Source organism: Cibotium barometz, chromosome 23 (assembly GCF_041138505.1).
Source record: "Cibotium barometz isolate CiBa-2024 chromosome 23, ASM4113850v1, whole genome shotgun sequence".
Classification (NCBI taxonomy): Eukaryota; Viridiplantae; Streptophyta; class Polypodiopsida; order Cyatheales; family Cibotiaceae; genus Cibotium; species Cibotium barometz.
The window spans coordinates 26,217,978-26,279,256 of record NC_141068.1 but is presented as its reverse complement, the minus strand read 5'-3'; the positions used below and the strand labels follow the sequence as shown (position 1 = coordinate 26,279,256).

The 61,279-nt window shown below is 43.7% G+C and overlaps 1 protein-coding gene across 2 annotated transcripts; it reads right to left on the bottom strand.

Annotated features, from left to right (window-relative positions):
- Positions 1-8,456: 8,456 nt before the first annotated feature.
- LOC147625797 (phytochrome 1-like) lies at positions 8,457-27,412 on the bottom strand. 2 transcript variants are annotated; one of them, XM_086817369.1, is made up of 4 exons: positions 24,685-27,412; positions 23,774-24,575; positions 10,015-10,317; positions 8,457-8,914 (listed from the first exon to the last, which is right to left on the bottom strand). In XM_086817369.1, the coding sequence occupies exons 1-4, from the start codon at positions 26,702-26,704 to the stop codon at positions 8,689-8,691; spliced, it is 3,351 nt and encodes a 1,116-aa protein (XP_086673495.1). In that variant the 5' UTR covers positions 26,705-27,412; the 3' UTR covers positions 8,457-8,688. The 2 variants fall into 2 exon arrangements, with proteins under 2 accessions (XP_086673495.1, XP_086673497.1); XM_086817371.1 differs by lacking the exon at positions 8,457-8,914 and adding an exon at positions 8,929-9,912.
- Positions 27,413-61,279: the final 33,867 nt, after the last annotated feature.

Below are 61,279 nucleotides of genomic sequence, written 5' to 3'. Positions count from 1 at the left end.
CGTTATGCATTGGGTGCTCCCAGTGCATGCTTGTAGTAGCTACCCACATACTTAGGTAGCAACATGGCGTGCATTGGGATATCCCGGTGCATGTCGAAAGTTACTGGCGTGCATTGAAAGCTACCGACATGGCTTGGCAGATCGAGAGATGGACAAGTAGGTTTATTGTCCTCTGTCCCTCTCGTAGTCTAACCAAAATCACTCGGTTTAGTTCTAACAAGGATTTTCTCAGATAAATTTACAAAAATATATTTATAAAAGGGATTTTTAAATTGATTTTGAAAAAAACCGTGAGTCAGTAAAGAAAAAGGGTTATTTTATTCATGAAAAATTCATAAGTAAGGGTTTTTTAAAATACCCCTTGAACGCATGTGATACATAGGGTTTCTTAGTAGTGCACCCCCCGAGCATGGAGGCCGGTAGTTTAAAATACCCCTTGAACGCATGTGATACATAGGGTTTCTTAGTAGTGCACCCCACGAGCATGGAGGCCGGTAGTTCAAGTGGATTAGAGGGCTCTCCTCCTCTGATGGATCAGGTCGGTCAGATACCATTGCATCCCTTATACGAGAGATGATGGAGGAGACTAGCAAGACTCGTAGCGTTGGTATAGACTCAGCTACCACCTTGCACTATGGTCTGTGACCTTGAGAAGATGCTATACTCTCTTTGTAGCATTAGCTCTATCACACACATAGGTGGACCAATGCTTAATCGTAAGGAAATTTCAACTTTGTGAATTTCATTCTTTCTTTTCCATAGTAGATTAAGAAATGGTTTTATTAGATTATGTTTAGAGCAGCCTATTTATACGCAAGGTATGCATAGCCTCTATGCATAGGATCTCTATGCGTAAAGCCTATATAAGTTTAAGAAATGGTTTTATTAGATTATGTTTAGAGCCTATGTATGCGCAAGTTATGCATAGCCTCTATGCATAGGATCTCTATGCGTAAAGCCTATATAAGCTTATGCATATGCCTAGTCTATGAATAAATCTCTTATGCATATGCTTTATGCATAAAGCATATACATAGGTTCTTATGCATAGAGCCTATGCATATGCTTTATGCATAACAGCCTACTCTCTATGCATAGAGCTGATGCATAAAAGCTCTATGCATAGAGCCTACGTAAGCTTATGCATATGCATAGGTTTTATGCACTAAGCTATACCTAAACCCAGCACCCAGAGGTTTATGCATAGGCTTTATGCACTAAGCTAAACCTAAACCCAACACCCCCACGGGTGAAATAAGTGTATATCTTATATTGGGGAATACAAGAAAAAGAGTCTTTACTCTCAAGTAGGAATAAGGCAAACTGAAGAGACATAATATTAGAGTGCAGGAAGATGAGCTTAAGGAGATAAACCTAGGAGATGATCACGAGCCTAGAACAGTGAAAAATACAATGATGAAAGACCTATAGGGCAAGGTCCCCACCATCCTTCTCATATGATGGAAACCTTGGCCTCATTGGCCCAAGCAATTGTTCCTCAAGTAACTGTGTGCGGGAGGGGGCTCGATCCATCGTGAAAATGCAAAGAATCTATTACCAAACCTGTTGAGCCTTCGGGCAATCCCAACAGCAGTGGCACTAGGACTCTTGGAGATGTCCAGACCTCGAACACCCTATTAGCCTACCTCCTATGGCAAACCAAGTGTCAACTGCTAGGCTCGTGCACCAGTTGTGTTGCCACACAGAAAGAGAGTGATCGTTCGTGGCGAAAAACTATCCCAAGTCTCTTCTAGAAATCCGAGAGAAACTGAGAAGGAAGGCCTTGAGACTATTAGTGCCTTCATGTTGCAGGAGTGCCCTCGATCGGTAGCTTGGTAAGGACCTTGGGCTTTGTACTTAAGTTTTCATTTGGTGTTCTTGACACTATTCATCATCGCCATGTCTCCTACCTCCATACACTTGTCGTTGAGTTGGTCAAACCTCTACTTGTGTTGTAGTTGTTCAACCATTAATCTATAAGCAATTTTGCAATCTTTGTTTACTAAGTTACTCTAAGGTAACTAACCTCTCCATGACAAGGTTTCCCTTAAGGTTATGTCTGGATGTAATCCAAAGACTTGGAACCAAGTGTTCGATTAGCATGACTGCATAATCAAGCCCGAATGTAAGAGTTGAAAAGGTGTGATGTTGACACAACCACCTTGTATGCCATGCAGGGTAAAAAATAAGACACTAGTAAAATAGAATAAGTATAGATGGGTTAGCGAATGTTTTTATATATGAACCTAAAACTTTAGAAACTTGGGCAAAACTTTGAAATTTTTGTATCTTATATGGTAGTATATAGTGTACTTTTAGTGAATTTATCTCTAGAACCCACTAAAAACTAGAATTTTTGCACGATTTTTCCTAAAAAAAGTTTCTAGTGAAATAGCCGGACTTTATTAAATACCCCTACAATATAGCCCGTAATTTTTTCCTTAATGCCACGTAGGAGCAAAGTGAAACTTGTGCTCCCAATTGCTCCTTGATACTTCTATCATCTTTGTGAGAATAGTGCACAAAGTCTTGTTTGTACTTTCAGCCTAGCTGTTTGCTTGTGGGTAGTAAGGTGTCAACTTTCTATGCGCCGCCAAGGAACTCTTTGAGTAAGAACTCCACCACTTTATTTGTAAAATATATACCACAATTGGTCACTATTTCTAGTGGGCAAGCAAAACGAAAAATCACATTCCTATAGAGGAACTTAGCAGTAGCTCTCGTGTCAGCTTTTTACATAGCGTTGGCCTTGGTCCACTTTGTGAAATAGTATGTGGTGAGACGATGATGAAATGTGCTTGGGTTGGGCTAATGGGACCCGCAAAATATAAACGCAATTTTCAAATGGTTATTTCAAAATTATAATGGTTAGGGAAATTTGTCCTTGTCCTACACTATGGCGAACCTTTGGCATTCATGGCAATGTTTGAAAAACTTAGTTGCATCTCCAAAGAGTAAATACCATCAAAGTCCAGCCTGGAGAACCTTGTGGAAATTCACGTCCCCAGGAAAGTGTCTTGGAAAACCTCATGGGTAGTCGTATCACCCATAAAGTATCCTCCACCTATGCCAGAATGGGCTTGTTCAGGCGACAAAGTCATCTTCATGAGCATGCTTATAATTCCTCTCATGATGTCGTCTTGACCCTTCTTGTAAAGCATTCCTACTATCAATTGCTAGGGCGGGCCACCTTCCTAATGAGGCATCTAGCTCTATCTTTTTTTATGGGACGGTCAATGGGAAATCCATTGGCCAAGAAGTGGACAATGTCTTCAATCACTCCATTCTGGTAAAAGTAGTCAATGTGGAACAATGGAGCATCGAAAAGATCATCTTCCACTCCTAGAGGGGATTCTCCATTTGGAATTCTAGAAAGATGGTTGGCATGGCCAAGAACATACCCCTTTTGCATGGTAATGGTGAAATCATTCTCTAAAAGAATGAGTAACTATTTGGTGATGTGCCCCATGGTGCAAGGCTTATACATTGAATACAATAATGCTTGATGATTGCGACAAAGAAAGCAAATTTAGAGCTAGCAAGTAATGCATGTACTTCTTCATGGCATATACTATGGCTAACTCCTCTCTCGCAGTGTGGTTGTTTATTTATGTTCAACGTCATTAAGTTGACGACTAGCAAAGGTCACAAGGAAGTCCATGTTGGACTCCTTGGTAACACGCAACAATAGGAAATATTGAAGCATCGATATGCACATGGAAAATTAGATCTCAGTTGGGGAATCTCAAGATGGGTGAGAAACCTCCTTACCACGCAATGTTTGGAAAACTATTTTTTCCAAATCTTTTATGAGTTGTTTTCAACATGAATTAGAAAGAAAATAAGCACTTTTCTCATACTTTCACATACATACATGTACGCATGTGCATATATGTATGTACACACACACACACACACACACACATACATATATATATATATATATACACACACACACACATACACACACATACATATATAGATACATATATGTATATATCCATATGTATATAGATATACCATGCTAGAATGAAGCACATTAAGGTGCATTATCACTTTGTGAGAGAGAAGGTTCTAGCAGGTGATGTAGATCTGGTATATGTCAGCACAGAGGATCGTGTGGCTAACATCTTTACAAAGGCATTTGGCATAGAGAATCTCCACAGGTTTAGGAGGTTACTTGGAGTGCAGTGTGTGGATTGAGCTCGAGGAGGAGTATTAAGATATCGAGCTCAACTAGTGCTGCGGACATTGATGACCCGCCTGGGTGATAGCTTCCACACTTATGCCACTGGCATGGTTGTAAAATTATGGTTGATATGCCGGCAGTGGATGACACATTGTGTGACAACCACTTTTGGAGTACTAGAGTTATGGCATAGTTAAAGCCCAGCTCATATAGTTAAGTTCACACTATGGACCGACCATTGTATGTTATTGTGGGACAGTACTTTCCCTTATAGTATGTACTCTTATCTTTTTAGTTATATGGTTGTAGAGTAGACAAGAAGATAGAAGAAAATGCAGCCATCCATCTCTCTCTTGTGTCTTGCTTTCTCTTATGTGTGTGTGTTTTGCTTGCAAAAGGAACTCACCCTCTCCCTCTCCCTCGCATTCTCTTTATGGTATCAAAGGTACTGTTCATGTTAAAGCTAAGGAAGCAAGAAAGAGGAAAGAACAAAGCAAGCAAGGAAGCGGTACATAGGTAAGATTATCATCATTTCTTTCCCTTCTTATTTAGGTACGACACCCCCTCCAGGTAGCTCCGGGAGCTCCACATCTCCGATTGAGGAGTTGTCTTTGCAGACTTGGAGATACGTGTAAGGTGCAAAGTACTTAGAAGAAAAGTCTCTGGGTGAGGACTCTTCTTCACAAAGCAACAACACATTAGAACATGCCTTCAAATCTAATTCAACAGGAGATGCGTCAGGATCTAAAGATATATGGTATGTGGATTCTAGCACCTCTAACTCATATGTGGATGATAACTCTAGTAGCTCGAGTAGACACGTGATGAGGAGCTTGGCATTCTGTTTGTGGTAACTCCTGGTGTAAGGAGAACCTGGGCTGTTTTAAGGAAACATAGCAGCAGTGATCCAGGTGTACACAAGTCTATCAGGGTTAGGTACCTTGTTTACAAGTTGAGATATGATGGATATACAACCCATCATTATGCTTACATGGCTCAAGTAATACAGGAGTTGGAGCCCACTTGTTTTGTCCAGGCACTTGAAAATAAAAAATGAAAAGATGCCATGAATGAGAAGAAGGCAACATTGGATGCAAATGCAACATGGGAGTTAGTGCCTTTGTCTAAGGAAAAGAAGGCAATCGGATATATAAGGTCAAGCATAACACACATGGTTCATGAGCAGATATAAGGCGAGATGGATTGCCAAGAGCTATGTGCAGACCTATAGCATTGACTATGAGGAGACATTTAGTCCGATTGCAAGAATGGCAGCCATGACAGCTATCATTGTTATGGTTGCAACAAAGGATAGGTCGTTACATCCGATGGATGCAAAGAATGCCCTCTTACATTGTGATTTGCAACAAGAAGTATGAATGATGTACCCACCAGGTTATGAGAGTGATATACACCCAAATTCTATATGCAGGTTATGCAAAGCCCTGTATGGCTTGAAGTAGGTATCGAGAGCATGGCCAAACAAGATCGTGGAGTATCTTATTACCATTCGATGTCAAATATCCAATTTAGATATTTCACTTTATGTGAAAAAGACAGACAGAGGGATCATCCACATAAAAGACAGATAGTCATTTATGTGGATGACGTGATTATCAATGGTGATAGTTATGTTGACATACATGATGTCAAGAGGCTTTTGAAGCAAAAATTTGAGATGAAGGATTTAGGTGAGCTGCGGTATTTCTTGGACATCAGAGGTGGTGAGATCACCTCATGAAATTTGGTTATTACAAAGATAGTATGGCTTAGACATGTTGTCCAAGTATGGTATGACAGGTTGTAAGCCTATTTCAGTGCCATTGGAGCAGATTACAAAGCTTTCCATAGATACAAGTGAGCTTTTGGAGGACCCCACTATGTACAACCGCATAGTGGGTAGCTTGATCTACATAACCATTACTAGGCCAGTTTACGGAGGCCCCTAGGAAGCCACACTTGGATGTGGCTAGATGAATTCTCAGGTACATAAAGTCCATAGTTGATTATGAACTTTTCTATGAGACTGCTACAGAGATACATCTACATGGATACACACATGCTGCTTAGGCTGGTAGTGTCGCAGATATAGGAGGTCTACTAATGGCTTTAGGTTTTCATTTAGGAGTGTTTCTCTGAGTTGGAGGAGCAGTAAGAAACATCCAACAATTGCTTTGTAGAGTACAAAGGCATAGTGTAAGGATGCTGCTATGGCAGCTTGGTTTCAAAAGCTACTTGGTGATATGGGTGAGCCCATGGATAAGGCAATTGTCAATTATTATGACAACATGAGTGGCATACAATTCGCTAATAGCCCAATATACCATGCTAGAATGAAGCACATTAAGATGCATTATCACTTTGTGAAGGAGAAGGTTCTAGCAGGTGATGTAGATCTGTATATGTCAGCACAAAGGATCAAGTGGCTGACATCTTCACACAAAGGCATCAGGCGTAGAGAAGCTCCACATGTTTAGGAGCTTACTTGGAGTGCAATGTGTGAATTGAGCTTGAGGAGGAGTATTAAGATATCGAGCTTAACTAGTGCTGCAGACATTGATGACCCGCTTGGGTGATAGCTTCCGCACTTATGCCACTGGTATGGTTGGTGAGATTATTGTTGATATGCCGCCAGTGGGATGACAAGTTGTGTGACAACCACTTTGGAGTACTAGAGTTATGGCATAGTTAAAGCGCGAGCTCATATAGTTGAGTTCACACTATGGACCAACCATTGTATGTTATTGTGGGAGAGTACTCCCCCTTATAGTATGTACTCTTATCTTTTTAGTTATATGGTTGTAGAGAAGACAAGAAGATAGAAGAAAATTCAGCCATCCATCTCTCTTGTGTCTTGCTTTCTGTTATGTGTGTATGTGTGTGTGTGTGTGTGTGTGTGTGTGTTTTGCTTGCAAGGAACTCAAACATGTGTGGATGTGTATCATCATGTACACTTGTATCAATACCATCATGTCTGTGTTGGTGTGGCCTACATCCTCAGAAACATAAGCATGATGGCTCAAGAGTGCAAGATACTTATGCAAGTCACCATCCCATGCAAACAATGCTAAACCATCCGTCTCGAGATAGCTAAGCAATTCATTAATAAAGTCCTTGTGCGCTGACCATTTGGACCATCTCGCACATACATCCCTCTCATTAAACAAGTGCCTCAAGTGGCTAGGCATCAAACCCCCAAGCTCTCACATCCAACCATGACATGAGTAGGCTGCCTCGTCATAGCATTACGTCGACGAATGAGGATCTAGAGGCCTACGCCTCGAAGTACCAAAGGTATGTCTGAACTCGACAAAAGATATGTGATCCATGACACGAAATAGCAACTCGTGATAACGAGCGTGGAGCCATGATGTCAAAGTGATGTCAATGACGATGATAGCGTTGTAGCATGTCAATCCAATGAAGGATAGTAGTAGTAAACCATAGTTGTGCGTGAACACCTCACTTTGCACAACAAACTCTGCAATAGAACTACAGTGCAAGCAATCTGTACACTTTTTTGATGAACTCTACAGAAGATTTACACCGCCACCACCAATATCTTCCAAACTACAAAGAATCTAAAGAAAATAAACAAATATTGAAGAAAACTAGGATTTATGAATAGATTTGATGAAAGAAATTACTAACCAAGAAAATTTTGTACTGAACTCAAAGAAAAAGATTTCTAAAAATAGTGGTTAGCATGCATCCAAAAATGAGTAACACATCTCATTGCTAATCCACACAATTTAAGGTAAAAGTAATTCTAAAAACCTGTGAAAAACTAACAATTAAGTTTTAATCACTCTAAACAAAGTATCTAACCCAAACTTTGATACCATTGCAAGAAAGGGATCTAAGGATTGACAATGAAGACTGCACTCACAGGTTGTACACACAATTTGCACTCATTAGCATGTAATGCACATGCTCATGGAAGTAGCCACCATGAAAGCTTGGGCCATAAACTCCAAGAAAAGTAAAGTGTATATTGATCAAGGTATGAAAAAGTATGGTAAGGACAAAAGATATCCAAGCACATAGGCCATGTGCCCTTTTATAGTCCCAAGGCCACATTCAAGATGCCCTAAGCCCATGTGCCAAGGCCCATGCTGCATGCACATGCCCTTACATATTACCATTATTGACCGGTGGCACAAAACCCAGTGTGGTTCCAGTACCTATAAGTAGCAGGTATAACAATGGCCTGACAATTCAAACACACAGGACAAAATTGAGAGGATGCTCATAGAGGAATGACCTATTAAAAAAACTAAATCTGAAATATATGACCTATTAAAAAGCTAAATATGAAATATACGAACAAAAAAACATATTCTATGCCTGCATATCATATCCAACCACAGTGCCTAGAGTCCAGGCTTTGGCCCTAAACATGTCTAAACTAATGATGCTAACTTAAAAAACCTCTCAAACCAATGAAGAGATCCACGTAATTTGTTTGCATGTTCCCATCAAGACATAATGCCGTCTTTTCACTTTACACTTGCAGCATCCTCTCTCAGAGCTAAAGGAAACTCAATATTCACAAGGAAGCACTTGTTTCCTGATTCAAGGGTATTATATTGAACATCCCCATTCATGAGCCTTATGAGTGTCCGGCTCATTGCGACCCCTAATCCCTCGGGTGTCCACTTCTGTGCATCATCAACCATTTCCTCCAGGAGTGCTTCTGGAAGTCCGGATCCTGAATGTGAAATCCTGGCACAACACCAAGCACAAGATATCAAACTTATGTTAAAAAATATCCATCTTGCTAATCTCCAGCCCAAAATGCAAACAAACAGACAGCTTGAACTCCATCTATAAACTTCAAGAGGTTGGAGCAATCTCCAAACTTTCGTATGTGATAACTAACACTTGCTTCATAGAGGCCGCCCATTAAGGTCGACTGCACCACGCAATAGGCAGGTGCGCTCATAAGCAACCACATCCTGAGCACCTGGTGTGCTTCACATGGGGACCACCCGCTCAAGCTGCTGTGAGGATTCTCCAAATGAAAATACAACCAAAATCAATGAAAATACAACCAAAATCCGACAGGGAGTAAATCCCTTTCATGACTTGATGAGGTGGCCAGTGTGCTTTTTCATATGTTGGGCATTCCCATCCATTGCATGACGTGATGAGGTGGCCGGTGTGCTTTTTGGTATGTCAGGCATGGGAATGCCTGACAACTAGCTTGCCGAGGCATGCCATGTTCAATTGCGTGCAGCTTGTCTGCCACCGTCCCCTGTGAAGAAAGTCTTCACTGGGCCCATTGGACATACACTGGGCATCCAACAATGATCCGCCACATCTGCCATCAACTGTGGGTGGCAGAGGTGGGCGGCCTTTGTGAAACCAGCCTAAAGCATTGTTAGAAGCTTGGAATTGTCTTCTGCAAGGAACAGATTATCTTCCCATGCCTGACAACTAGCTTGAAGAGGCATGCCATGTTCAATTGCGTGCAGCTTGTCTGCCACCGTCCCGCGTGAAGACAGTCTTCACTGGGCACATTTGACATATACTGGGCATCCAACAATTATCTGCCACATGTGACATCAACTGTGGGTTGCAGAGGTGGGCGGCCTTAGTGAAACGGGACTAAAGCAATGTTAGAAGCTTGGAATTGTCTTATGCAAGGAACACATTATCTTCGCAAACACAAGCTCTTTAATCTCCTCTCCTGCTCTCTAAAGGTGAGGATGACGCTGCACCTGTTTCACTAGAAAGAATCTCTATATGTAAGAATTAAAGAATTAAAAGCATGAGAAGTCTTGCGATACGAAAACATAAAGCTTAAGAAGAAAGCCTCTTACCGAAACACGAGGTGCATCAGATGCACTCCATCATCAAGCCGGCGTTTTGTGAGGGCCACCTTGATTTGTACCCATGCATCTCCTCCCTCGGGTGCATTAGTATGATGGATAACACAAAACAACAGGTTTGCTAAGACTTGCTGCAGCCGTGCCTGGTCACCAAACAGATACAAGGTCTTCAAATCATCTGGAATTTCAGTTACAATCTTTACACCACTCTCTTTCGAGACAACCATGCCCTGGCTTATCACGGCATCCATCACTGATCCCATGAGAAACTCTGATGTCTCCAACTCCAGATAACTGTGTCAACAATTGGAACTACTGGTTATTGAAAGCTCAGACATTGTATAGCATCACTAAATTAACACAACTTTATTTGAGTGCTTAATGTTTATTACAGGTGTGAGTGCTAAGACAAGGTTGCATGTCTAAAATCAGACCCAGCCGAATGACATCTTCCCAATATAGAGTACACAATATGCCCAGCCACAAGCCACATAAGCAGAGGTGAATTCCCACACTTCTTCAAAAGTGACAAGGTCAGAACATGGTAGAGCTTCGACAAGCTTGGAGTTAGTGAAAACATACACAGTTTCTGAACTGTGCCCAAAGTATTTAACAAGGATCTTGCGACTATCTTCAGCCTCCAAAACCAAACCTACTGTTAGGTCATTGGTGTTACGTACCTGGTGCTAATCCTTGGGATTAGAGGTCTAATCTGTAAGGTTAGGGGAGCCCTGGGATTAGGACACTAACCCCAAGGATTAGTACCATGTATGTACCATAACCAAATAGTCTCCGGGTGTCCAAATGGATATAACATTTCACCAAGATCTGAAACATCCTCTGTATTGCCTGAGAGTCTGAGGACAATCATCACGAGTAGGAACCTATTTCAATCAAACTGTGACTGCCTCAGTATCCAAAAACTTCGAGTTCCACACAACCACTATGTCAAGGTAGCAAGATGCAAAGAGGAAATCTGCCAGCATCAACACTCTACTCTAGACTATTTGGTTATGTTATGTGCCTGTCCTAATCCCAGGGCTCCCCTAACCCTGCCAAATTAGGCCACTAATCCCGAGGATTAGTACCAGGTACCTAACAATTGAACCTTCTCAAAGGGACTGGTTATCTCACCACCCTGTCGTAGCTCCCCTAGGGTCCACCCCCCAAGGCATCGGGCTAGACCAACACCATGCTTGCCTCCTCACCCAAATCCTGGTGCTTACATACCTAATATTAATCCTTGAGATTAGTGTCCTAATCCAAGGGCTCTCCTCACTCTACCAAATTAGGTTACTAATCCCAAGGATTAGTACCAGGTACGTAACAATTGGACAGGGACTATTTATCACACCACCCACTGATAGCTCCCGTTGGGACCACCCCCAAGGCATCAAGGTAGACCAACACCTGATTGCCTCCTCGCCCAAACCCTGGTGCTATCTCACCGTGCAACCATTGCGCTTCGGTGGCATATGGACATATCTGTAAAATTAAAATTTTGGGTTAGTGATGCGCACTTTATGTTTTTGTGGGCCCTAGTCTAGGAACCAGTTACCAATTGTCATTAGAATATGCCAGTCCAGGGAGTCAATTGTGTGAAGTCCCGCACCGAACAGGGCCTGGGCACCTGCATAAGCATTGCTTGCAGCCCATGTGCCAGGCAGGCGGTCATTTGAGAAAGCATGGGCCAATGCGAGCAGACTTGTCCTGCAGGTGGTCGGGCTGAACAGGCGGCCACTCGTTAAAAAATGCAGCAACATGGGGCAGCCGACCTGTCCCCCTAGCCAATATATAAGCAGCGCTTGGGTTCAAGAGTGCATATCGCATACAAGCATAGAGTTGCCTTCGTCAACAGAGCACATCTTAGAAGTTAAAGGGCTGATCCTGATCTGCATCAGCAAACATTGTCTGTGTACTTGTTCCTAACAGCAACAATCGGCTGAGATCAGGGAAGATCTTTTGAATGACCTTTTGTATTTGAAAATCCGTTGTAATCATTGTATGAAAATACAGTAGGATTTAGGTGTAATTGTCGGTCTGTTCCGATGTACTTCTCTTCTTTCCCTGATAAACTCTTGCACATAGCACAAGTATATCAAAGCCTAGGAAGCCTGCAGAATTTACTCTTCTGCCAGGGTTCCTTATTGATGACTTGTGACACACCTACGAGTATGCACAGCACAGCCAGACATCAGATAGCAGCTAACAAGCACAGACGGACAGCACAAGTGACAAGTGACACGTAGCACGTGATGACATGGCAATAGTGACGTGGCAATCAGGTGCAGATGGCCGATAACAATACTACTGGCTGACTAGGAGCATACACACACACACACACACACACACACACACACACACATACATACATACATACATACATATATATATATATACACATATACATATACATATACACACACACACACACATATATATATATATATATATATATATACATATATATATACACACACATGGGTAGCCAAAACATCATATTCACCACCTTTCCTCAATGTTGGACTTCACAGAGCATTTCTTTGTAGGAGAAGTGCTAACCAAGAGTGTATAGTAGGTCAGAGGGCTGTGATCTGACGTCGTCATTCTCAACCGCATCTTGTACATGAATTTCAGTCGTATTACGTCCTCCTTGTACATAATAAAGAGCAGTAGTTTAGGACTCTTGTGTGTGCTATATGTGTGATTCCACCACACTCTTCTTTTTCTCTGTGGAAAACCCTAGCACATAGGCATAAGTGTTCTATAGTTAGTATCAGAGCCTAGGAAACCTGCAAATTGTTTTCCTTTCCTAGCACCCGTGTGCGTTAGTGGCATGTAATGCCAAGTAACCTCGCTATCTATGCTCTCGAGGAAAAGACAACTGCTCCAAATCTGCAGAAAAGCCTCTCGACGCTTCCTCATACACTTCGAGCCGCTTCATAACTTCTCCTGCTAGCCACGGAGAGTGTGTGTGATGTCCGTCCATATGCTCTGGATGGACTCAGCAAATGGCGTGGTAGTGCCCTCTATGGCCTCGCTGCAACAAGCACGCAAAATGTGTCATGCTGTTATATTGCTAATGATCTCCCACCTCTGATAGGGGCATGTGAGCCTCCCTATTGGGGTTACTGATAGCAGGGCTGTCATGATACTCTCGTGCAACAGGAGAAGGGCGAGGTCCTCTCTTGTTGCCTCATATGCTAGGCGTGCTGACTCATAAGCCCAAGCTACCACCCCCCAGGTGATGGTACGGGCAGATGCTGTAAGAGGCCTCCCACCCTTGTCTAACCAAGATTTCCTACACACAGTCCAGCACAAGATTAAAGGAACCAAAAAAAGGGGTGCAGGCAAGGTCACCACCCAACTGTAGGATCAATATTTTTTTTTTAAGGTTACACTCCTCAGATAACATGCTAGCCAGCACTGACACCCCATACCACCAGTGCTTCCCCACAGGGGCCCTCGGCAATACTATCTGCAATTTGCCATGTCCACACGGCACAGGAGTAGAAACTCTCGTCCAAGCATAGACCCATCAAAAGTGCACCACATGACTGACTCACAAATAATAACCCAAGGCATCACTTTCATAGTGATAAGTGCCGCTATAAATAGCTAACCTGCTATAGATAGCAGGTAGCCTAGTTCTATTAATTTTGAACCTTAGCCCTTTGTATCTCCTTGCTATCTCCTAATCTCAAGGCCCCCTAATCCTGCTGGATTAGGCCCCCTCAACAAACACTGCCTATCAACATAAAACGGTACTCTATCCTGAGCACTCTTGATAGAATCTCTAGCTCTGGCTAACATCCCTTGCATATTTGCCAAGAAATCCCTAGCTGTATCATTCTGAATACCCTTAAGTCCCATAGCTTCTACTAGAGATCTAGGTTGGTATCTGTAAATCAGCATAAACAGACTGTAACCAATCGTTGCATGCTTAGAACTAAACTCAATCCCCGAGATGTACCTGTTAACATACTACTCAGTAGGGAGTGAGGGCCTCTGTTGTGGGTCTGCCTGCCCAGTTAGGAGTAGTCTCCAATTTTCCTCATTTTCCACGGTTTTTCCCCAATTTCGCTAGTCGTGGGGGGACTCTCGCTGCTGGCCGACTGTTTTTCTACAGCCCGACCTGATCTAGTCCTAGCCGACTCCTCCTCCTGTTGGCCGACTTGCCTGTTTGCTGGTCGACTGGATTTATTCCAATCATGGGCCTCTCTTCAGGGGCTGTCAGCTGTTTTGTGGCTGGCCGACCAGCAGCCCGGGGTGGTATTTATACCCCCCCCCCCCCCCCCAAAAAAAAAAAACTTGTTTTTGTACCGGATCTTGTGTATATAGCAGAGTTTACACAGCCTCTCTTCTCTCTCTCTCTCCACTTCTGCGTATTCTTTCTCCCAGTAGTTGTCTCATTTTCCACTGTGCATTCCGACATGGTATCAGAGCACCAGGTGGCTTGAAGCTTGGAGACAGTGAGAGCTCGAGGGTTTGCTATTTTTGGTGCTGATTGGAGTATTTCAGAGCTGTTTGGGACGTGGAGAAGCAGGCAAAAGGAGGCCATCATTGTTGGACAGCCACCTTGCATAGTGTTTGAACTTTGTAGCCTCTTTCATTTTTTTCCCACCCGCCCTCCCTTCACAAGATCTTGTGAACCCTTGAGATGGCTGATTTGCTTGGATGGCTGAGAAGCATGTGAAGATCCCCACCCTCCAGACATTCCCGGTGGACCGACAATTGTACGGGACCATTCCTCAGAAGTCCTCTTAGGCATTGGCAACTTCTTATACTTCATCTCTGAAGACCCTTTAGCATCACGAGAAGCATGCCCAAATTTTTCAGCTTTCTTGCTCATGCTCTTATTGCCTTTAAACCCAGATGATCCACCAGTGAGTAACGCATTAGCTGTCATAGCATTTTCAATCATCTGTGACATGTTCGTTACTCTTGTCTTAATACAATAATCTCGCACCTCTTTGGGCAGCCCATAACAATACTTCTCTACCTGCTCAGACAGTGGCACCGCACGATAAGAAGTCACTGGGAGTAAAGCTTCCCAAAACTTCTTGTTATAATCCTCCAATTCTCACACTTTGAAGCATCCAATTTGTGCCATGCGGTCATAACATCCACCTCAAATGTAGACGTGAGCCATACGGAAGAGAAAACCTGTTTAAATTGGACCCATGTAGTGGGTGCTATGCCCTGCAAAAGAAGAGTAGACCACCACTGCAAAGCATTGCCCTTGAGAAAAGTGGCAGCTTTCCTCACCTTAGAGGACTCTGTGTAATTCCCACCAGAAAAAGCAGCATCAAACTGCTGTAAAAAGGTAAGTGCTTTCAATTTATCTTTGGCCCCATGAATGTATCAAACTTCACTGCAGCTCCCCCTTCCTTGTAATCCTTCGCCTTTCCAATAGGCGTTAGATTATCATATGGAAGTGGCTTCGCCAGATTGCTGCCCCCAACATTCATGCCCATCATTGGGTCAACATTTCCCATTCCCACACCAGGCATACCATACATTCCAGCCATGTTTCCAAACATTCCGTTATGCATACTTGGCTGCATGCCACCAAACATATTGCCTTGCATTCCAGGTTGCATGCCCCCAAACATATTTCCTTGCATACCGGACTGCATACCACCATACATATTCCCCTGCATACTAGGCTGAAAATTAGCTCCAAAAGGCCCGTGCATACCCATGCCTCCCAGAGGATAACCCCCAATCATAGATTGGAACACCGAGCCACCACCAAAATAACCTGGATGCATATTCTGTTGAGGAATAGGTGGCTGTCCATAGAAGGAACTCTGAGAGTTTGCACCATAAGCATACTGCATATTCGAAAACTGGCCAAAAGATGGTTCCTGTGGGATGGCACCACTATGACCCTGTGGAAGATTCTTAGAACGAACCTTCTTCTTCTTTTTCTCGGACTCTGTGCGGGATCTCATAAATTCAGCAAATCTCACTCTGTGTGAGCTGCATAAATACATCCATAACACTAGCCAAACGATCTTTGAACCGAGCATCATCATCCTCTTTACCATGTACATCCTCTGGCTGTGTTACATCCTCATAAGGCTCAGCATCTGCAGCCTGTTCTCCTGCATGAATATCCTCAGATACATCTCTCTCAGGAGAAGTCTCTTGCTCTTCCTCTTCATGATAGAAGTACTCATCCTCTGTATCAGACATGTTTGCTGAATTTTTCAGCGATGGCTTTCTTCGAGGCAACCACGAGCTCACCCCCTTCAAAAAGTTGATGATTGGTCCCCGCAATGGAACCTTGAAACCGGCCTGTGATAGAAACCAGAGTGCGGTAGACTAGCAGTCACCCGTCCACTTGTAGTCTAGATATGAAAACAGAAAAGATTGGGACTAGAGTGCCCAAATCTGAAAACAAAGCGACACCTGTTGGCCCCAAAGCTTGGCGCCCCTTGCGGTATTTCTTTATTCAATTCCAAAAGTATGAAAGGCTGAGTACAACAAAAAACCAGCCAAGAGATTACACCTGTATGTCCAATCTGACGGCCCACAATACCTCTTAGCACAGAGGATCCACGTACACAGATCTGTGTCTCAAAACAACACATTGTGCCTCCCTCTGATCAGCCAAGACCACTAAGCAGGGCAGCCATGAGCATACATCTGGCATATCTCAAGCACATGATTCAACATCTCAGCTCATACATACGTGTACTGTTCAACCTCTGTCTCCACCCTTGTCAATCTGCTATACCCCTCCTCTCACAAGGGGCCAGATAGCTCAGATATGCAACAGACATAAAGCAGTAGAAAGAGAGATAGATGAATAGATGCGGAGCTTACCAAATTCAGCCCTTGTATCTGCACTGGAGGAAGTAACGGTACCAATCTGTACTTGCAGGCACTTGTTTCCACAACCCTGCTTCACACGTGTGTATGTACTTGTCTATACCCTCCTCCTTGTGTCCACCTCAGTGCTGTACCTGTCTGTACAGTCCTGAAAAACAGCCCTGTATCAGTTTGTATTGCCTCGGGATACGTGCCAGAAGCTGTCCTTGCATACACCGCCTGCAGCCAGCACCTATACACGACTGTACCTGCGCAGTCAGCCTGTACCAGGTCTGTCCAGCACCGCCAGCAGCAGTAATGTCCAGCATCGCCTGTTTCTGTCTTGTCCATACACTGTACGGCAGTCGTACAGTGTTGTACGGCCTGTACCTGAACCAGCAGCCACCTGTGACAGTCGCCTGCTACAGCCGCCTGGTACAGCAGATATGCTCGCAGCCAACTGTGCGCATGTAGTTCCAAGAGAGCGTACTTGCAACAGCCTGTCCGTACAGGGTTGTACGGCTGGTTTGCACAGAGAACACAGCAACCAGCAATCCTGCAGCCGACTTGCTCTTCTCCTCTTGCTTTTCCACACTTCCCCACAAGGACATGTATGCTCCACGATTCTTTTTCCAAAAAAGAAGAGAGAGAGAGAGAGAGGAGAGAGAAGCACACACTCCAAAAGTGGAGTGGCCCCCTCCCCATAATAATCCTAGGGCCCCCCACTTTAAAAGTTATTAAAGTTCCCTAGGGGCCACTAAGGCCTAGGGGCAACTTTTGATAAAACATTAGAATTCTAATGTTCTAGTTCCCCCCTTCACACCTAGGGATGTCCACACATCATTAACTCTGTCCGGGCACCCCCCATGTGAATCATTCAATATTCTGACTCAGCAACCACCATGCCCACACTTGTGCTGTTCCATTTTCACAGGGCCATGACAAGGTGGGTCTCCAGTAAGCTCCTGAAAGTGAGGGATAGGTATGTATGATCCACCCCAATGGGGCATCCGAAAGCAGCAACTAGGGAGAGAGAGAGAGAGAGAGAGAGATTTTATTAACGTCTTCCAAAAGACCGAGCTCGGCCTATGAGACAAATCAATGTACCTGTGTGGGGTATCCTCTGTCATCCCAACAAAATGAAAGTATTAAACTAAAAAGCTGAATCTGGGTGTGCAATAAGTACAATGAGTTGGGGAGGGGATGGAGCAACAACAACAAAGACAAGTACACCTAATTGGGTCCCAAATACCCTCTGAACTTCAATACTTGTGAATAATGAGATGATTAGACCCTTTGCTAGCCTTTGCTTATATATGACTCAAGGCTGGTCGGTTTGCTAGCAGGTGTCGGCCTGCTAGAAAAAGCTCCACGACCTGTTTTATTCACCATAAAGGCAAGCACCTTTTCACACATAGCAATCGGCTTGCTAACCGACTGCCCAGAAGCTCACCAACTTTGGGCCTGAGCCTTCCTTGGGCCATAGTGACAGGGGGACGACAGGACGCCCACGTGGGACGTGGGAACGCTGTCCCAAACAACGACACTTACATAACCGCGGCGGGACGACCTCGGGGACGGTACGGACGGGACATGACCAGGGGATGCCCGTCCTCGCCCGGGGAAACGAGGGGACGTCATTCGAGGACGGGGGGACGTCTCCAACGACTACAATTCCAACCATTTTTTTTTTCAAATAACGGCTACTAGCCGTTGGCGGCTGGCCGTTTGAGAGTTTGAGAGTTTGAGAGAGAGAGAGAGAGAGAGACAGCTGCCATATTCTATACAATGGGCTGCAAGCTACTCCTCTTCTACTCAAGCCTTCCAAGACTTGAGTTCCTCTCCACCATCTCCCTCTCCTACTCAAGCTTTCCTCTCCACTCTCCCTCTCCTACTCCACCACCTTCCTCTCCACCCTCTCCTACTAGACTACTTCAATCTTCCCTCTACTTCTTCTCCTACTCTACCCTCTAAGCTCTCTCCACCCTCTTCTACTAGACTACTACTAAGTTACTAACTATTCATGGCATCCTCTTCTCGTGTGGGCGGTAGGAGTAGAACGGATGGGTGGTCATGGTGGGATGAGGTCAACTTCGAGCCTCCTACTCATGCGGGGGGTGCACGTCCATGGACATGCAAGCTTTGCCCATATAAGCGTGTGGGTGGGGCCAATAGGGTGAGGGCCCATTTGTTGCATGAGCCCGGTCATGAGGTGAAATTTTGTGAGCGGGTCACACCGGAGATAAGAAAGGAGCTTCTTGCAAAGCTTGCCGCCCATCAAGCTTTGAGTGCAAGCCAAAGGGTGCGTGCAGTGGATCCCAACACTTATGTCACTCCAACCCAAACATCAGGTTCTACATCGGGTGGTGGTGCATCTTCATCTTCACGTCCTCCTCGTGGCACTACTCGAGGCTTCACACAAACCGCCTTCTCAATGCCGCAACCTAGTCCACCCTCTCTCTCTCGTCGGCAAAGTACTCTTGAGGGGAGTTGGGATCCCAAAAAGGAGGAGGAGGTTGATGCCGCGGTGGCCCGCTTCTTTTTTCATGACCACATTGCTTTTCGTGTGGCACGGTACGTATTTCACTCACATGATTTCATCATCATGTCTCATGAGTCACGATTCACGGGTCACCATTTTGCCATTCTAATTACTTACCCTCCTTTTTTTTGAAATGATAAATAGGTCCAACTACTTCAAAACGATGGTGAAGAAGATTGGCGAGTACGGTCCTCACTACACACCTCCATCCTCCGAAACCTTGCGGACCATTATGCTTGACAAGGAGAAACGTGTCAGGACTATGGTCCTACGGAAGTCGAACCCTAGCATAAGTTAATAGCTTTCGGAGTCTCGAGAGTATTATTAGTGCTAGCGGGGTTCAGGGGTTAATGGGCGTTAGGGCTTGGTCACACATCGACCAAGCCCTAACGCCCATTAACCCCTGAACCCCGCTAGCACTAATAATACTCTCGAGACTCCGAAAGCTATTAACTTATGTACACATCGACCAAGCCCTAACGCCCATTAACCCCTGAACCCCGCTAGCACTAATAATACTCTTGAGACTCCGAAAGCTATTAACTTATGCTAGGGTTCGACTTCCGTAGGACCATAGTCCTGACAAAACGCCTTGTTGCGCAAGCGGCGGCAAACACAAAGAGAGAATGGGCTCGCAATGGAGTCTCTTTGATTGCAGACAGATGGAGTGACACGCGGAAAAGGTCTATCCATGGCCTTGTGGCATACTCACGGGGAGAGATGTACTTTGTCTCCTCACATGATGCTTCAGGGGCGGGAAAGAGTGCGGATGTACTTGCTGCTGAGTGGAGTAGCGTTGTCAAGATTATCGGCCCCGAATGTGTGATCGGTTTCGTCACGGATGGTGAGGCGACAAATAGGGCAACGGGAGCTATTCTTGAGAGTATGTATTCTCAAATCACCGTCTCTTTTTGCATGGCACATTGTCTCAATAATCTTTTGAAATATATATTGGGAAATTGCCATGGATTGAATCGGTGATTGATGATGCATGTGCAATTGTGACCATCAATAATCACACATACCTTCGATCCGAGTTTGGGAAGAGGTCCACAAAGGTCCTTCTCAAGTACTCGGACACTCGCTTTGCATACAACTTTCTTATGTTGCATCGCTTGAAGGATTGTATGGGTGCCGTGCGGCAACTATTCATCAGTGATGAGTTTTGCTCCTCATCTTTTACACGTACACAGGTAGGGATTTCGTGCAAGAAAAAGGTCGACGATGCTGATTTTTGGGAGGACCTCAAGCGTACTGATGCCATGGTGCATCCCATTGTCCACTTGCTCAAGATTGTTGATGCTTTGCAGCTATGCATCGGCAAAGTATATGAAGCCATGGATCGGATGATAGAGAGTCTTGAGAAGCTTGAGCCAGACGTAGATAGATATGAGGAGATCCACTCGCTTTGTGCGGCGAGATGGAGCTCATATTCCTCTCCTTTACATGCAGCTGCTTTTATGGTGGACCCAGAATTTCAGGGAAAAGGACAGGAGGGTGATAAAGAGGTGAGCAACGGTTGGAGACTCATCTTGGATCGCCTCACGCCGGATGCAAAAATCAAGCGCAAAATTAGAGACCAGCTCTCTAATTACAGGGCATTTCAAGGCTCATATGGATGTGCAGATGCGCAGCAGGACAGATTCAAGGTTGGTGCAACATTATGGTGGGAGGACTTCGGATCAGATGGACCAGAGCTACAACAGTTGGCGATCCGGATCTTGAGCCAGTCCGTTAGCTCTTCTTGCCTAGAGCAATTATGGTCCTCCTACAGTCACATTTCATCAAAGAAAAGAAATCGGCTTGGGGTGGAAAGAGCTAATGATCTTGTCTTCATTAGCGCAAACTTGCGCATGCTTGGCAAGAGTGCAAGATGCAATGCCGATACTTTTACACAGTGGGAGATGGAACAAGAGGAGGCAGCTACAACTATTGCACAGGAGGGTGGGACAGATGGTTCTCATCATGAGCCTTCATCGGATGACACAACCCCCATCCACACTTCACGCACTCTATGATCATGAGGCTAGCACCTCTCTTATTGGGAGCGCATAGTATGAGAGCGAGTGACTTATATTTTGTATCGCCTAGACCCCAACATCTTTTGAGTATATCTATTTAATGTTATCAACTTTAAAGTCTTTCTTTTCCGACTTTACAAGTCTTGACTCTTGACTCTTGCACCTCGTAGCGTAATTTAATTTTAAATGTAATGTGTATCATGATTCATAACTTTTGGAGTTAGAAAGCTTGTTGTTATTGATTGATTAATCTTGATTCTTTACTCCTCTAAAATTAACAATTTTGAGTGCCGTCCCCACCCCCCGTCCCCGTTCCCTACCTTTAGCAGTCCCCGTCCCCGTCCCCGTCCCCTGGTAACAATGCCTTGGGCTGGCCATGCAGGTCCCTAGCTCCTATGGGCTGGCCACCTTGCTGCCCAAGCCCCTAGGGCTGGCTGACTAGCTGCCTAACCCTTTCATGGGCTGGTTTTACTTGGCCCTTAGCCCCTAGGGTGACCCACAAGGGCTGCCCACCTTGTAGGCAAGGCCTTTAAGGCCTTTTGGGGTGGCCCACATACCAGAATATGTATGCTACAAGACTTCTAAACCTACGACTGATGTCCCAAGTAAAGCCACGATACACTCTACATCATTCCAAAGGGTGACTCACAGTACGGACTGCCATTGTTCTGTGTTGGGGACATGCACACCTGACCAAGACCATTGTCCACCTGGCCAGGACGCTTCGAGTGGAACCCTGGCTGACTCGTCCCAGAATAGGGCTCACAAGGGGCCACTTACCACACCAGGTCCTGCACCTGCTGTAAGGATATGTCCACGTGGCATCCAAGTGCAAGATGCACGTGACAGCACTCTTTTCTATCCCTAAAAATCCTAGCACATAGGCACAGGTTCTAAAGTTGAAATCAAAACCTAGTGAACCTGCAAGTTTTTTCTTTTCCAGCACCAGTGTGCATTAAGGTAGAACCGCTAGGTTCCAAGAGTGCACACAAGACCGGGTTTGGGAAAGCCCCATCTGGCAGCATAAAAAAGCATTGCACAGGCAAGAACTCCAACCGCTACAAGAAATGTGAACCATCTAGCTTGGGATCCTGGAGGTCCTCCAAATAGACAATGAGCATGCCAACAGTCAGGAGCCCTACTACCTTTGCTGGTAGTTGCCACAAAAGAAAAGGGGGGGGGGGGGGGGGGAAGGGGGCCCGGGGGACCTAACCCAAGGACACAGCCTTGCCAGGAGGAGCGCATAGTACTCCTTAGGGAGACAGGGGAAGCAAACCGAGACCAAGAATCCCAAAACTCTAGCTAGCATATCTAAGTCCAGAGACAAGCCATTCTTCTACTAGGCAAAGTACACGTGGGAGCCCCATAGTGTTGTCAGTGGACTCGACTACAGGGTCTTCGCAACCAAAGTGGTCGATTCAAACTCGATCTGGAATCCAAAGTGGATATCCACGATGCGCCCTTGCTCATCAACTAAGGTGGGTTGCAAGAGATCTCGAATCTACCCCCAAGTTGGTCTGCTGCTGACGAACTTGCAAATCAGGGAAGTGGCCTCTAGTGAAGAGTCAAGACACTGAAGAAGCAAGGAGCAAGAAGTGCGGCCTTGGACGGGATAGTCGGAGCCGTTGCCACAGTCCTGCAAGAGAGGGCCAAAGGACGCCGCCCTGCACTTGCAAACCATGGCAAAGCACAAAGGGAGGGGGAGGGGGGATGTTTTAAAACGACCAGGGGGGTGGAGGGGCATAAGGAAAAACACCTGCTGCTGCAGAACAGGAGCAGGGGAGGCTGCACAAAACTGAGAAGGCCCGCCGCCGGGGGGGAAGAGGGGGAAAAGAGGGGGGGGGGGGGGGCAGGGGGGGGGGGGGGGGTAAAGCAATAAAGGTGGGGAAAATTGGCAGAGGAAAGGTGGAGGTGCAGGCTGAAGGCAAACAGAGGCAGGAGGAACCAAGGGCAAAGGTGGCGGAGTAGAAGAAGGGGGGAGAGGTAGGGGTGGGGACGAAAGGCAAACAGACGGGGGGGCAGAGAAGAAGCTGGGGGGCCTGCTTGCACACAACGGGAGGGGAGGAGGATGCACGGGGGGCTAGAAGGGGGCGCTGCTGTATGGAAGTGGGAGCTCCAGCTCAAGATGGCAATGATTAGCACTAAAAATAGCATCTTTTATCAAGCATTGCTATAAAACTTTTTCAAGCACTCGCGCATGTGTACACACACACGAACCAGTTGGCACATAAATGATAGGTGAGTTTGCAAGGATCCCATTCTGAGACTAGAGTCATAACAAGGGAGCACCTAAACTAGGGCATTTATCCTCCACACTCAAGCTTCACTTTCTGCCTCCCTCAAGCCCACAAATGGAATGGAAACATACCCTTCTTCAATGTTGTTTAGATTGTCATCCAGTATCTTCCGTAGCTGCCTCTCACACCAAGCATTTGTTTTAATCAGCTGCCTTTGATCCCCAGATAAGTTCGTACCTTCTAGCAGATTTCGAGTAAATGCAAGGCCTTCCAGTGGCTTTCTCAATTCCCCCCTTATATAACTTAGCTCTTTGTCCACTTTCTCTTTTGCTCTTTTCATTATCAAAGCCTGCAATAATTCCGGGCTTGCCGTGTGAAGAAAGCAAAACACTCCAGTGATCCGCCCATCAGCATCTGTCCTCTTACTTGCAATGAGAAGAGCCTCAACATGGTGCCCATTACGGTCGAAAAATGCCAAAGGAAACTTTTCCGACTCTTGGCCATTCACTGCATCATTCAACACTATCATCAGCTTTGTGACCACATCCTGTCCGTGCAGGCGACAGCAAACCATCTGCAACCCAAAGATCTCACCCACAAGCATCTTGCCCAAAACCTCCTCCCTTCTCCAGCTAGAAAGCTTTTCCATGGCCGGATTCCATTCAGAGCAGAACCCGTACTCGTCTGCACCAAAAATGGGGGGAATGAGAGGATTCGGGCTCTGCACAATGGCTTTATAATCCCCTTGTATGCGAATAAACCTGTCCAGTACCAGCTTTTGCCCTGTCACATCCTGTCCAACAAAGCAGACACCCACAACGTTGTTGGCTACATCCCTGCTGCAGCAAGTATTGACAATCAAAATGACTACGCCTTTCTGCTTATGCTGGCCGTAGGTCTTCAAGTGTATTTCTATGTCTTGCTCTTCTTCACCTGGACAGAAGATGGCATTGGAAAAGACTATCAAAAACACATAACCCCACTCTTTAACATAGAAATCAAAACGTTACCCTTTAACATAGAAAAAGTCATAGCAACCCACCTTCCAAGGCCAGAAGTAGCACTCTTTCAACTGTCTCCACTGACTCCTCGTGTACAAGCTCTTTCGATAATGATCTTCCCATAGCTTTTTCAAAAGAAAGGCCAGTTAGATCAGCTACCTTTCCATTCCACCCATTGATAAACCCCTGTGCATCCACGGCCAAAATAGGTGCAGTCGCAGTTTCAATGAGCCTCACCATTTCACTTGCAACAGTGCTCAGCTCATCTAAACCTTGGAGTTTCAGGTCATTCAAGCGGGCATGTATCATGGTTTTTGTATCACTGTCATCAATGTCTTGAAATGAGCCACGGAGTATCAGTTGTAGTGAATGTATAGCATCCATCTCCACATCCTCCCATGGCAAACTCCTGCGCTTTACAACTTCCAAAAATGCCTTGAATGAAGAGCGGGGATGCATACGTCGGCCATCATCTTTCTCTTCTGGGTCATGCCTAGCTCCTCCCCATTTGATCTCTTTAGCAGTGTGGGATCTGAACCAGAACAAGAAGTCATTGGAGGTTATCTTTGCAGCAGCCATCCCGCAAACAGCCTCACCCAGACATGCCACCCCAGGATATCCTGCTTCCGCAAGACTATCTGTACTGAGGCCTGTGGAGTCTTTGTGCCACTCCAGCAACCAAGCAGCGATATCTGCAATTTGAGTCTCTGTTGGCGTTGTGCCCAGAAGCCAACATTTCTTCCCATAGTAAAGAGCTGCACCATCACACTTTACCAGATCCATTATGTTGGGTGATTGAGAAACAATACCAATCGGGGCATCTCTGAGCAGCATATCACAGAGAAGAGTTTGGGTCTTGAGGATGTGCTTCTCCCTTACTTGTGCAGCCATTCCCACTTCCATATTGAGCTGAAGGCTAAAAACCTGCATCAAAAATTCACATGCAGACCTTAGAGGGAATGGCACATATCGTGGTGAAGTATGATGACACACAATCAGACCCCATAGCTTCATCCCTTGGTAAGCATGGCCCGTGCTGTCTACATCACTGTCATTAACAATAACTGCCATCACCAAAGATGCAATGGATCCCATATTGCCCATATACTGGGCATGGCAACCATGTGGGGCACGAAGTGTGGAGCCCGTCAAACTAAGAGGCTGGGTAAGATTCTTGTCCTGAATCAGTTTTACTGCTGGTAATCTGCAGTCATAGATCAGTCTCACTCTGTTTTTCATGAACAGAAAGCGTGCAGCTTGTGGGATATCCGTGGCTGGATAATGGAGACCCATGTAGGGCTCCAGATCTGACCGCCTGATCTCTGCCACCACCTCTCCATGTTCATCTTCATGAAATTTGTAAGCCATCACTCTGTCAAAGCCTGTAAGTTCACGAACCTCCTCCACCACTGTGTCACACAAGAGGCCGATATCTCCTCCTGGCAATGATTGCAAGCGAGATATGGCCTTGGCGGCAAGTTTGTGGGACTGCAATGCACCGCCAGTAATTGATGCATCATTGGGCCTTATTGGCTCAAGATCAATAACCAAACCAACATCATTCCTGTGCAAAATGGCATAGAATGGCTTGCCTGAACTTCTGCTCTGGACTGTGATAGGGTTGAACATGCTAACATCAACAACACCGATAGCTCTGTCCAGTGCTGCCGCACTGGCAGACGATAGCAAGGCTCTAGCATCTGCTCCTATGCTCAGACGGCCATACTGCCCAACTGTTGGCACAGCTTGGACAGCTATGTCCAGCATTTCGGGTGCATTCTCACTGTACGCAATGACCCGGAAGCTCTCTTCTTCCACCGTTAGCATGCACCCAAAAGGCTGTGTCTGGCCGCCGCGCTGCATACGCTGCAGGTAAGCAGTGATTTCTTGAGTAGAAAGGCCTTCTCTGCCTGCACTGATGGACTGGCTGTAGTCGAAGGACTCTGAGTCACCGGATTCTTCATAGGCAGCATGTAGCTTGGCATCTGCAGATGTCTGAGCGATTCTCTTGCCATGCTTTGATTTGCTGGAGCTACCGGAACCAAACTTGGGGTTAGACATGCCTGTGTGTGCAGTCTAAGGGAGGAAGTTTCTGCTCTTCTAGTGAGCTAACTCCTCTCTCTCTCTCTCGGGATTTCTACCGTTTCTCTCCTTTCCTGCTCTCTTGCTGATGACGGGTTTCTCTTCTATCTTTCTGCTTCTTCCTCTTCCTGCTTAGGGAAAAGAGGTCCTTTTTCTGCTTAGGGTTTAGAACGAAAAGCAGGGACAGCCTCAAAAAAACAGTGTTTCTCTTCTATCTAATCACGGATCCGTGCTGTCTCCAACTCCGACTCTGCTTTTTCACTCCACTTTTCTGCTTCTCTCTGATCAAGGCTCTTCCGGACCCTTTCTCTTCTGCCTTATCAAGCCCCTGCTTCTTGTTTCTTCACCATCTCTGCCTCCTATCCCTGCTGAAGCTGCTCTTCTTCTTCTTTTTCTTCTTCTGAAACACAGAGGTTCTGTCTGCGGACTGTGTTCCTCCGGTGCTAAACGATGGTGGCCACAGAGGAAAGAAGGGATGGCGGCCGATGGTAATGGTGATGGTGGGGAAGATGCATGACCCTGAACAGCGATGGGGGTACCGAGTTCCATCAGGCACTCCGTCTGAGGAAACCCTACTCCAAGGCTCGTGCCACGTGAACAGATCCACCGAAGATCGTGAAGGTCAAGCGAAAAAGAGCAGAAAACTGCGGTGCGCGCGTGGGCTTCCGCAACAAAGATCCTCTGCTCGAAATGTCCGCCGCTCGCTGTAGACCGTTTTCAGCCCACGTGGACACTGCATCCCGCGCCCACGTGACCGTACGGCGTCCTAAGGACCTTTTTGGTGGTCCACGTGGATGCCAACGTTTATGTGAATACCTTACGTGGCATGCGCTTTTTGCATATGTTTGGCATGCGTGCCACCTGTTTGTCTGAAAAAGCCACGTCATTCATTATAGTAGGGCCACTGTCACGGTGCCACGTGTGATAGGCTAGTACAAGCCATGCGCTCGAAAATGATGTTTTTAAAAATAAAGATAACACTCCAAAATTTAACAATACGGACACTCGTACACTCGTACGCGATTATTATGATTTTTGTCCCTTGAAAAAACAAATTTTCATCGAAAGAGTTTAATTTCAGCCAGTAAAAATACACGTAAGCGAAATTGCCTTTTTTTTAGTGTTACATATATATATACACACATATGTGTGTGTGTGTGTGTGAGAGTTTTTTATGTTTTTCTGACATTGTCCTCGAAATTCTTTGATTTCAGGCAATAAAGATATTCTACAAAGCGTGTTTTTCAAGCAAAGGGGGGTAGGCAAAATTGCATTTTCCTTCATTTTCTCTACATACATAGAGTTCTCTCTCTCTCTCTCTCTCTCTCTCTCTCTCTCTCTCTCTCTCTCTCTCTCTCTCTCTCTCTCTCTCTCTCTCTCTCTCTCTCTCTCTCTCTCTCTACAATATGCAAATAAAAATATCACAAGTACAGCCCACGAGCGCATAGGCAAGTTGGAAGAACTGTCAGGGTCCAATGAGAGGACCTTGTTTCGATACCATCGAGTTCCACTACGGAGATGCTTTGTGAGCTGATGGAAATACTCCGCCCTCCCACAAAAATATCACAAGTATATACTTGAAATGCCCCTCCCTCCCCCCCCCACCCATAAAAAAGACCTCCACTCCTTGAAAAAACAAAGAAGGCATGCCTATCGTGAACCCTTCACTTGTTTCAAAGATCAATGAATCGTGCATTCCACATTTAATAAGCACTAGTTGTACACCCACACGCTGTTGTGGCACTGACAATCTATCCATTTGTACACTCCTACCACATGGCTAGAGGAGGAGGAGAGGAATGGTTTTAGAGGAGATGCTAGAGAGAGTGACACATGGTAGGGGAGGAACTTGTGCTTAATAGAATAGATTATAAGATTCATGATTTGTTAGAAACTCAAATTTGTGTCATGCTACTCAGAGGATAAATCGAGGAGCATGGTTTTATTACTGACTTTCCTATTTATGTGACGGTGGTAGTTACTATAATGGTTTTCTTACTGACTTTCCTATTTATGTGACGGTGGTAGTTACTATAATGTTTTGAGTGTATCATACTCTCCTCTTGAAGTACATTTACTCTTTGAGAAATGCCTCTGAACGTTTAGTTACCAATGGTCTTTTTTAATTGACAACGATGTGCCATGATTTCTTTTCCAATAATTATGACTGGCAATTTATGTTAGGTTGGGGTTGTTTCCACAATGTTGAAATCTTGAAACTAGTTTTGCAACTTGCAAGAGAATTAGATGATAAAATGGACTATCAAGTGGTTGCAAGTGGACCCTTAGGATTTCCTTACTATTGAGTTACAACATGGGTTGCTAACCACACCAAAATTTTAGTGTTTGGAAATTGGCCCCTAGTTGAGTAGTTAGCCTCCCTTGATTAACATTTTGCAATCGTACATCTTAGATTCAATGGTGTGCGAAAATTTCCACAATATTTTGGGAGCTACCACTTGGAGATTTCCAGTTGCTCCACGTGGCAGCTCCCCCTTTTTCTCTTCTCTTCTCTTCTCCTTTTATCCATCCACACTATTACTCACACCATTTTGGGAGCTACCACATGGCTGAGCCTTTGCTCATCCATGTGCCCTTGCTCGACAATATGGCAACTCCTTGTGCTCTCTCACTCGAGCGTGAGGAGGAGTAACAACAGGTGGGTCACTAACTAGTTATGATTATGCGAGGAACTTTTTTTATACAAAAGAAAGCTTATATTGCCCACTCAAGTCATTGCTTGTAACTGAGCTCTAAAGGAGCCTCAAAATTTCTAAACGCATGAGCTTATATTTCTCATGAAGAACACAAACCAATTTGGCTCCATTGGTGATTGGTTGGAAGTATAGGTTGATTGATTTCAATGAGTTTTTCTAGATAAGATCTGTTAATCACTAACAAGCTAATCAATTGATTACTTTTATTGACCTTTTCAGTTAAATAATGATTTGATCAGTAATTACCTTATTAATCTATAGATTAGCTAATTGATAGGCTTATTGATTCTATAATAATTAATGAAGTAATTTACTACCTAAAGTTATTAATGTGATCTAATTAATAAATGATATGTAGGTTAATTAAACTACTAGTTAATCACATTTGGCTAATCAATTGATTAGTTAATTAGTAATTTCACTAATTTTATACTAAATGATGAAGTATTTTTTTATACAAACTTGGTAATTAATTATGTAGTTTATCAATTCTACTAGAGATTACTTTCATTGTGATCTAATGCTTGTTTGCTAGCTTATAGAGTATTTATAAATTCAGAATGACATATTTTATGTTCTTACACATATAAAACTAGAGTACAAAATTGCTTCTCAAATCAAAACATGGCACATGAACAAAATTCTCAAAAATATAAACTTGAAAGCAAAGAGAACAGTTAGAGGAATATTATAAACTCAAAGAACTTCTTTGAAAATAGTGCCACTTATAAGTAATGGCACTTGTTATAGCATTACTTATAAATGGTACCACTTACACGTAATGGCACTTGCTATACTATTACTTGTAAACGGTACCACTTAGAAGTAATGGCACTTGTTATACCATTACTTTTGTAAATGGTACTAATTTCAAAGGAGTAATGACACTAGTTATTAATATGTTTTTGGGAGTTCTTTGCCATGAGAACCGTTCAATGGCAATAGATTGTAATGAGCCTTGTTGAATTCAAGATATGTGTATTACCTATGATAGTGTGATTTAGATTGTATGCATATCTTGCATTTCTATTTAATACCTTATTTAACTTATGTTTTGTATTTGCAAAATTATAGATAATATTACGTCTAAGTATCTCAAATTTTCCACTTATGAATAGACATGTTTTAATCCTCGCATTAAAAGGAAAATTTAGGTTTGATTATTTCTTGCAAAAAGAAAAATTGGGTTTGATTAATTTGTCTTTACCTTGTTAATTATTACTTTTACCTTTGCCTCTTTCGCATGTATAAGAGAGTGGTAATCAAACTCATAGCCACTTTATTTATCATATTCATCATTAGAAAAGAAAACTAAAATAATAATGTGTCACAAGTATAAACAAGTGTACCTGTTGCATAGATCAATGCAAGGATGCAACAAAAAAGACACTTAGGGCTCTTGTAAAGAGTTCCAAGTTGTAGATGAATGTGGGAGTGGGCTTGACAATAATCCCACATGGGAACTTTTGGGAGTTTTAGAGTTTTTGTATAAAAAGTGGCCCATTTGAGAGCTAGAGAGGACTCTTTGGTCATTTGGTTGAGAGGCTCATAGAGAGAGCTTGCTCCATAGCTCCTTCTCATGTGCTCTCCCAAGGCTCTCCATCTCCATTCTTGCTTCAATCTTGTACTCTCTATTCTCTATGTATTCAATGATTTGAGGTTGTGGTCTACACACTTGCTAAGCTAGATTTCTTAATGATGTTTTGATGCTAAAATCTGATTTGTGAATTGTAGAGTGCATGTGATGAAGCTTGTGCATGAAATGATGTGTAGTTGAGGCTTGTGTGATAGCTCTTTGCATGTTAGATTCTTTGCATAAGTTGCATTTTTGTGCTTAAGTGTAGCCTAATCTTGATGTGTTGATTGTGTTAGATTGATTGCTTGAGTGTTGAAGAAGGATTGAGTAGGACTAGAAGTCATTAGTGTGTGGTTAACTAATCTTCTCCCATTCGGGATAGCCTCTATGCGGCGCTAACCGGGTTGCATTCACGGATTGACAAAGTGTGTGGGTTGGAGTGTAGCCTCCGCTATGCTATGATGTCCCAAACAATGGCGCCGCTGCCGGGGAATGCACACCTAAGTTAGTGAAGGGTGTTAACCATTACTTCATACTAAGTGCTCCATTGATTGCAAAATCATGGATTAGGGTAGATTAGAGTAGAGTTTGCAAGGGCATTAAGTGTGTGATCTCAAGGGCGCCTTGTGTGTTTTCTGTTTTTTTATTAGAAGCAAAAAAAAAATTAAAACCCCATTGCGGTAGAGAAATCCCACCATTAATAAGGTTTAAGTGCTTTCTGTTTTTGTATTTTTTGGCATACCTTTTGTCACTAATCAACTAACACACTAACATTTGTGTTTTTTGTGTTGTGGTTGGGAGGGCTTTGTGACGCGGCCCTCATCTTTACATCAGTGTGGGAGGCGGCCTTTTTAAAAAAAATACATTGGAGGGGGCGCAGCTTGGAGAAGTGGCTGTGGAGGGCGTCTGCATCGTCAGGCTCAAGGCGGCTTTTAAAATATATATATATATATGTACACTGAATGTGGGAGTGGGCTTGACAATAATCCCACATGCGAACTTTTGGGAGTTTTAGAGTTTTTGTATAAAAAGTGGCCCATTTGAGAGCTAGAGAGGACTCTTTGGTCATTTGGTTGAGAGGCTCATAGAGAGAGCTTGCTCCATAGCTCCTTCTCATGTGCTCTCCCAAGGCTCTCCATCTCCATTCTTGCTTCAATCTTGTACTCTCTATTCTCTATGTATTCAATGATTTGAGGTTGTGGTCTACACACTTGCTAATCTAGATTTCTTAATGATGTTTTGATGCTAAAATCTGATTTGTGAATTGTAGAGTGCATGTGATGAAGCTTGTGCATGAAATGATGTGTAGTTGAGGCTTGTGTGATAGCTCTTTGCATGTTAGATTCTTTGCATAAGTTGCATTTTTGTGCTTAAGTGTAGCCTAATCTTGATACGTTGATTGTGTTAGATTGATTGCTTGAGTGTTGAAGAAGGATTGAGTAGGACTAGAAGTCATTAGTGTGTGGTTAACTAATCTTCTCCCATTCGGGATAGCCTCTATGCGCGCTAACCGGGTTGCATTCACGGATTGACAAAGTGTGTGGGTTGGAGTGTAGCCTCCGCTATGCTATGATGTCCCAAATAATGGCGCCGCTGCCGGGGAACGCACACCTAAGTTAGTGAAGGGTGTTAACCATTACTTCATACTAAGTGCTCCATTGATTGCAAAATCGTGGATTAGGGTAGATTAGAGTAGAGTTTACAAGGGCATTGAGTGTGTGATCTCAAGGGCGCCTTGTGTGTTTTCTGTTTTTTGATTAGAAGCAAAAAAAATAAATAAAACCTCATTGCGGTAGAGAAATCCCGCCATTAATAAGGTTTAAGTGCTTTCTGTTTTTGTATTTTTTGGCATACCTTTTGTCACTAATCAACTAACACACTAACATTTGTGTTTTTTGTGTTGCGGTTGGGAGGGCTTTGTGACGCGGCCCTCATCTTTACATCAGTGTGGGAGGCGGCCTTTAAAAAAAAAAAAACATTGGAGGGGGCGCAGCTTGGAGAAGTGGCTGTGGAGGACGTCTGCATCGTCAGGCTCAAGGCGGCTTTTAAAATATATATATATATATATATATATATATATATATATATATATATAGATATGTACACTGAAACAACCTGCAGAGCGCTGTGGTAGGCGTACACTGAAGCAACCTGACAGAAGTGGCTGTGGGCGCAGCAGTAGCTGTGTGAGGCAACTGTGTGACGTAGAGCTGAAGAAGGTGGGAAGCGTCTAAGTAAAAGCGTGGAAGGCAGCGCAGCAGCCGTGCGAAGGGCAGTAGCCTGAAGGAGACGAGTGTAGAGGCTGCAGGCAAAAGCGTGTAGAGCGAAGAGAGCGGTTGACTGGTGGTGTAGGTAGCTACAAGAGAAGCAGGCGCAACAGCGAGCAGCTGAAGGCGGGGAGCAGAAGGCGCAACAGCGAGCAGCTGAAGGCGGGAGCAGAAGGCTTTCATCGGGCGAGCTGTAGCAAGCAACAACGCGGAGCAGCAAAAGGCTGTAGGAGCAGACGGCTGGCAGAAGACGTGCAACTGGCAGAAGGCGCCGCAAGGAAACACGTGCGCGCCGGCGAAGAATCCGGCGAAGCGGAGCGAGCGGATAAGGTTGGTACATTTTTTATTTATTTTTATTTTTTTATTTTTCATGTTTTTGTATTTTTTAAATAAATAATAATAATAATAAATAAATAAAATAACAAAACAATAAAAAATATATAATTTTTAAAAAAAAAGAAGAAAAAAAAGAGAGAAAAGCGAAAAAAGAGAGAAAAAAGAAAGGAATTTTTAAAAAATATTTTTTAAAAAAAGAAAAAAAAATTCTTCGTATTTTGAGTCCATTTTTCATTTCTTAATTTTTTGTAAAATTTTGCATAATTAAAGTAGCTTGCATTTTTTTTAAAAGAATTTCTGTAAATTGTGGGCATAATTAGTAAATTTTTTTTAGCGTGATTCATAATTTTGTGTAATTAGTACGAAATTTATTAGTATAAAAAAACAAAAAAAAACAAAAAAAACAACCAAAGAAAGAAAAAGGAAGAAAAGAAATAGATTTTTTTTAAAAAAAGTCTATAAATTATGTGTTTTATTTAGGAATCCATATTCTTTGCATATTTTGTAATTTTTTATTTTTTTTGCATAATTAGGGTAACTTGCATTGTTTTAAAATTTCTGTAATTGTGTGCATAATTAGTATTTTGTTTAGCGTGATTCATATTTTTTTGTAATTAGGAAAAAAAAAGTAAAAAATAATAATAAAATCGTTCAAAAAAAAAAGAAAAAGAGGATAGATAGTTACACACGTACTCATTTTAGTTGCATTTAGAGATCAGTAGGGTAAAATATATATATATATATATATATAAAATAACAAAAAAACCAAAAAAAAAACAAAAACAAAGACAAAACAAAAAAAACAAAAACACATAAAAAACCAAAAAAATTTGACCTTATGCACTTGCGGTCGGGACGTCTTATAGATTCTGCCATAGGGTCTAGGGCACCTTCTAGAGTACCTACGCAGGAAAGTGGGACCTAATCAGTAGGAAATTTGGCAGATATTGCTGAAACCTTTTCCGAATCCCAATCGGATACCTTTTCCAGAACAACTAGCTCATTGTCCATGGACAATCTAGGGCCGACAAATAGTCATCCCTTAGCCCCAAATAGGACACCCGCAAGATCTTTTAATCCATTTGAAGCCGACACCATAGGGTTAACACTCAATGTGAGACTCCAATATGTCTACACAAATGCTCAAGGACACCCGCAAGATCTTTTAATCCATTTGAAGCCGACACCATGGGGTTAACACTCAATGTGAGACTCCAATATGTCTACACAAATGCTCAAGGAGCTGAGATCTTTAGGGATCCACAACAACGGTATCTTGTTAAGATCGCATACATTTTCTCAGAACTTGATAGAGCACCTCTAGTCAATGACTAGGGTAACATGTACATGGGTGGAGATGGTGTTCGCTACGAAGTCACCTACCATCCAGAAAATGTAGAAAAATTAGGGGAGCTCTATAAAACCGAGTTCTTAGACTTATCGAAGCTTTCCAACGCAAGGGAGTCTAGAGATGACGGGTTCATTGAGCCGGACATGCCTGGACCCTCCAATGCCCAGTTCTCAAAGCCATCCATTGATGATTTACTTCTTGTAGATCTAAATTTGGAAAGGGATAGGAAAGGCAAGAGCAAAATGGATCAGGGGGCTGAGAACCAATGGGAGTTTGTACGACAAATTCCAATGACAAAGGTCTTACAGGATGACCCACTTCAAGAGGTCTATAAGGACTCATTAGAGGGATATTATGCCACAACTAGATTGCCACAGCTCGATCTTCCTCTAGCACTTGTGGTGGTAGTTGAGAAGCTTGCAGGACACATGAACCGAATAATTGATAAATGGGCCAATGAATACCGAACCGTAGATTGGAAAGAGATTCGGGAGCTCACGTGAAAAGGACAACCATTATTCATGGAAGTGTTCTCAACAAATACAGCCAAACCAGGAGAGACAGCCTTTCTTGGAGAAACTGTTGCTCCTCCCTTACGAGAGTTCACTAGAGAGGGACCCTCAACATCAAAATGGACCACTGCTAGTAGCCCAACTCTAGCACCAAGATATTGTCCTACACCAAATGTGCGACCACAGGTCACACCACAACAACATCTTTCTCACTATGTCAATCGGAGGGTAGGGGAGCCAACTCGGCCTCCCATAAATGCACCTCTTGAAATGCGGGTGACAAGATCTTTGGAGGGGTTTGGTGAGGCTGGTAATAGGGGACCCACACCAATTTTGGATGCATGTGGACCATCTTACCAAAGAGAGAAACAATTCCCACTGAGAGTGAGAGGCCGTAGGCCCTATGATGAGTATTCAAGACAAGTAAGGCCATCAACTCTTCAGAAACTGGTAAAGAAGTATGAAGGGTCGGGAGATCCATATGAACATGTAGCAGCATTTAGGCAAGCAGTTCGGGCTGAGCAAGTGGCTGATAAGCATACTCAAATTGAAGGATTTGGACTCACTCTTGAGGAAAAGGCCCTTGCTTGGTTTCAGGCACTAGAGGCTTCAGACAAATCTTCTTTACGAGTTTTGGAAGAGAGATTCATTGCTGCTTTTTCCTTGATGGGAATTCAACATGACACGGTAGCACACATCTACTCTTTCAAGCAAGGCGAGAATGAGAGTGTTAGAGACTGTGTAAATAGAATGAAGCAGTACATTAATCATTGCCCAGAAGATGAGAAGCCCGCCCAGAGTCGATTAATTTCTCTCTTCTTAAAAGGACTCAAAAATTCAACACTACATACACATCTCTATGCGAAGAAGCATACAAATTTCAATGAGTGTTGCCATGATGCTATGGATTTCACCGATAACTTCAAATTCCAAGATGGTTCTGGCCCAAAGGTGAAACCTAGAGATCAGTGGGGTGATGACCAAAGTTTAGAGTCTAGCGCGCTAGTAAATCCAGACCAGATAGCTAACCTAGTACTAAGGAGATTGGGACAGACCTATCGTCCACCCATGCAGCCACAACAACAGCAGCAGAGAATGAGGAGTGTACTTCCTACAGGTCCTCATCTTTGTGGAGCATGTGGCGGTAACCATAAAACAGAGGAATGTAATACCTTTTCTCCTCTAGTCACAAACCAACCCACAAAAAAGTGGTGCCAAGCCTGTGCTTGGAACTTTACCCACACCACACAGGAATGTACTCGCATTGCAAGAATGAGACAGGAGCGTGAGCAGCCATGGGGTGGAGGGGCTTCACAAATGTATCAACAGTATACTAATTTTGAACGTAAGCCACCGATGGCATAAGAGCAAGCACGACCTGTTCTTGGTGCCCAACCTCCTGCTCCTGGGACTGCTCCTGTAAGGGTTGTGGACTACGACAATTCAAATATGTGTAGAGACTTGGTAAACCCAGGCTATGTGGAGGAGGAATACGCACCATATTCATCCAAGGAAAATCTCTTTGAAAGTCCCGCATACCCAAGCCAAGCACTGGAGGCTCAACTAGGGGAACAAAACTCTTTGATGTTGCTAGGCGGCTACCAACCTAGGACTCCAGGCCCCTCAGGTCAACGGCAGCCAAGGAAAGTAGAGGCCAAACTAATGGGCCCTTGTTATGAGTGCGGAGAACCCCATTGGGCTCGTGATTGTCCACATCGCTCAAGGCAAGCATCTCGATCCAATATAACAGTACAACAGTTTCCACCAATTGAAAGATATTGTCTAGGGTGTTGTGTAGAACACTTCCCAAAGGATTGTTTGCTGAAACCACATGAGGAAGGCACCTCTCAACCAAAGGTCTCACTCAACCTTGTAGGGGCAGTTCCATCACCACCTTCATCTGAGAATGAGGATGTCGTGCCACTTAGAGTCATGACTAGATCACAGACACGAAATGCCGAAATACAGACTGATGAGACACCTCGAACTAGGGATGCAAAGACAAATCTAGTGGACAAGACCCTACAGTCCAATAGAAAAAAGACCACTAGGAGGAAAAAGAACCGAAACAAGCGAACTAAAAGTACATCCACTAGTTCTCAAGAAGCCTCTAAACAAAACATGAAGGATCAAACTTTTACATCCCAAGAAGTGCATGAGGAACATCAACCTCAACCTGGGCCTAGTGCTAAACAAGATGAGGCTAGTACGACTGAGGATAGTTCTGGGGGTTCTGTTTTTGTGGATAAAGTGAATGAGACTCTAGATGCCATCATTGATGCTCATAAAAGTCGCATTGCAGCTTTATCTGAGCTACCCAAGAAGCTTCAAGAATACCCAAACCCTCGTGAGGAGAAGATCAATCTAGCTGTACATCAGCAACTCATTAGGGAAGCTCAGACAATACTTGAGGGACCACCACCACCTATTCCTCGGGGCCCAACCTCTCTTAAGCCAACATTAGAAACCATACCAGAAGTGTCATCAAGTCGGGAAATGAAAAGTGAGCTCATTTCACAAGCTCATAGCGAAAGGTCTGCACCAATTGACACCCAATTGAAAGGAGGTATTCTGCCACCACCTAGCCTTGCCTTCCCATGCAATGATGAAGTTATTGATGCTAATGAGGACATGGCAAATGAGATGTGGGCTGCAGTTCATGAGAAAGTTAATGAGAACATGTCCTCTATTAGTTCGCCTCCATTCTCTGAGGTGGATTTTACCAGGGGCACGGAAAACAACTTTAGACGCCCAAGCATCCAGGAGGAAGTTCAAACAATTGTTTCTCCTAGAAGTAAGCATACAATGAAAACCTTACCATCATATCTGGGAGAATATGAGAACTGTTCCCAAACCTTGAGGATACCCTCCATGCATAAAAGGTTGACAAAGGAGAAGGATATGAGTATCGTGCAAGCTATTTTGTAAGCACCAGTGGCTTGTACCTTACCTTTGCTTGATTTGATAAAAATTCGACCTGAGTTGTGGAATGATATTGCCACATGTTTGTCAGAGCAGGTATTGCTACAAAAGGGTCACCATGAGTGTACTATACACCCTGAGACAAAGCATGTTATGCCAGTTCCTATCAATAAAGTAGGAAAATTTTGTGAGGACGATCAGGGAAATGCTACCCTCCCATTAGAAGTGCGAAAAGTAGTTTCAACTGCAATACTTGATAGTGGTGCAGGAGTGGGCATTGTGACAAGGTCCATTTGGGAAAAGTGGGGCAAACCAGCTATTAGGAGTACCAGGATGCGCTTGCAGCTAGCAGATGGAAGCTTAGAACATCCCCTTGGGCTGCTTGAGAACATATTGGTCACCACATGTGGGATTGAATATGAGCACACCTTTGCAGTAGTGGATTTTGGAAAACATCCAAACTATGAAGTGATATTGGGTAGACCATTCATGCGACAATTTCAAATGATTCAAGATAGGGGATACAATTATTTGTACCTCCGACATGATTCTGTCATCACAAGAGTCAACCTAAGGAATCACTCATATCGTGATGTAACAAGGTCTCCAATAGATGAGTTTGATTCTGCTTCATTTGAGGGCTCAAGAGTTACATTGTCAGACGGGCGAGAAGATCTATGGATGTGTGGAGCCTCATGTAGGGATTTCAACACTGAGAGACTTAAGGGTAATCGAAGTGTATCAGATGAGGCATACATTCCACAACCCTTCCCTGAGCATTTAATTGATCCACTAGAATGGAGTCATGTCCTAGCAACATTATCGACATGTGCTTTACCGAAGCCAATTCAATTTTGTGACTCAGATGGATATGATATTATTCCTATACGAATGGTACAACCACGTGCCCTTCTAGATGATTTGTACTATAGGGATACATCCACAACAGCTATGCATGTCGAGGAAGTCTCAGTGGAGGATTTAACACTCGAATCTGCTAATGATGCTAATAAGGAAGATGGCTGGGACTCTGATTTTAATAATGATGTGACAATCCCTGAGGAAGAGTTAGGAAAGGCACGCTTACTCTTGAGAGGAAGGGAGGTTCAAGTAGAGATCCCTCGAAGCCGACCCAAACGTAAATGCTGTAAGAGCCATAAGAGAATCAGTAGACAAGATGAGCGGGAATGACGTGAAAGACTACAAAAAGACAAGGAGGAGTCTAAGAGTGAACTCTCTCGACCACCACCTCACTTCTCAGGAAAGAACGGATATCTATACTATGTCCAAGCATAAGATAGTATCAAAGACCAAGTAAAACGATCAGATGGATTCCAAGCAGGAGAAAAGCTAACAACTGTTAGCAAAAATTGTAAAAAAACGAAGAAACAAAAACCAAAACTCAAGTCTAAAACCGATTCAAAAGAGAGTGTCGGAAGGGCAAAGACAACGGTTAAACAAAAAAATCCAATGCAAGATGGCAAAGTCGAGGTCAAAACCGCATGGTCTTCAATGAGTGAAGACTCCAGTGGACAAGTACAAGGTCTCAATGTTCCTCCCAATTTCACACAGTATACTCTTCAAGATCGGAAGATTGTTCTTCAACAGCCCATGCGACAAAAACCAAGCAAGCCAGGGGTTTCATACGATGGTCCAGAAGATGCAAAAAAGATTGATATTGCTAAGCCAGGAGAAGAGCCTTGCTATGTGTGGATTGCCACAGACTTGTCCTTAGATGAGGAGAAGTTATTAATACAAACAATAAAGGAGTATCGCGATGTTTTTGCTTGGAGTTATAAAGACCTCAAAGGAGTTGATCCAAGCATATGTCAGCATACAATTCCATTGCGAGAGGATGCAAAGCCCTCCAAGCAACGTCCTTATACTTACAATGAAAATTTTGCACGGAAGATAAAGGAAGAAATAGACAAGCTCTTAGAGGCAGAATTTATCTATGAGATTGAACACACTGAATGGGTCTCCCCTATTGTAGTGGTGCCCAAGAAAAATGGAAAACTTCGAGTATGTGTAAACCTCAAGAAGGTAAATGCAGCAACTGTACGTGATCATTACCCACTTCCAATCACGGCTCATGTTCTGGAACGAGTTGCAGGGAAAAAGGCATATAGTTTCTTGGATGGATTCTCCGGTTACAATCAAGTGTCAATTGATCCAAAGAATCAACACAAGATAGCCTTTGCTATTGAAGATGGCATCTTTGCCTATCGTGTTATGCCATTTGGTCTAACAAATGCACCAGCAACCTTTCAGCGGTTAATGAGTCATGTATTCAAGGAGTACCTTAGGCAATTTCTTGAGATCTTCATGGATGATTTATGTGTTCACTCACAAGAGCGTGATGATCATATAGAACACCTCAGACTTGTGTTTCAAAAGTGTCAACTTTATCGTATATGCTTGAATCCTGACAAGTGCAAATTCATGGTAAGACAAGGGAAAATTTTGGGCCATATTGTTTCTCGTAATGGGATTTCAACAGATATGGATAAAATTGATGTCATTGTCTCATTACCTCGGCCTATCAACCCTAAAGGGGTACAAACATTCATGGGACATTGTGGCTATTATCGTAGATTCATCTACATGTACGCTGTCCTAGCTAGACCATTATATGCTCTTCTTGTAAAGTTTAGTTGGACTGATGAGTGTGAGGAATCCTTTGAAAAGTTGAAGCAAGCATTAGTGACTGCACCCATCTTATGGGCACTAGATTGGAACCAAATCTTTCATGTCCATATTGATGTTTCAAACTTTGCAATTGGATGTATTTTGGCTCAATCGGGAGAACATAATAAGGATTTCCCAATCTCATATGCTAGTCGACAGTTGAACAATGCTGAGAAGAATTACACCACAAAAGAAAGAGAAGGATTGTCCATGATATATGCAGTGAAAAAGTTTTGCCATTATCTTTTGGCAAACAAATTCATATTTTTTGTGGACCATCAAGCATTGCTATATTTGGTAAATAAGCCTTGTGCAACTGGAAGGATTGTGAGGTGGTTTATCATCCTTCTTGAGTTTGATTTTGAAGTGGCAGTTCGAAAAGGAACAACTCATCTTAGGGCAGATCATTTGTCTCGAATCACCTCTGGCAAAGCTCCTGTGGTGTGGACGATGATATGTTAGATTCAACACTTTTCCTTGTAGAGACAGCTCCTAGATGGTCTGAATCCATTTTAGAAATTTTGACAAGTGGGCAGATACAACTAGCGGGTCATAATGTGGACCTATGGCGACCATTCAAGTTAATCTCAGGGAGATTATATCATCAGGGTAATGATGGGAGTGTTGCGGCTTATACCTAACCCGGACCAATATGAGGAAATCTTGGAATGGGCACATGCGGGTATCGATGGAATCCATGCATCAGCTACTACTTGTGTGCGACGTATATCTCAGGATGGGCAATGGTGGCCTACCATGCATGCAGATGCTGAAACATTTGTTCGTAACTGCGCTTCACGTCAAATTCAACAGCCAATTCATAATGTCACACTATTCCAAATTTCAACTACACCAAGTTGGAGTAAGTATATTGTGGACTATCTTCAGCATGGTCATACGGATCAAAAAATTCCTAAACATCGAAAGCGTGCTATTAAAGTTGAAGCGGCAAACTATATGCGGATAGAGGGCCAACTCTACACGAGGGGCAAGGATGGCAACTTACGCATGTGTGTATGTGAAGCTGACTATTTGAAAATCTTAACTCATGCACATGCAGGTGTTGGGGGTGGACACTTTTCAGGCAATACCACAGCTAAGTTGATTAGGTGGTCTGGGCTTTGGTGGCCAACCTTACAAATGGATGCCGAAGAATATGTAAAACGTTGTGACGATTGTCAAAGGACCAAACCTCCCATCACAAAGGACAATATGCCATTGCGGCCTATGTTAAGCACACGTGCTTTTGCAAAATGGGGTATTGATTTTGTCGGTCCCATTAAACCTCCAGCTCGTCACACGCATGCAGAATATATTATAGTCGCAACCGACTATTTGACCAAATGGGTAGAGGCAAAGGCTACAGTCAAAAATGATGCCAGAACCACAGCCAAGTTCTTGTATGAGTACGTGTTTACACGCTATGGCTTACCTATTGAGATTGTTAGTGATCAAGGTGTACACTTTGTGAATGAGGTCATAGAGTTTTTGCTTCAAGAATTTATGGTAATTCACAAGCGTTCTGCACCCGATCATCCCCAGACCAATGGACAAGCCGAGAGTACTAACAAGATTCTCTGCACAGCACTCACAAAGATTGTTGAGGGACATAGGACTGATTGGGAGCAAAAGTTGCACTCAGTTCTTTGGGCATATAGGACAGTCTATAAAACATCTGTGGGCACAACCCCATTTGAGCTTGCTTTTGGGCTAGATGCAATTCTTCCCATTGAATTTCTTGTACCTACTCTACGAGTAGCTAAACAATTGGATTGGACTGGTCATGAGCTTTCACAACGCATTGATGAATTGAAAAAGCTTGATGAGACCCGCTTATTGGCGGTAATGGGGATGTATGCCGAGAAGAGGAGACAGAAGCAATGGTACGATAGAAATGTAACAACTGGACGATTCAAAAAAGGAGACCTGGTGCTCTTGTACACACTTAAGAAGCATAAACGAAAGCTCAAGAAACGTGGCCTAGGACCGTTTGTGATTAATGAGCTTACTCCAAGTGGTGCAGTGCATTTAGAGACACTAGAAGGTGAGCAAATGCCTAACTTCATTAATGGAAGTCGTCTCAAGAAATACAATGAACCATTAACTGAAGCCATGCTTCAACAGATGCATGCTGCACAAACACGGAAAGAAGCACTTGACCTACTTAAACGTCAGGCTCAAGAGGAGGCTAAAGCTAGAGTTGCAAAAGCCAAGGAGCATCGCAAAGCTTCTATGTTGGCCTTACAGTTGGCTACTGATGAACCATATGTCGATCCATTCAATATTCAAGTGTGCCTTCATCTTCATGAGACTACCTACTTTGTCTCTGCCTTAATTGACTCTGGTGCAGATTATAATGTTCTCTCGTTTGACACATGGATAGCCTTGGGTCAACCCACACTTGTACACATTCCTGTGGACCTATGAAGCTTCTCAGGGGAAGATAACCCTATAGAGGGAAAATGTGTCATTACGATGTCCATTCAGGATCACCAGATGTCAGTGCCCTTTTATGTGGCAAGTAAGTCCAAGGCAGTAGTAGAGGCTGTTCTCGGTCGATCGTGGTTAAATGCTACCAATTGCTCATTAGATTGGAAGAATAGACAATACAAGTTGCAAATTGATTCGGATTGCATCTTGGGATCTGCTACTCCACGAGCTTTATCGAGTCAAAAGGGTAATGTTTCTACCTTACATAACCCACTCTCAAAATCTGCTCTTGAAGCTCCAAAACAAATGATGTGGATAATTGATGAGTACTCAAGTGAGGGCCATGGCTGGCATGTTCCAACTACTCTAGTTGCTGCTCAAAGAAGGCCAGGCAAGAAGAAATTATCAATTTGGCTACCCAAAGATGCGTACAAACTTGTACCATCTAGTCCAGTTGCTAAGCCTCCTCAAAAGCACATCATTTCCAAGCCTAAACCTCGGATTGTTACTCGATGGGTCCCAAAACATGTTCTTAAAGCACAAGGCTATTATGAGGGTGAAACAGCAATTTGGCTTCCAAAATGCCATGCTTTGCTAGGGGTAAAAGAGTGTTTCAAAAAGATTCCAAAAGCCACCCTTGATTTTCCATATCAGTGGGTGCAAAAGAACTCAACACAAACTCTTCAAGATAGGATAGGTGGCTGTGATAGCACCTACAAATCTACTTGTGTTGATCTTTCTAAAACATGTATTGAAACACTGGTTGTCCCAATTTCTCCTTGTTACACAATTCAACCATCAACTTGTGTACCTAAGACAAGTCCAAATGAGTATCATTTGAGCATAGATTCTAGCATTTCAATGCCTAAATCCTCTTATCTGGCTCAAATTCCAAGACAATTGCTAAAATTCCCACCTCTTAAAAAGGATATACCTAAAACCAAAGATAAGACATTAACACTACAATTGAAGCTCTTTGGTAGATCAATGTTTGAATAATGTAGTTCCTTATGCCTTTAGAAGATGTGTTCTTTTTGAGATAATCTTGTTTTTGATTGGAATTGTAATGATGGATATGAGTGTTCTAAATTTCATTGTTCTACGTCCAAATAACTCCTGATGGATATTTGGCGAGATACATGTCCACCATGCATTGACCCTGATAGTACTCGACCTGATCCTCGCGGGGGTATAGTGCTCCTCCGTTTCAAACTCATTCTAGGTACTTCTATGCTCCCTTAGGTGAAAATTGTTGTGGGCATCACTTTGTCACGTTATTCTATCAACAGCATCACCCATTTCCACATTGTCAAGAGTGTGCACGACTCGTATTAGGAGAAGCTTCACATATTTGTTGGATATGCCACTCTTACTTTAGACGATATGGCACAGGCTTAATGAAGCAAATTGTGGGAATTACACCCCAACGCCATAATCTTCTTAATGTGAGAATACCAGAGAGAGGACCAAGTCAACGTAGATTACCTGAGGAGGTTCAAGCACAACAATGGAGGGATACAAGCTTAAATGACTTGCAACCACCGATCTTGCAAGCCCTCCTTCCCCAAGCCTCAACATGTCAATATTGGATCAATATGAGTACCTATATTGCACAGTTCCAAAATCGAAATTGTTTGCTTAACCTTCCCATAGAACCAATGCCATATTTTAGTGAGGAAGCACCCCTTCCTCTACCACCTTCTCCAGAGGCCGGTTTTTGTGAGGGGTTGTCCCTGCATCCTGAGGAAATTGATACCATCTTTCCAGCAGAAGAAAACACGGATCCACCACCAGCGCAAGGGTAAGCTCAGCGACTCCACAATAAGATCGACAAGCCAGGTCACTTTTCTCCCACTGGGTTTTTCCCCTCGGCTATATTCGGTGATTGGCACCAATAGCAAATTTTATTCTTTTCTTTTCTTTTCTTGTTTGTTAATAACCATTTTGCAGAGATCTCAGCTAAACAAGAGCATCAAACACGCCCCAACAGTCCACCTACCGTGCACACAAATTAGGAAGGGGGGAGACATGCTACGCCTACAAAGACCAAGGAGGAGCAATCTGCACAAAATCAGCAATGCATCAATGCAAACGAACAACATCAACGGGCACTACAACAGGTGTATTCAAATCTTAATCTTTTGTTCTTATTGTGCTTTTATCTTTTGGATATATGGTTTGCATGTTCACCCAATGTTGGCTGGTTTAAGTTTTTGATTAGTTGTTAAAATATGGTGAGTGAATTCTAGATTCTTAGTGAACTTAGTAGAAGATATTTCTATTTAAAGACAGTGTAGGATATATACCAATGAAGTATGCCAAGTTCTTATGCTTTCAAGGTATATTAGTTATCCCTAGTGGTAGCTACCTCTTAGGTATGAGCTAGGTGCTAGGAGTAATAAAAATTTATGAAAATATACCCAAAAAAATATATATACAAAGTGAATTGAGACATGACGTGTCTACAGCCATGAGGAATGCTTGGTAGGACCTGGGGTTGTCTTAGCACCTTGGGGACGATGCCTTGGTTTCCATGGGGTGAACACTGACGTCTAAAAGCTTCAGAAAAAGACCTTCAAGGAATCTATCGCCTTGATAGATGTTGGTAGGACTCTGGGGTACATTATGGGCCCTTGAGACCGATGCCCTCATCTTCATGGGGTACTCCTTATGTCATAAAAGAAAGAAAAAGGGTATGTCGCCCTTGAGATACTTAGCGGTTTTTAGATTCTCTTGGCGGAGGTCTCTTGGCCATTGCTTGGGTCTCATTGGAATGGAACCTTAATCTTTATCACCTTCTACACACACATCAAAAAAAAAAAAAGAGTTCCAATCACCTTTGCTCATATTTAGGAGTAGGGTTGCCACTTAGGAATAACTTAAATACTTGTAGGACATTGAGACTGCGGCGGTCATAACCTGTGGTGTGCAAGCACACTTGCCTTTGCATAGCACTATCTACCACTTGGTCTCACTTCGACTAGTCTTTACTCACCTATTTTAGTACTCTTTAAAACTTTAATCAGCCTTGCACTTGTATGCTCACGTGTAAAATTATCATTGCTGGTTTCTTTTCTTTTCTTTTCTTTTCTTTTTCTCAATAAAAGGCATTACTTGTATCCATTGTTTTTTGCAGCTCATGCTCCTACCGCGCTCGAGGACGTGCGCAAAATAGGAAGGGGGGAGTGTTGCATGAAGATCAATGCAAGGATGCAACAAAAAAGACACTTAGGGCTCTTGTAAAGAGTTCCAAGTTGTAGATGAATGTGGGAGTGGACTTGACAATAATCCCACATGGGAACTTTTGGGAGTTTTAGAGTTTTTGTATAAAAAGTGGCCCATTTGAGAGCTAGAGAGGACTCTTTGGTCATTTGGTTGAGAGGCTCATAGAGAGAGCTTGCTCCATAGCTCCTTCTCATGTGCTCTCCCAAGGCTCTCCATCTCCATTCTTGCTTCAATCTTGTACTCTCTATTCTCTATGTATTCAATGATTTGAGGTTGTGGTCTACACACTTGCTAATCTATATTTCTTAATGATGTTTTGATGCTAAAATCTGATTTGTGAATTATAGAGTGCATGTGATGAAGCTTGTGCATGAAATGATGTGTAGTTGATGCTTGTGCGATAGCTCTTTGCATGTTAGATTCTTTGCATAAGTTGCATTTTTGTGCTTAAGTGTAGCCTAATCTTGATGCGTTGATTGTGTTAGATTGATTGCTTGAGTGTTGAAGAAGGATTGAGTAGGACTAGAAGTCATTAGTGTGTGGTTAACTAATCTTCTCCCATTCGGGATAGCCTCTATTCGCTAACCGGGTTGCATTCACGGATTGACAAAGTGTGTGGGTTGGAGTGTAGCCTCCGCTATGCTATGATGTCCCAAACAGTACCTTACATTGAACTAAATTTAGCATTTAAGATATTTATTAATTATTTCAATATAAAAGGTACACTTCTGTTGTATTATCAATTTGAATCTATGCTCACCAAATTCTTTAATATATGTTTATTTGATTAAATAATAAAGATTTTTTATCATATAGACTATGAATCCTAATAACATAATTAGAGTTAAATATGTCCATGTACGATGACACAAACATGACAAGTTGTAGCACTCTGCAAACACCCTCAAAAAAGGATTATTGAGAAATTGCACATCAGAATTATTGTTCATTGCAAATGAGAAAATTTAAAAATGTAATCGAGACTATAACACATATAGTGCATGGCTGGTGTTCATATCCCCATTCCTCTACATAGTAGCCACACATTAGGATTATTGTTCATTGCAGTTACACGCGATGGTTTATCTCACAAAAGGTAGATAGAGAAGAAGCTAATGAGAGGGAGAAGCCTACAATCAAACCTATTCTGCTTTACTCCGCGAGTGCTACAATTTTATGAGGCACTTTCTTTACTGGAAGCATTGGTGCCACCCATTCCAAAAGTTTCTGCCTACTATGACTAGCTCCATTGGAGCTGGTGTGGTCTTCTCCCTTTAGCGAGGATTCCATATCACATTTTTATATTTCTTCATATGAAAGGGATGAAGCTATCTATCCATCATTGGAACCTTTGATTGTGCAACTGCAAGTACCTAAAAATCTAAAAATGCTCTTTTCCCATGTCGTAATCAACTTGATAACAGTTAGGTTGACAGTAGGGAGTTGAGATGTTCCGACATCCTAAGTCTATGGGGTTACACTATATACTTCTTGCGCTGGTGCCTCTACCATGGCATACAATCTATCTTGCGATGGCCTAATCCTTTATAGTAAAAGCATTGAAATCTACCTAGGTGTCCTTATTAAAATCCTTCTGGTTTCCCTTGTCCTTGTTTGCGCGGTCAACAAAACTGATTGGCTTCATTGCTTTGGCACCCACTTGGTTCACCGATATTCTGTTGGTTGTGGTGCTATGGTGCTACCTGTAGTAGCTGCTTTTGTTGTGACTCTCACGCTCCTTTGAATTATAATAAAAACTTTTTGTAGAATGGTTTGTTGTGCCACAAATGGCACAATACTTACTAAGCCTCCTACAAGCTTTCTTCACGTTTCCTTCGTGTGACCCTAATTAGAACACTTGGTGCACTAGTCCAAGCGAACTCTTGAACTTCGTGTAGCACTGCCATAGGTTATCTTGGCAAAGCGGCTACCAACCAATCCTTAGTCTTCTTGTAAGCCATCTTCGTGTCCTTCTATCTCGGGGGCTTTGCTTTAGAGTTAGTGTTCAAATTAAATTCAGAGTCACTGTCTTCACCAAAGACACAAGAATCAGATTCCTCCGAATCTTGCTGTAGATGGAACTGCTCACTCTACACCTACACTTATTCTAAACATACACAACCAGACTACAAATGTATTCCTTAACCACTCAATTACTCATAGTCTTCTTATAATAGCATAATTTGCCTTGCTGCTCACAAACCACCAGTTTCTAGCACCTCTCTCTCTTAGGTCACCATCATCACACGAAGGGGAAGAATTATATCTCCATAGGAGGGGGAAAAGATTTCAGAGGATCATACAATCTAGCCGATATATGGCTCACCTTGGGAAAGACTAAAATAAATATATTACAATGATACATGCATAGACTAAGGTGGCCATACACCAAGAAGAGGTGGTGAAAATTGATGGCAAGAAACTCGGTCATGCCAAATCTTGGCGGTGACGAACAATGGATCACAGGGTGGGGTAGCAGAGCTTTGGCAGCATGGATGAAGGAGCTTGATGGTGGTGAACGGAGGAGCTTGGCGGAGCTATCTATAGGTCACCCACCACTACACCATTCACTGTCCTGTGAGATGAATGCAGGGAGAGGATAACCTAGGAGGGAGGGGAGTCGATGGAGAGGAAGAAGAAAGCACCTATGGGCATCCATGATCCCAAACAAGCAAAAGAGCAGTATAACAAACATATTATTCAAAAAAGTAACTGCTAAAATATAGGTTGTCACATGGCCAAACAGTATATATAAATGAAACTAGTAAAATCATGTTGCAGAGAGCAACTATAAGCCTTCACTAAGGCAAACAATAAAAAAAAGAACTCAAAAATAGCAAATCTCAAGAAGCCATGCCTCTATGGTGCTGAGAGGATCCCCGGTGCCCCCCCACCATTGCTGAGCTAATAGTGGAAGCATTAATCTGTCATGTGGAATGGTGAAGAGTGGCCAAACATAACATCTTTATAGGATCATCCTCTACCTTGGCTGCCTAGGCTATCAAAGCAGCCACCTCCTCTGCATGTCCTGTAGTGAGGTCCACAATCTTCTACTCATGTTGGGCATGAACCCTAGCTAACTATGTATCTTGCACATGTAGTATAGTAGCCATGTCCTCGTCTCATGCTCCTCCTCGAGATCAACCCCACGAGGAGGTCGTCCTCTCTTTACCTCAGGGTAGCCACCACTGCAGTCTCATCCATCGTAGAAGTAGTGGAGAGACAAATACCTGCTCTCTTAACCGAGAAATCTCTGGTTCTTGCTCTAATAATAACTGAAGCACATCTACATGGGCCACCATGGCATACAGGGCAACAATTTGCTGACGCGATAGTGTGATACCATGAAGACACCATGATCCTCAACAAAGTTTCTCCAATGTGATAACACTCTGGAACCAATAGAAAAGAAGCCACCAAAGTGAAGGTGTAGGATGCAGTGTGGCTGGCCAAATAACCCTGGTTGGGTGACACTTTGGAAAATGGATGTGAATGCTTGATGAAAAAAAAGAAATCCGACCCTATAAGTGGAATGGTGGATGGGGGAATGAGAGGGAGTGGTAGGGTGCCAAGGATGGGTGTAATGGAGAGGTGAGTATTTAAAAGAGAGGAACCCCGCCAATGATACGAGAGGCTGGCTCCAAGAATAGTGCCAGCCCCAAGGATGGACCGTCGAACACAACTCCCCCAAGAGAGGTGGTGGAACATGGTGATGGTCGATGGAGAGGAAAACCCGATCGTGAGGATGGAAGGGGTGGTTGTTAATATGGCAAAGATAAACCTGATTGTGAGGATGGAAGGGGTGGTTGATATGGCGAGGATAGCACCTATGTAGCAAGGATAAAAAGGATGGTTTATGGTGAGGATAGCACCTATGTAGCCACCAAGGAACGAGGGGTGATCCACCAAGGAAGTCGTGGATAAGAGTGAAGGGGCGAAGGAAAATGTCGATGGTATAGATAATGAATGAATGGTGATCTAAGGCAAGGTGGTCATTAACTATGAAGTCAGCTGAGGGTTCCCCTCTCCCTCAAACACAAGGAGAATGGGAGGTGGAGTTCCCTAGGCTTAGGAAATACAAGGTGGTCATTAACTATGAAGTCAGCTGAGGGTTCCCCTCTCCCTCAAACACAAGGAGAATGGGAGGTGGAGTTCCCTAGGCTTAGGAAATACAAGGCGGTGGAGGACGGATAAGGAGGAGAAAGAGGCTCTGATGGAGAGGAAGGTGTTGATAGTGAAGAGACTATGATAACGACTATGGGTGAAGTGGTGTGACTGGCGGGGACATTGATGGTGCACGATGGTGATGGTTGAAGAGGAGAATGAAGTGGGAATGGGGGGTGACATGTGGTAATAGAGGATGCAGACCCCACAAAAGGAGCAACTGGTAGTGGTGAAGGATCTCGAGCCATCCTAGCTTAGAGACGCTTAAAGTAAGCGTGCTCATTAGGTGGTGTCTTCCTCTTGGGGTGGGATGGGGGTGGGTGGCTTGGTGAGTATAAAAGTGACGGATCACATGGGTAATGAGTGGAGCAGTAAAACACAGGGATGGTGTGAGGGTAGAGGCAAGGCAGGTCACATCGGTAACGAGTGGAGAAGCAAAACACAGGGATGGTGTGAGGGTAGAGGTGAGGCGGGGAGTGGAGGAGCATATGGAAGTGGTCACAAGGGCTGCCCAATGGAGTAGGTGCACCTTATGAAGGAAGAGAAAGGGATGGTGTGAGGGTAGAGGCAAGGCAGGTCACATCGGTAACGAGTGGAGAAGCAAAACACAGGGATGGTGTGAGGGTAGAGGTGAGGCGGGGAGTGGAGGAGCATATGGAAGTGGTCACAAGGGCTACCCAATGGAGTAGGTGCACCTTATGAAGGAAGAGAAAGGGATCAAACAGGTGGGCATGCACGGCAAGGCGAGTGAGGATGTAATAAACAAAGCATGGATGGGGGTGGGTGGTTGTGGCTAAGATGGCATATCAAGGTAAATGATGGGGGAAGAGGGATCATGAGGGGATTTAGCATGCGGAATGGCCCGTAGAAGTAAGGATCTCATGACACCCACCATGTTAAGGTTAGCCAATCTTGCATAACCCTCCTCCTCCTAGTGTTTGGCACAAAGGGGAACACACTCCTCAACACCAAAGCAACTCAATGGATGGGAATCTATCAGGAAGCCAAATCTAGTAGGAACATGTAACATAGGGCCTCTGAGACATCCTCAAAATCAAAGGCCTCAAATAAGGCTAATCCGATACTCTTAATCTCGACACAAAAGATAAAATTGTAGATAAGGATGGAGGGTGGTGAGGGAAAGATACCTTGGCACAAACTGGATCTATCAAGATTGTGGACGAATGTCGAGAGCCAGCCAATGGAGTGTCCGCCACCAACATCTCTACCTCTGGACCAAAGAAGGTGCCACTACGAAGTTGGAGGAGCCAAGATCTCTACCTCTAGACCAGAGAAGGTGCCGCCGCCGCCGCGGCGGAGTCGAAGGAGGTGGAAAGCACTCATATCTAGCCAAAGGGCAAAGAGGGTGCAAAATTGAAGATTCGGCTCGAGACGAAGTTCAAGTAGGTAAAACTTGGGACCTAGCCGTCCAAGCAAAGCTTGTTGGGATGATGTCTAAGAAGACTGGCTCTTCGCAGCACGGCAAGACACATTCTGAACGTCAAGGTTCAAGGTGATGGTGCAGAGTCACGAAACGAAGTCGTTTTGTGAGGGTCGTCATGGTGTCATGGGGGCCTAAGCAGGACCAAGTGGAGGGACTTTGCGCCTTGGTGAACAGGAACAGGAAGATTCTGGCGTAAAGGTCAAGACCGCCTGAACAGGTTTTGGAACAATTCGGCTCGAGCATGGCAAAGCAGGTCTTGGTGTCAAGGCAAGATAGAGCACTCAAGTCAGGGCATGGACCCATGGTAGGCACCCTAGAAATGCACTCACGCACCGGGTAGGCACGTAGGCCTTTCTCGGGTGTGGGCGCCGAGTGCCCCGGGGGTTGCCCTCCCCAACTTGACGGAGTCGGGACCGAAAACGTCGACGAGACCGAAAACGGTGGAAAAACGACGGACCGGTGAACCAGTGAGAGCCATGCCGTGCCGACGACGACGACGGGTCAGGCCGGCAGATCATGGATGAAAGGCAAGACCCGAGACGAGGCCGTGGTGGGAGCCGAGCGGGGCATGAACGCAAGTAATCGGTGAGACCCGCAAGGAAAACGCACGAGATGCGCTTGACAGGCCGATGGAGCCGAGTCATGAAGCATGGACCATGGAAAGCCACGTGCGGCAAAGGCATTACGAGACCGTTTCCGCCGGCCCCTGGGGGAGTGACAAACTCTGTTTCTTTTCTGCCTTTATGGCGCTTGTGTAGAGGTTTGCCTATATGTGGGTCTTTCTATGGGTGCGAGTAGTGCTTCTAGTTCTGAATATATGATTCAGGTTAATAAAAGTCCTCCCAATGCTAGTAATTTTTCAAGTTCTTTGTAGACTCTCGTAAAGTTCTGGATAATGGCCTTTTGTGTCCTGCCCTTTGTAAGCTCTGTAAAGTTTAAGGAGCACCCGTGTGTCCAGCAGCTTAATAAATATTTTTAGCTTATAAAAAAAGAAATAGGTGCAGATGGGGTAGTATGGTAACTCGGCATTTGTCCAATCAGACTTAATTAGCTTTATTGGACCGAAAAGTGATGTCCTCTCTACCTCAGCGACATTGTGCTTGATCTAGGCATGATTCAGTCTTGGCAACCTAAGTGAATTCAAGTCTCAAAATGACCTTGTTCCCTCTCTGGCCATGGAATGAATCTCCATGGTGAATCTGAAAATGACCTTGCCTTCTTTGGCCCTAGACTGAATCTAAATGGAAACGGAAGGCCTTGGTTGTACAGTCGCGTGAAGAGGCCATTGCTCAGAAACACCTAAGGTAGTCCATCCCTTAAATTGAGGAGTCCTAATTTCTGTAGGAGCTGGCTAGCATTAACATCCTCAAGAATCAGTTTGTTATAATCACGCGATAGTACCATGGGGCATAATAAGCCTTATTGGTGTGCCAATCCTTGATGTGCCTTGATGTGGAATTTGAGCATATGTCCATTGACCTACTCTAGATATTCAACCCAGATCTAGCCAACCGTGTTTGCTATGACTTGGTAAGGGATATATAGAGGAACTCCCTCCTTTGGTGCTGATGCATACTTCCTTGTAGTTCTATGGGACCTAGTTGTGTTGCATGTTGGTAGCACAATCATCTTGCTACTGCTTGTACTTTTGTAATAACCTTGGGGATCCTTGCCCTAGTAAACTCTACAAAATGTAACTTGCCTTAGCTTGTGGCCCTGTGCGCTTTTGCCGCACGTGTCGGAGCTAGGGACTTGCCAGGCACCTTGTGCGAGCCACGAATGGCTGCAAGCACACAACCAGGAAACCAGCAAGCTCAAAACACGGAGCAATGGTGTGTCACTCACTGCTCAGACCGCCGTCGTGAAGGATTCTCACGCCACGATGAAGAATGAGCCGCCGCTGCCACTCTACCACCTCGCCGCCACCGTGCTGCCACGCAATGCTCGATCGCTACACACTCTCTCTCTCGCACACACACACACTGAAGAAGGAGATGGAGAAGATGAAGCAAGAGCACTCCTTGTATTCAACACTTAGATAATGAGAGGTTTTAGGTTACATTTGACTTTTATATGTGACTTGGCCGTTCACACATGGGCGCCCACACATGGCCGGTCGATCCTAACACTTATCCTAATGAAATTCGAGGTGCGCCTCTCATCGACGATCACCCAATCCCTTTACCCTTTACATGTGGTGCCGACAAGCCCGGCCCATGACTCAGAATACTTAAAATAATTATATGACGTAAAAAGTAATATGTCTCAATGTCCGCCAGGTTAACATGCCCCCCTTTATGATGTAGATTCCATCCTCGGAAGCTATGATATAGTAAGCTCGACAGGGTTTGTTGTGGAAGACTGTATCTGCAAAATAGAGAAGTAGTGTATCAAAAATAAAATCAAGCATGTTAGACCACAATGGAAGTATGCCATGAGAATCTAGTTTAAGAGGTCATAGAAGGAGCTAGCATAGCAAATCAACAGGAGTTTAAAATCATTGAAAGTAATTCAAGAGTTAGCAAGGTGTCGAAGGTTAATCAAGGTCTACAACAACTGGCCTAAGTCAAGGAAAATTATCAAGCTTAATAAACACGAGTTTAAAATTATTGAAAGTAATTCAAGAGTTAGCAAGTGTCAAAGGTTAATTAAGGTCTACAATTGGCCTAAGTCAAGGAAAATTACCAAGCTTAATAAATAAACAGATGACCACAATGTGTCTATTATAAGAACAAGCTAATCCCAAGAGCCTAAGGACACAAGAAATATCAGAGTCATAGGAGTCTTTTGCCTTTATTTCTTTTATGCTGTGACAATTTTTACAAACAATGGCGACCTCCCTAAAGCAAAACTAGCATCGACCCTGGTGCCATGTTTACCACAAGGCCTTCTCTAGGAATCTACTAGCTCACCTTAGGCAAGGCTACCCCCTACCAACCCAGGGCATCGGTCTGGAGTGGAATACTCTTCTCCTACCAAGTGTCAGTAGGGCGATAGGCCGACATGAAAGCACATAACAGACATACATTGTCATTTTTTGTAGGCCTTTCTTTTTATTTTTTATTTATCTCTTTGGATTTTTGCTCCCAAATTATCATGCGTTCTTACATCCTTATCCTTTCGACAAAGGGGTAGAAGCTATGTTATAGATGTCAACACCTACGGCCAGGTTGTTCAAGCATTAAGATGGTTTTAATCCTAGACCTAAGATAACCATATTCCAAGGTTAACTAAAGACATCATGATTCCTAAGAATTTCTAAAATAAGGTTAAACTCAATCAATGATTTACACTAACACCTTAGGCAACTTCAAAAACTAAGTAGTGCTTGACAAATTCCATGTGGTCATGCATTATAGTTTATGCAATTAATTGAACAGTAAAAATGAAAGAGAGTGGGCATGGAAGAATTACACCTGTATTTTGGAGATCTCCTTGATTCGATGAGAAATACCCGTAATTTGATGTAGGTATCCATGTATGAACATTGGGGCAGTCCCAGGACTATGAAAGCGAACCCACCTCAAACTTTTCAACCTGTAAAATTGACTAACAAGCATTATACCTCGAGAGGCACATCAGTGGGAAAAAATAAGGACTCATTTAAGGACACAAAACTAGAAACAACTTGAAAACACTAACCTACCTACCAGTCACACCATACTTATACTGAGGATCAAGGTAAGAGGATGTTGTAGAGTCTTGGCTGTAGCCCTAAGTCTAAGCTTCTATCTACATCATCCAAATAAATAAAATCAGCCTCGGTAGTGCCATGAGTCTCATATGTCCATTCATCGTCATATATATCTTCTTCGTCCTCCCATCCACATAGACTCATCAAGAATGTAACTATGCGAGGATAGTTATCCTGTGGAAAAATAAAGACTTGGGCTATCGGGGATACGTCCTCTACGGAGTAGGGGTCAATCGTGGTCAATAGGCAAATTAGCCATTCTAATTCCTCAACATTTCCCTCGCTGGCTAGTACATATATATGACCCAATTCGGTTTTAATTACAAGATAGCACATGTGAAATATCTGAGAAAGGTACTGATGATACCTCTCACCAAAGGTGGGAGTGGATGAAGTGTGTGATGCTTGTGCATTTGCCATATCTACAAACACAGATATAGCATCACAGTAGGTTCATGAAGATACATCAATCTTGTTTCTAATTGTGTGCGGATAACTCTCCTCCTAATGTGCTCTTGCTTCTTTTTTTAATGAAGCTATATATATACATTCCCTCGAATTTGGAAGTTGCATGGCTAGGGGAGAAGGTTAGGGAGGAAGCAATAGAATGTCGAACGTGAGTACATGCTCCCCTCTTCCTTGGGTAGATTATATTTTTTGCAATGATGTTGTAGCCCCTTGGAACCAATTTATCCAGTGGATTATAGGGGTGATGTGGGGCAGATAGCTTTTTGTGACCCTTGTGGCCACATCAAGTTGCAAAAATGGTAGTGTACGCTCCCATGAACGAACAGAGGATATGGCTTCCGACGATATATTTACAAGGGGAGACATAGACTCATTGGTTTCTTGGTGGGTATTGACAAGGGTGGGTGTAGAGCATGCAAAAACTTCTATATCAATGTGTGAATGGCATGAGGAGCTAGAAGCTTCCTATGACTCCCCCTTCTTGAGCTAGGTGGTATCGATTGATATCGTTTAGGAATCCAAACTAGCTCCGGAAGAAGTGACTCCGTTACCTTTCCCTTACCACAATATTAAATTGTTGTTGGGGTGGCAACATTTGGCTTACAAGATTTTACAGGCGATGCAAAAGAATTCAGCTTATGTTTAGGGACCCAAATCTGGTCATTCCCTTCGTAGTACCCTTGGATTGCTAATAATATTTTAGGAATCCAACGTGATGTTACCTTGCCTTTTCTAGGGCGGGTAGCTGCTTTCCTACTACTATGAGGCTTCTTGTCTGAACGAGATTGCGCAGTAGAGGTAGCCGTTAACGAAGCTTTTGGGACCCATTTGTATATACCCTTCTCGGTAAAGTAAGCGGAGCCTTGGGGACCACACTGACTGTCTCCACTCTTGGCGTTAAAGCGTTAGAGGGGTGGCAAAGCCACTTGACTTTGTGATTTTTCCTTATCTAGCATTTTGTTCAGAGTTAATGGCATAGGTGCGGGACCCTGAGTGGTCAGACTGAGAGCTAGTTCTTGCATTGTAACCCGCCTGGTTGCCCAATCAATATTGCACTTGGTGGCTAGCATCCATTTGCGCCCTAAGTTTATAGTTCCCTCCATGGTACCAGTAGGCATAACCAAAAAGCTTTGAACCACAGTCCCCTTGTCATAGGCAATAGGAGTGTGTGTTACCATATTATAGTAGTGATGTGTGTGAACACACTTAGGACCGCCGGGGCACTTTTTCCCTCACTAGGAGGTCTTTTCCCCCGTGCATTGTATATACGCCCATTATCTTCTAGGGCTTGTAATCTTTCATTTTTGGCACTCATAATACACTACTGTGTTGTGCTCAAACTTTCTCATCTTCTTGAAGTTGTGTGTGCATTCCTGCAACCCTAATTCCAACAATTGGTATCAGAGCAGGCTTCCTCCTCCCGGGCAGCATCACCGGCACCTACCGCTTCATCTCCTCCGATTGCGACGAGGTTTCACGAGCGTCTGCAGGTTAGTATATGCCGTGGGACAGCCCGGAGGGCTTGTTCGTTTCAGAATTTTGATCTGAAGTCATTTCGCCCTCCGTTTTTGCATTCCAAGTACTGCGCAGGCAAAATCGTCCTACTGTGCAGATTTTCTGTCAAGATTAAAATCTGCAGGACAGGTGCCCATTCGTCTGTTTTGGGCTGTGCTACATAGCACAGGTCGATTTTATACAGGTTTACCTCTTGCAGACAACATTTACATCTAGTAGTACAGTCATTGGCCATGGCTGACAACAATGATGTATTCCGCATGTTGGCTGCTGAGGATAAGTTGGATGGCACCAACTATCCATTGTGGGCATATATGATGCGACATGTATTGGTAGCAAAGGGGTTATGGAACATTGTGCAGGGTATTGATGCACGTCCTATTGTGGCTGGGAATGCTGCAAACACATCAGAAACAGGTACTGTTGATGATGGTGCAGGCACAAGTGCTGTAGCAGCTGTTCGAGAACCACCACTTTCAGCAGAGCAGATTCGTTGGGATGGTAGAGATGCGCAGGCTCATGCCTTGATTGCGCTGTCTGTCAAACGTACCATTATCCCACATATTCGCTCCTGCAGGACTTCTAAGGATGCTTGGGATGTACTTGCCACATTGTATCAGGCAAGAAATGAGGCTCGTGTTGCTTATCTCCGAAAACAGTTGGAGAGTGAGCATATGAACGAAGGTGATTCTATGGATAGCTTTTTGACAAAGATCAAGGATTTCAAAGAGCAGCTCATTTCTGCAGATGAAATCCTGTCAGACAGTTCACTTGTGCAGACTGTTTTGAATGGTCTACCAGATTCTTATCAGGGTTTTGCTTCCACTCTTCGCTTGATGATGAAAGGCAATCCCAATGCCTTATCATTTGAGGAGTTAGTTTCTGTTTTGCTGCAAGAAGACCAGTCAAGGCAAAACAGGAATATTATGCGTGTCGCAGATCAAGCTTTCGTTGCTAGTCAGAGAAGCGGGAAAGGTAAAGCTGGCTTTTCTTCTAGTAAACAGAAATCTGCAAATGCTGCGCAACCAAAGAAGGAAGACAAAGATGAGAAGAAGGGTGACAAACAGAAGACATTTTGCAAGTACTGTAAGGGAAATGATCATGTCATCAAAGCGTGTCCTAAGCTGGCTGCGAAAGAGGCTAAGAAGAAAGAGGCTGGTATGGCTGTTGCAGATGCCTCTCCTTCTAACAATGAATCTGCTAATGTTGTTCAAGATACAGAATGGGCATTCAATGCGCAGTGCAGTTATGACCCATCTTTGCATGACACATGTATGTCTGCAGTAGATTCAGATGTATGGTACTTTGACAGTGGTGCCACTAAGCATATCACCTCGCAGCGCAGTTTATTCACTTTCCTTGAGTCTGCTCCCACAGGGAATATTGTCACTTGTGCCAATAACTCCTCTTATCCCGTTAAAGGAGTTGGACAGATTGTGCTGAATGTTGCAAATTGCAACACCTTTACACTTTTTGATGCATTGTATGTGCCAGGGATCAAAAAGAATCTGCTGTCAGTCTCCGCATTTGCCAAAACAGGTTTGGTTGTAAAATTTGTGGATGACAGATGTACTGTTCATGATCTCTCTTGTGGTGACATCATTGTAGCATCTGGTTCACTGTGTCGAGGGCTGTATAAGCTCAATATGGATGGCAAATGTGTAGAGGATTCAGCATGTGCTATTATGGATACGCAGGCTATTTCAAATGCAAAACTGTGGCATGCACGTTTTGGTCATCTGAATTTTGCAAGTTTGCTGCGCCTGCAGAAATCTGAAATGGTGTCTTCTTTGCCTAAGCTTGAGGCACCTGTCAAGCATGTTTGTGAGGGCTGCATATTGGGTAAAATGCAGCGTGCTTCCTTTCCCAAAGATGGATCAGTGAGAGCTGAACGCAGATTGCAGCTTGTTCACAGTGATGTTTGTGGTCCCATGCAAACTCCATCATTTGGAAACTACCTTTACTTCGTGACTTTCATTGATGATTTTACCAGGCATGCATGGGTATATCCTTTGAAGGCAAAGTCCGAAGTGTTTTTGTGCTTCAAACAGTTTTTGGTTATGGCTGAAAATGTGTCAGAAAGTAAGATGGGCACCCTCCGTTCAGATCGAGGGGGGGAGTATATGTCTTCAGAATTTAATGCATTTCTGGCTGAGCGTGGGATAAAACACCAATGTACAGTGCCGTATACACCACAGCAAAATGGTGTGGCTGAGAGAAAAAACAGGTCTCTCATGGAAATGGCAAGATGTATGGTTAAGAGTCAAAGTCTACCACATGGTTTTTGGCTTGAGGCTGTCATGTGTGCCACTTATGTACTAAACAGGTGTCCCACCAAAGCATTACAGGTTGTCACTCCATATGAGGCTTGGCATAGCCGCAAGCCATCTGTTGGCCATTTACGTGTTTTTGGTTACCTGGCATATGCATTAGTGCCTGTGCAACATCGCAGAAAATTGGATGACAAAGCTGTCAAATGTATTTTTGTTGGATATAGTGCTGAGAGCAAAGGCTATCGTTTGTATCATCCACAGACAAAGCGCATTTTGGTTAGCCGTGATGTTGTATTTGTGGAAGATGCAGTTCAGCCCTTGGTTTCATGTACTAAGGAGACAGATATCAGCTCACGTGATGTCTATGATACATTGTTGCCTCTTTTCAGTGGTGCACAGTCAAGTGCAATACCTCATGAGGCAGTTTTTCAGCCTATGCAGGTTTTAAATGATGGCACAGATCAGCCTATATCTGATGCAGATGTGCATGATGCACTTGAGGATGAGAGACAAGAGATTGAGGGCTCTAGGAATATGCCTAGATGGCTGGTGCAGACTTTGCGTGACAGCAAGTTGGATGCCCCTTTGTCTAGTCGCACTCGTTCTGGCTCTCATGGTGCCTCTTATGCGTCAGATTGTTATGCATTGGCTGTTTCTAGTATGTGCGATGAAAGTGAGCCTGTTTCATTTGATGAGGCACAAAGTTCAGAAAATTGGATGGCTGCTATGCAAGCAGAATACGATGCTATTATGAAGAATAGTACATGGTCTTTATGTGACTTGCCCCCTGGCAAGAAGGCCATTGGCACTAAGTGGGTATACAAATTGAAGCGTAAGCCTGATGGCACAGTGGATCGCCATAAGGCTAGGCTTGTTGCAAAAGGTTATGCTCAAGAGAAGGGCATTGATTTTGATGAGACTTTTGCTCCCACATGTCGTATGACCACTGTTCGTAGCATCTGTGCATTAGCA

Coding starts and splice junctions, on each gene's coding strand:
- LOC147625797 (XM_086817369.1), bottom strand. CDS start 26,704: ATGTCTAACCCCAAGTTTGGTTCCGGTAGCTCCAGCAAATCAAAGCAT. Junction 24,576..24,684: donor GCTACTTCTGGCCTTGGAAG/GTGGGTTGCTAT, acceptor TCTTCTGTCCAG/GTGAAGAAGAGCAAGACATA. Junction 10,318..23,773: donor CTAAACAACATTGAAGAAGG/GTATGTTTCCAT, acceptor TTGTTGACACAG/TTATCTGGAGTTGGAGACAT.